The 72,089-nt window shown below is 44.2% G+C and overlaps 1 protein-coding gene across 2 annotated transcripts; it reads right to left on the bottom strand.

Moving 5' to 3' along the window:
- Positions 1-25,595: 25,595 nt before the first annotated feature.
- On the bottom strand, positions 25,596-58,574 carry USH1G (USH1 protein network component sans). 2 transcript variants are annotated; one of them, XM_088482704.1, is made up of 4 exons: positions 58,298-58,574; positions 33,481-33,864; positions 28,149-28,988; positions 25,596-25,867 (listed from the first exon to the last, which is right to left on the bottom strand). In XM_088482704.1, the coding sequence occupies exons 1-4, from the start codon at positions 58,459-58,461 to the stop codon at positions 25,864-25,866; spliced, it is 1,392 nt and encodes a 463-aa protein (XP_088338830.1). In that variant the 5' UTR covers positions 58,462-58,574; the 3' UTR covers positions 25,596-25,863. The 2 variants fall into 2 exon arrangements, with proteins under 2 accessions (XP_088338830.1, XP_088338831.1); XM_088482705.1 differs by lacking the exon at positions 25,596-25,867 and having other exon boundaries at positions 28,145-28,988.
- Between the last annotated feature and the right edge of the window lie 13,515 nt (positions 58,575-72,089).

The following is a 72,089-nucleotide window of genomic DNA, read 5'->3' as shown; positions in this document are numbered from 1 at the left end:
GCTGCCGCAAGCCCTGGAGTGCTTTTGGATCTATCAGAGCCAAAAGCACTCCCACTGACATCACTAGTGATCACTAGTGATGTCAGTGGGGCCGGCCCCAGACGGTAGGCGTTCTCATGGGAACACCTCCGTCTGGGCAGTCACGCCCCCGGCACGCCCACCAAAGGGGGCATGCTGTCAATCACCATCGACAGCACGCCCCCTTTGGTGCGAGACCTTGGCCGTCGTTATTCGGGTCTCGTACATGCGCACGACGGAGCAACATCGACCCGCTTGCGAGCGCTCAGTCAAAATAGCAACTCGCACCTCGCAATTCGCACCTAATAGGATTGACCCCATAAAGTGCTTTGTTGTCAACATATTGCCTGTTTTCATTGTATGTAACAATAATACTTTTATGTACTGTACAGGCTAAACATAAGTAACACTTAAAACTTCAGTCATAAACAACATTTTAAGTACAAAAAGAGAGCCTACTAGCATGTGCGCAGTTGTGCTTGTACCAAGGAGTTCCCTGTACACATTTTTTTAAAATGTACAAGAACAAGTGCCTACTATCATGTAGTGCTGATCAGTGAGGAGGACATATTATAATTTTGAAGGGCAAAATTATACAAAAAGGCATAAATAGTTACCTTCAAACATACAAAACAAGTGTAACTTGTATAAATATATAAAACACTTTTAATAAACAAAACATGTGTACTGGGGTTTTACAAACAAACGTTTACTGTTTCTAACATAAGCACGCTTAGGGCAATTGCCTATATACTTTATATTCTGGAGTTTGGGGGGATGGTTGTTATTATGGTCATAATAATTAGGCCCTCTACTGTGCTGGCTATAAGTGTGCTCTGAGTAGTTAGGGAGCAGTTGTTGGTGTGTTGGGTTCCCTTGAGCTCTAGAAAACATACGCACTGGGAAATTTAGCTTTCTTGGTTTTTCCTGGTGATACATTCATACATTGATATAAGCTGTGACATGAACGTTTGCTGCAGTTCCCTTTCTGACTCATGGAACCTTTGTAGAGTAGCTTTGCGTCCTCCTGGGCCTGCATAGCAGAATCCATTTCTTTCAGTTGGTCTACGAGTAAGGTCGGCTTGTGGCTTGTTCGGTTTTGGAAAGCTTTTTCTTCCTCTTTGGAACATTGTATACTGCAAAGGGGAAAAATAAAATATTAGGATCAACACTTTTACACCATACACTCATTATAGTTCTTCATGTTCATTATCTGTAGAGAGGATGACCAACATTGGCTGTTTTCAGGTGTAGAATTGTGAGTATTAGCACAGCTTAAAGAGGCTATGGTAAATGGGTGTGCCTAGGGCTGAGTTGCTGAAATACACGGCCACATAAGTCATTATAAGGCCAAGCAATACGTGACACACCATTTATTTGCCAATTATGGTCATGCATTTGACTGGATTGTTTATTACAAGAATTGAATTCTTTGTACGTTGTAGGGATATTTTCAGTTTTAATGAAAAGAACACCTGAGCGTATATTAAATACACATAGCAGTGGTGTTAGTGTACAGATGTGTCTGCATGCGAAACGCTACGTTATAGTGTCACAGCCGCTGATACACCCACATTTGCACACAGAATATAGGCATGCTGCATTTCATTTTTATCAACGGAAGCTGATTGGGTTTCCTATTCACATCATTGTGTTAATAAGACATATGTGAAGGGAAGTCACACAAAAAGACGCTCAGCGCTGAGTCACACAGCGCTAATGTGTTATGTAACGCAACTTGTAGCACACGGAGGATAGATGTATGTGGACACATCTGTATATTAGAAGTATGTGTTTGTGGCCTTCTCTCACCTGCACACTAGCTACTCTCTGCAACAGATACTGTTAGCTTTTTGGTGTTATTTTGCAGTCTCATTTAAAATGTGTAAGTGGTAATTTTTTTTTTTAATTTTTAAAAATGTAGTGAGTTGTGTGTAATAAAAAAAAAAATGAAAAACTTACTGTTTGAACGAAAAGCCGGGGTCTCCGTGTGTTGCATCGGCTGGATTGGGTGCTGGCCTGAGTGTATTGCCCATTTTCAGATGTAGAGATTTGGGTACTGGCACAGCTGGAGGAGGATATGGACATTGGTTTGGTGAGTGGCAAGTTGCCGAATACACTAGAACATAAGTAATAGTAGGGCCAGTCAATACATGCAGAGGCACTTTTCTTCCGATGTACAGTAAGTCATGCACATTGCTGAATTGTCTGCGCAGTACCTTCAGTTTATTCACCTCCTGCTGCTGTGATCTTTTAATGCCTCTGGATATCAGGATCTGTGCTAGGTTTCTGTAGACACTGGCATCTTTTACAGTATCTGTGATGATTTCTAATTTTTTCTCTTCCCTTACAGCCAGCAGCTCCGTCACCTCTGAGTGTGTGTAGGTAGCCATGCTGCGAGCTCTGCAGGGCGCTTGTAGATGACATCTCTGACCGGTCCAATTAGCGACTTTTTGCGTGTCCCAGGTCGAATAACCAGGGTTGTGCCATTTACACAGCACCGTTATCCTTCCTGGGTTGGATTATAGGGTAACTGGACCCGGATTATTTTTCTAAAGCTGGCCACACACTAGACCAACTTACATCCAACCAGCCAACTTGTTGATTGGTTGGAATGCAAATCTGGTAACGTATGGGATTAAATGATGATCAGCAATTTGCTCCTAAATGCCAGAAAACAGATGAAAATGGACGTTCAGACAAGTTTGTTAAATATTTGATCTAAACTATTTGTTCAAACAACAGTTTTTGTCCATTTTCCGGCATTTGGGATCAAATTGCTGATTGTCATTTGCTTTCATTCCTTACCAGGTTTTCATTCCAACCAATCAACTAATTGGCTGGTTGGACAGATAATCTTTAGATGTGTGGCCAGCTTTAGACTTTTACACCAAACGTCGACCGGGTTATTTGTTTGGTGGAAAAGGGGTATGAGAATAGGTTTTATTTTTCAGTGTTTGTCTTGTCTGTTTGTCAGTATGGAGAGGGAGAGGAGAGGTAGTGAGGATGCCACACAAAGCCATAAATCAACCACATTGTTAGGCAGATGAGGAAGAGACAACATATGCTTTCTAAAGGTGCCTATCCACTACATGTATCATTGATGTAACCACAAGATTAACCTCAATTAATCTTGCGGCTACGATGTAGCGGTTCTCACCATAGACGTCTATGGGGATTTCTAACCATAGACGTCTATGGGACACACAGGCTGGCCGCATTCAGCTAATCAGGGAGCTGCTCCGACGGAGATGTTCCCTGATTGGCTGGCGGCCCCTTCACTGACGGGGCACACGTGTGCCCCGGTCATTTACGCGGAGCAAAGGTATGTGTACACACATACCTTTGCTCAGTCCGGCATGGATCGGGTTTTTTGCGTTTTTTTATTTTAACCCCTGGATTGCCTACTCGGAGAAGTGGACGCGATCTTCGCATAGGAGAGGTGAGTATGTTTTTTTTTTTCAGGTACACCCCTATGGATTACTTCGGATACTAGGTGAGTATGTGTGAGTGTGCATGTATGTTTTATTAAAATTATACTTTCACGGTGTATGTTTGTTTATTTATGTATTTCTTTAGTTGTGGAACTACAAGTGCCAGCGGGCCCATAATGCTCCTCATGCTGGTATTTGTGGTTCTCCAAATACCAGCATGCAGGGAAGGCTTGCTGGTACTTGTGGTTCTACAACTAAAGACAATATGCAAACTTTATTTTTACACTTTACACTATCAACCCGGCACCCACCGCCCTAGGGTGCCGGGTATAGCCACGGGCTATCAGTCTAGGCCTGGGGTGCCCTGGAGAGGGGTACCCCTTTATTGGGGGGGTACCCAACTCCCCAGGGATCCCCGGCCTGGACTGACTAGTGGTCAGGGATATGTTTTGGCCGGGGAAACCGGTGAAAGGTTTTCCCTGGCTGTGGCATTATCCCCCCGCTAGACAGAGTTCTGTGCTGGTTCTGGAATTTTCAGGGGACCCCTACTCGTTTTGTCCCGATATTCCAGAACCAGCTCAACAAAGCCCTGTGCTGGTTCTTAATATACAGGAGCCCCCTACACATTTTGGCCCCTGTATTTTTAGAACCAGAACAGGCTTTATAAAGCCCGGGGCTGGTTATGTTTTTGGGGAGGGGGTGCACTTTTTTTTTTCTTACACACACACACAGAAGCCATCACGGATCTCACTGATCTGTGATGGCTTCTCTAAAACTCGCACCTTTTAATGCTACCCACATTAAAAGGTGTCAGTTTACATAGTCCTAAACTCGCAAATGCAGTAGCCTCGAGCTGAAAAGTTTGCAGGCTATTGAATTTGCGAGTGTCAGTACAAACTCGCACTTTTTAAAAGTGCGAGAGTGCGAGTTTGTACTGTTACTAAAACAGACTACCTATTACATTTGGCCCAATATGTCTGTATTTTCATTTATTATCTTTGAAATGTTGCTTTCACTTTGCAAATATTTCTCAACATAACAAAATTCTGGTCCTGTTGTTTTGGGCTAATAAAATATCTTTTATGGGTAAACTGGTATGCTTATTTGTCTTAGAAAAGTAAAGCGTATCTATACTGTATCAATAACACCTTTGTTAACAAGCTGCACTTATTAATTAAACACAAAGATAATTTTAGAAAGTCATAAAACAAGATCCAAACATCAAGAGCAACTATACATGTGAAGTAGTTGTTAATCAGAGACTGCCTTACCTGCTTCCAAATATCTGCTTTGAGAGTCACCTGATGGTTTACAAGACCCTTACCTGCTCACTGTTTATTGAATAATATATTGGCTCAGGTTGGATTAAGGCCAGAGTGTGTAATAGACAGCAGAGTAGTGTAGCTGAGACATTTGATGGACTAGGGATTAGGTATGAAATACTGACGCCGGAAGCCCGATGAGTGACATTCTGACAGGGGTAGGTACGTACCCTATTCTTCCCCCTCCCCCCCAACCCTCCTTTAGTGGTGCCTAACCCTAACCTCCCTGGAGGGTGCCTACCCCTAACCTCCCCCCTGGTGGTACCTAACCCTAACCCCCTATCCCCGGGCTAACGCTGACACTTACCCAGATCCTTCGTTCGGGATACCAACGCCGGTATCCTGATCCACTTCGGGATAGTGGGGTCGGCATTTTGCTGGGTGGCGGGATTCCGACGGCCAGCATCCCGGCGCCGGCATATTAACTACATCCCTATTATAACACACCACCAGACTATTGAGACACCTGAACATGGTCTTAAAAGTCCAAAACAGTGGATTTCATTATATTTATGCTCAGCAGGAGTCTGCTGTAGCAACAATTGAGTCACTAGCCAGAGGTAACAGCCATAGCCAGAACCACCTACGGGTTTCAACAAACACAAAGAGCACAGTCTTGTTAAGCACAAAAATAGTATTTTTGACTCTGCATTATCTGTAACCAGTGGCAAATCGATCGGGACCTAGTGTTTCCAATTCATATGCTTTAACTCTCTGTTCTTCAATTAATCTATATGAGTGTTACCCTGCATTATTAAGTGCTGGGTTCACAATACAATCAGGACATGATGTTCCTTACTAATGTGCTGAGATCTTCGTATAATACAATGGCTATTGGTGTTGTTTTGCATTACTAACCTTCAGGATTCTGATATAAATCTACATGCTGTTACAAGGACTTCACTGATGTTCCTATTGTAATTTGAAAGATTGTATTGATTTGATCTATGTTACCATAATTGTTACTTAGGAACTATTTTGTAATTGTAATACATTTGATTAACAAATTGCTCAATTGAAAATTGTTATATTTATATATTTAACAGAAAGAATGGTGTTTGCAGAGAATAAAATCTGTGCAAGCAGAAGGGAGGTGCTGGGTTGTTAAGGTGCTCCTAATAAACTATGCAGAAGGTGGATTAAAGCACCTAGGGGTATATTTAGTAAAGTGCGGGTTTTTAGAAGTGGAGATGTTGCCCATAGCAACCATCAGATTCTACTTATCATTTATCTAACACCTTTTGGAAGACAATTGCTACAATCTGATTGGTTGCTATGGGCAACATCTCCACTTCTAAAAATCTGCACTTTAGTAAATATGACCCCTAGTTTTGCAAAGCAGTGCAGAAACAAGATTTGCTTTTGCAAAGATAGATTAGTATAATAAAGTTAGTGTGTAGGGAAGGTGCAATATTAGGGTTTCCCTTACCTTGTTTATAGGTACCCAACGAATTCCACTCAGTAAAGGTTGAATTTTACAATTCACAGCAGGCGGCTTCGAATTTCACCCCATACTTTTAATACTATTTGTTTTGCATCTCCATGATGCATTTAAAACGCTTCTTGCACAAAAAATTGGCAAAATGTAATGAAGACTGACCTCTCCCTTACACCAAACTATGAAGCTTATAATAAGGCTAGTGTTAGGAGGCTGGACTTTAATATGTGACACTGTGGAAATATTTTTTTTCCTTCTCCACATACTTCTAGCATTGGGAAGCGTCTTCCGAGATCAGGATTGACAAACTCCTCTAATACCAGGAGATGTAAATACAGGTCTGTATATGTGCCATGTGGGCTGCATGCAGGCTGTGACCAGGACTATAAGTGATATGCAGTGTTTGGAGTCTGCAGTTCTATGTCTATAAAATATATGATCATTTCCAACATTTTGCATTATCTACACGGTTCATTTATTTGTGCAAGCACATTTCATGGTGCACACTTGCCTCCAAATCCTTGGAACCCCTCTCCACAAATATGAATCTACCTCCAGCTTTCTGATAATGGGTGGGATGCATCACAATTTACATGCAATGCATCCCGCCACTCTTCGCATGGATGCTGGCACTAATTACGTCAGTATGCAAGTAGCAAATCATAAAGGACAGCTCTCTCTGTAAGATCGGTCTTTTTTTCGAATGAGGGAGTTCTGGGTCTCTTCCATACGCAGAAGAACGCGCGCGCCATGGGGGGTGCTGGGAGGGATCCTCTCACATCACTCTGCGAATAGAGGCCCATAGGCTTCTATAGGGTAACGCTATCTGATGGCGTTACCTACCGCATCCAAACCCTGGAATGCATCGCATTCTGGGGCTCGGTGCACATGAGAAATGCCCCTCAGAACCCCTGAGAACTGCATTTTCGGGGTTTGATTGCACTTCTTGCTTTGCTGCATTCCGCCCCAGATCTGAGATTACATATGATGGAAACATCACTACATACACATTACTTTTTATGACAATCACCTTCATTAAGATGAACATTTGTGTTTTTGCTACAATACTTCTCAATGTAGCCTAATTTTATGCTTATAGTATTCATGAGGATGAAGGGAACGACTGTCTTTATTATATGTGTGACTAGTTTTTTTGAATGTCATTACATTGGCCAAATGATGACAAGAAATGAGAATTTCCACAAAAAGTGCAACTAGAAAGTGCAAACTGCGTCCTACTTGGCTCACCAGTCCAAATGCTTATGAATGATACTCATTGCACTGTGCCAGTTGGTGTGTAATATTACAAAATACAATTTGTACTCAGGTCTTAACTACTGCACGGACCAAAAAGAGATATAATAAGGGAACGTGCTGGAGGGCATGCTATGTAGCCCTGTGCTGCCCTACTCCTCATCATTCGGCATGCCATTTCTGTATTGATGAAGCTGTGTGCTGTAAATGGCTACAGAAAAGGGATGAAATATGTACCAAACCCCCAATTGGATCCCAGACTGACAATTAGTTTCTTAAGGGATACTTTCAGTACATGCCTCCACTTTTCTCACATAGCACTAGTACTACCCCACAACCTTATACACATCACACACTATTTATACCACCAATCAACCAACCAAGTTTAACCCATCATTTGCCACGCACTTTGCTTGGTCTTAACCCTCCATCCCATTATGGAAAAAAGTACAACACGTTAACAAGTGAGACAGTTGTATTTGAAATTGTATATTTAAATACCTATGTTTTGATTTAACTGTCATGCAAATAATTAATTATGAAACAGGGTAATTCAATTATACATGGCTATCTCCGAATTAACTAATTATATACAATAACCCTGCTTTATAACTTCCAAACAATGCTATTAAATGATATTACAATGGGGTCATGCTTTTCTCCAGTCAGTGATGTTCTTTGTGTTCTTGATCGCATAGTGTGTGTGTACACATATATATATATATATATATATATAATTTATACTGTATATGTGTATATATATTTATATGCAACAAGCAATATCAGGCCTGATTCAGAGATTACGCAATTACGATATTTATGCAGTTGAGCGATTATCGCCCGTCTGCGCATGCATCTGAATCGCACTGAGCATGTGTCAATGTACATTATCGTAGTGATTGACAGTTATGGGCCGTTTGGGGGAGGTGACGGGGAGTGGCGGAAAAAATGCAGGAGTGTCCCGGACGTTTTCAGGGCGTGTCGTAGCCGGCGTCCGGGATGCCATACACAGATAGTGGTTTCGATGTCTCAGTCCAGCGCCCATTATGAGTAACCATAGGGCCACTCAGATGGCTGATTATTGAATGACCTGCGTCAGCGGCTGTGTATTTGTTCGCAGTTGCTTGGATTTGCGATGGCACTGTGGGCATCTCACTACATATCCCAGCGTCTGCAACATTTGCATATTTTTGCACATCCGTTGTGTATAAGATTGCAGCTGCGATTGAATTATTGTACAGTACATCTCTAAATCAGGCCCCTAGCGTAATACTGTAAAAAAGTCAATGTTTGGCACCTTGGTTTCCACCTTACAGTTTCCACCTTAGAGATAGTCCACCAACACCTCTTGTCACTACTCAGAGCAGGGGGCTTGCCACATACGGGCCACTTCAGCCAACAATACGTCCCTGAGCAGGAAGTGCTGGCTACCGACACTGAGACATGCACAAGCAATTGGAAGAACTCCAAAAACCAAGGAACATGTATTAAAGGACAGCTCCAGGGGCGTATCTATAATGGGTACAGGGTGTGCGGGGAACATGGGCCCCTGGGTCCAGGGGGGCCCCGCACCGCACACCCTGCACCTATAGAATTACTTACCTCTCCGGAGTCCCACGTTGGTGCGGGGGCACGGTGCTGTAAAAATGACTGGCCGTTTTCCCGTCTTTTGCGCATGCACCGGTGACCAGTGCATACTCTATAGACTCTGGGCGCACTCTAGTGCCCAGAGTCTATAACTCCAGCGCCAGTGGCGTAAGTTCATCCCAAATGCCCAGGGGCAAGTTATAATTTGGTGCCCCCCCTGTTACAGCCGCTGACCCTGTAATGTAGCAGTTTGCATGCAAACAGGCTAAAGATAGATGAAGGCAGCAGCTGATGGTCTGACATGGAGCTCTCCACTAGTGTATGGTGGCTTCTCAAGTGCCGGGAAGGGGTGCCATGTATTAGGCGGCCATGACGGTACACTCCGGGTACATAGTTACAGCCCTAAGTGGGATGAATATGTTGTGGACAATGGAGGAGGTGCCCCCTCAGAGCTGGGGGCCCGGCGGCAGGCGCCTCCACTGTCTCCCATAGTTCTGCCCCTGTCCAGCGCTGGCCGTGCACAGCTCAGTGCGCTACCGGACGCCAGACAAAGAGGAGGGGGCCCGTGTCAGAGACTGCACACGGGCCCCCTCCTCTCTAGAAATGCCTCTGGACAGCTCAGTGGTAAAACATTAGCATTACATATAGATATAATGTATGCATGTTTCTGCATTTCTTCATAATTGGTCTTTGCATAAACACACCCTTTCTGGCTTTCCTGACATAGGTCCCTATGTACTACAATCCTCATTTCAAATGCGGATTGTAGTGAGATCAGCTAAATTCGCATCGTGAATTTAGGAATTATCACAAGAATGTATCAACATTCTCAAGCAGGGACAGAGCTTGCGAGAAAGCTCTGTCCCTGCGACCCTCACTGGGCCTGATTCAGCAAGGATCGCAGTAGCAAAGACGCATGCAATCGATCGGGTTGATTAATTCACATTGCACATGCATCGCAGTGCGCAAACTAGCAATTGCGATGGGAAATGCATTATTTTAGTAAAAAAATATTTTTTAATAGAGGCAAAAAAGAGGTGCAAGTGGCAGATACTGTAATTATGCATGTGTATGCATTATCTTAGTAGGCATACGTTGTGCAGCTTTGCGCAATTTATGGAACACAAACTGGCGAAGTTAAACTCTGCATCAGGCCCTTAATGTACATGTAACATGTTCTCTGGCAGCAGAGTAGGTTTGTAGTGTTTGTATTGTGCAAATGTACTGCTACAATAAACTTTAAGTATACAGTGTTGCTATAACACAAAACGTACGTTGCATTATTATAACTACTAACAGATGAAGAGTAGATAGATTTGGAATATAGACACAGGATTAGATCAAAATGTTAAATAAACTAAGACAGACAATGGGATGATTACATAGAGTTTAATCAATGGCTTCTGTAAGGTAGGAAACCTGGGCAGCAGCTTTTGGAAGGGAAGGGAGGCAATAAAATGTAGAGAATTAAGGAATTAATGCAAATGTACAAATCACTAGTTTATGCATTGATGATAGATCTGGTGACATAAAATAAATATCTTATAGTGTGCACTGCACATACCAGAGCTAAGAATGAGATCGTCCAAGTACGGGAGCGGTCTGATCCCTTGACGACAAAGAGAGGCCGCCATAACTGCCATGAACTTGGTAAAGATCAGAGGGGCCGTTGAGAGGCCAAACGGCAGAGCCTGGAATTGGTAATGTTGCTGTAGTGTAGCAAACCGAAGATATTGTTGATGAGAAGGCGCTATAGGTGCATGTAGGTAAGCGTCCTGAATGTCTAGGGATACCATAAAATCTCCAGGCTCAATAGTTAGGATAATAGAACGGAGGGTTTCCATATGAAACCTGGGCACCCTGATAAACTTGTTCAGAGAGGTTGAGGACAGGCCGATGAGACCCTTTGGGCTTCTGAACTGAAAAAGGTAGAATAATAGCCCTTGCCCCATTGTGAAGAGGGGACCCAAATTATTACTCCTGAATTCAGTAAGGACTGAATGGCTTTTTTGAGCAGCAGGGCCTTGGTTGAGTCTGATGGAGGTCCTGTGCAAACGAACTGTTGAGGGGTCATCTAGGAAAGGAGAGGGCGTATCCATGGGAGACCATTTCTCTTACCCAGGCATCTGACGAAGTTTGATGCCAGGGAGAGGCCCACCTCGTCAGGCTGCATGCTTGTCCTCAGACTTGGCAGATGGACATCTAGTAGCCCAGGCTTGTTTGGCCCTAGGCTTGGAGGCTTTGGCTGATGTCTGTTGCCGTGGAAAGGCCTGACCCTTGGCTTTTCCTCGATGGTGAAAGCACCGAAAGGATGATTTCTGCGGCTTTGTATTATATGCAGAGAGCAGGAACGCCGTCTTGTTAGTCACCAAAGTAGTGACAATTTTATCCAATTCTGGACCAAATAGGATGTCTCCTGCATAAGACAGAAACTCTAGAGCCAAAGAATGCGGCGGGCCACTACCGAAGTGGAAGATATCCTGGAGGCCAGGAGAGCCGTATCCATAGTTGCTTCAGCTAAGTAGGGGGCTGCATCTCTAATGTGAGCTATATAGGACAGCTGTTCCCTCAAAGCATCAGGGGGAAAAGTCTCTTCTAGGGCCTCTGCCCAACTCTCAATGGCTTTTGCCACCCAGGCCGTAGCCCTAGCAGGATGAGTAATAGCTCCTGTAAGAGAGAATATAGATTTATGACAAGCTTCTATACGCCTATCTGTAGTCTCCTTCAAGGAGGTTGAGGTATGAATGGGCAAGGTGACATTTTTAACCAGACGTGTTACATGAGAATCCACCGTCGGGGGAACTTCCCATTTCGTACAATCAGTAGCTGGAAGCGGGTAAAAGGAACTGAACCGTTTTGGAATTTTAAACCTTTTACCGGGAATATTCCAAGCTTCACTCATGTGATCAGATAGATGGCCAGAATGAGGAAACTCTGGTAAAACAACCTTTGTCGCTTAAAAAGTGCCTGTTTTTTCTTAGGAGCGGGTTCATCCTCTTCTATTTGTAGAATAGTTTTAACAACTCTCACAAGAGCAGGTATATTTAGTTTAGAGGGTGGCTCCTCTTCTCCTGAGATGGAGTGAGAGTGAGAGAGATATCTGCGTCCTCTGCCTCCCTAGATGATATCTCAGAATCAGATAACTGTGTGGATTGGGAAGATATCATAATACGTTTAGTAGGCTTAAGGTGGGTACACACCTGAAAGATATATCTGCAGATCGAGTGATCTGCAGATTTATCTGCAGATGATGGTCGTTCATACACACTGAACGACCATCATCTGTGCTGCAGCGGGTCCCGGCGGCTGGGGGCGGGCAGGGGGCGTGGCCCAATTGTAGACAGCGTGGCCACGCCCCATTCGAGGGAAAAAACATTTGCGGCGCTGGGGAGGGGGGCGCTGTGTGCCCCTCAGCCCGGCACACAGCCAATGGGGGACACGATCAGCGTAATCGCTCCCCCCTTTGGCATAGGAGACTGCTCGGGCTGCTGCCTTAGCAGCCTCGGACAGTCTCTCAGTGCAGCCCAGCACACAGCAGTGTGTGCTGGGCTGCTGTGTATGGGGAGCTGTGCCTGAGTCGGGTAAGTAGTACCCAGTGGCGGCTCCCCCCCCCTCTCTGCACAACTTTGTAAGGGCGATCGGCTGTACACACTGGCCGACGGGGGCATGATAAATTGTCGATCAATTGATCGACCAATATATCGGCCAGTGTGTACCCAGCTTTAGTAGGTAAAGGTTTATCTTTCTGCAGCATTTGCTGAAAAACTGTAGATGTATTAGGCAAACTGAGGCAGACAGTACAGAGGATTTGCAGTGGGTACCTGCTGTGGCCATCCCATAGGGGGAGCTACCACGGGGACTGCTACATGGTCCGCAAGTTTTGCCAGCATTTGTGAAAAGGCAGCCGAGGGAGAGACACCGGGGCTGATGGACCTGGGGCTGTGTAACAACTAATGCAGAGACCATCCTGAATGAGGTCCTTTGTGGCTAAGCCCGCAGAGCTGGACTTACAAGACACCAGAGTAGGAGGAGCAGCATCAGGCTGCTTGTTATTCTTTCCTCTGCCAGCCATATCCACAAGAATAATAGAATACACAGTATGATACAATGCAATGAACACCTTGCAGCATGTGTAATATGGCACAATGTAGTGTGCAACCGTGCTATATTTGGCACAGTGTAGTGTGCAACCGTGGTATATAGTATGTGATAGTCCTCACATGTATATAGCAGATGTGAGGTACAATGAACCACCAATACCTTAGTATGTCAGGGTATAGTACAAAAAAGGGACAGGTATAAACTGACAGTATAGAAAGTAGAGATTAGCGCTAGCACAAGTCACATACAAACATAGAGAAAACATTACATGTATGCAATGGGCATTAAAATTAACTACACAGACCACAGTGGCTGGTAGGATATAGCACTGTATAACCTGGCCTGTGCGAGACAAACACAGATAGACTGGACCCAGACCTGTTTGCCTAAAATGGCTGCCGCGCATCTCTGAGGGGGCGGAGGGTGGGGGAGGAGCAGCTCAGGGAACACCAAGACCGCAGTGGAAAGGCGCCCTGAGCTGGGAGATGGGCTGCAGGGAGAGCGCCTTATCCCCTGGCTGACGTTAACCACCGGGTCCCCTGGCCTTATTATTATGCCGCTGAGCCAGTATCGTTATGCCCAGGTGGTTCAGTGGAGTAGTGGGCAAGCCATTGTCCACATCAGCACCTCCGGTCTGTCTCCAGAGACTGCACTAAGACGCGGATCACTGCGAACGGGGTTCCGGCTTACTTGTCCCCTGGATTCCATGCTGCAGTCTGGGGTCCGGGGAGCCTGCTAGCTAGTCCTCCTCGGAGCCCCGCCGGGAGTACCTAGCACAGGCTTGGTATCACGCCGCCGTGGAGGGGTAATGAAGCAGCAGCACATACGTTCGGAGGACAGTCTGGTGCTGCTCGCCCGTTTGGTAAAAAATAAAAGAAATCATAAAATTAAAGCTTGGGCTGCCGAATCCAGCCCTCTGTTATAATGGTGGTCCTGCTCCTGCCGGACACCAACGAAACTGAAGTGCCCTCAGGCTGTGGCGGGGTATAGGGGGACGGACTGGAGCATCTTGGGATTGAAAAGCTTTGCTGTTAGTATCTGATCGTCCAGGTCCCACCTACACCCCAATGTCTCCCTGTGAAGCCCTATGGACCCTGAAGAAGTTACAATTAATTGATTATCTTATATAACCCATATTAATAAGTTGATTAACTGCTTCCTTATTGCAGTGACACAACTTATTTGATAAATTATATATTTTTTAATAAATACAAATTTTATTCACTTCAAAATATTACAAAAATTAACAAATATACCTCCAAAATGTGTTTTCCTTAAAAGTTATACTCGTGCAATAAAAATATAAAAACAAATGTGAATTGAGTTCTTCGGGAGAACCTCAAAATGGATATGGGGCTATGTACTGCGGTCTAGTACCTATCGTATCAGGGTCTGACTGTCAGCTGTAGTGGGGTGAAAGATTGATGTGCGGGTCCGAAATACCTGAAAGCCTTGGGACCCGGTCATGGGTTAATATGGGCCCTGTAGCTACTGCTTAACCATCAGGCTGTGCATGTGCAAGTGTTGGCTACCAGAGGGATATCGGAATACATTATTATAACCTTTATGTTACAATGGATAATGTCATCTAAAGCTGGTGTTAACTGCAATAGTATGGTAATACATTGCGATGGCAATACCCTTGCAGCACTGCACAATGATGCCCACTTTACTTAGCACACATACAGTACATACTGTTTAGCAAGACTGCGAAACCATCGATACAATCGCAGCCTCACGCAGTTGCACAAGCCCTGACCTTACTCAGAAATTGGCAACTTCCATGCACGCTATCAGGCCTCAGAATGCCATCGCAGGGGATAATTTATGCACGTCCCTGCAACAGCATTGAAATGTACTGGCACGCCTGCGTTCGCCCGACTCTCCCCCTGTCAACACCCACAAATGGCACTTCCTGTCAATCACTCTGCGATGGGTCTGCATAGACTCTGCGATCATAGTCCTGATTGCAGTGGCTAGTTCGTGCACTGCGAGGCATACGCAAAACGCAACGATCGGCCAATTAGCAACTGTGTTTTTTGCTGAATCAGGCCCATTGTCAGCCCTAGCATTAAGTGACTGAATCATAAGGCCCAGTTAGTGTGGCTGGCCAATGATGTCACAAGCTGCCAGATAGTCATCATCAGGTTTTCCTGCTAGTCCCAATTGTTAGGTGTTGTTTATGTTTTGGCACAGGCTAACGTGGCTGTATAAAGTGCTGCTTGCGTGAGCAGCATTACAATATTCTAAAGAATATATTTAATACTTTTCTTTATCTCTATAACCAATTTCATTGTAAGTATATTTTATCCTCCTTCATAAAAACAACAAATATAAAATGAGATAAGATGCTGTTTAATCTCTTTTGTCCTATCTAATCCTCTTTAATTGAACATTTGTGAAGTTATTTATCAACTGCCTATAAACAGAATGCAAATCCACTGCACTCCATATCTCTCCCAGAAAACCTGCACCATCTGAGCTCCAACATCTCCCTATCATTGGCTGATACAAGATAATGATCCCTAACTGTGTCTCTGTATCAGTCAGATGAGGGCTGCCTCCCACTGTCCTGGAATCAGTGACAAAAGAGAGAAGTGAGTCTAGTTCTTCATTATGATAAGTCTGCTGACCCATCTCAGTGCTTTCTTGGTGCTAAATTGTCTTTCAGAAATAATCATCCTATGATAAACCCAAAGCACCCCCAGATCTGCCCAAACCACTCCCTCTGTGCCACTGTCCCTATCACCAAAATAGGGACTATAAGGATGTATGACTATTTATACCCCTTTTGCACCAAAGTGCCGGGTCTGATCCGCGAGTTGGAACACTGGGTCTCATTCAAACCCGCTCGCGAGCGCAGGACGCTCGCAAGCGGGTCGATGGTACCCAAATGCGCATGCGCACGACGGAGGGAGCTCCGTCGTGCGCATGCGCGAGACCTGGATAGCGACAGCCAAGCTGTCGCTCCAGGTCTCGCACCAAAGGGGGCGTGCTGTCGATGGTGAGTGACAGCACGCCCCCTTTGGTGGGCGTGCCGGGGGCGTGGCTGTCAGACAGAGGCGTTCCCATGGGAACGCCTACCGTCTGGGGCCGGCCCCACTGACATCACTAGTGATGTCCGTGGGAGTGATTTTGGCTCTGATAGAGCCAAAATCACTCCAGGGCTTGTGGCAGCGAGACCCTACCGCAGGGTGTCGTCGCAAGCCCGATGGTCGCGATGGTCTTAACCATCGCGACCATCATCATGGACGCTTGCATAAGCTGTGGGTGGTAACCCACAGCTATGCGAGCGTCCAAAAGGGTGCTCCAAATTTAAATAGGACGGCCCTGATTCAGAGCGAGCGCTCTGGTCAGAGCATCCGGCTCTGAATCAGGGCCACTGTTCCAATCCAGATCAAACCCAGCACAGAACCCTTTCATATTTACCCAGGATATTCCAGAGTCGGCGCCAGTCACACCGGCATTACAGTGGACGCTTGGAGATGACATCTCCAAACGCCACTGAAGCCATGCAATCGGGTGGCATGCGGCATGATCCGGGTCATCGTGACCTGGATCATGCCGTTTGCACTGCAGGGTGGCACGGGAATAACCCGTGGCCAACCCTGCAAAATATCCGAGTTGGATCCCTGGACCTGCGTGTATCCATTTACACTGACAGAAATCCTAGGTTGATGCGCTAGGTTGATGCGCATCAGGATTTTTATGTTGGCGTAAAAGGGGTATTAGTGACTCAAAAATGTAGAGAGAATGTCTATTATTAATAAAATGTGAAATAGAAATTAGTGAAAATTATCTGAAGATAATACAGATCCCAAAATTACTTACATGTCAGAACTATCCCTTATAAATATCTTACCCCTTTTACACCAGAGCGTGTGCTATGAAAGAAAGGTGGGCATCTTTATACTCTGGCGTGGGCTCACTGCCGTCACTCTCTAAGGCATAGAAAGCGTCCATTCACCAGACAGTGCAATCGTGGCATTTGCACACCCGGCCCCTTTTAGCGGCGTGAGAGCGCAGCTTAGCGTCTAGGTCTGAATGAGGTCCCCTGTTCCAACCTCTGGGTCAGACCCGGAATTTAGGTATAAAAGCAGTATTACATTGAAGTATTGCAAAGGCACCAAATAAAGAAAAACTACAACCCCCCCCCCAAAAAAAACAAACAAACAATTGTCTAACCTATTAAACTTAATTATTAACAGGTGACATTCTCATTCCATGTTCAGGAAAAGCCCATATTCTGACGTGTTACCTAGAAAGCACAGTGACAGGCAGACAACATTCTACAGTACTTCACATAATTTAGTAAGTAGATATATTACAGCAGTGAGGAATACAACAATGTTCTCACCTCTGTGTGTCCATAGACTTTCACTTCTCCACAGGACCTAAAATTCTCAGCACTGCCCAAGTTTCTATCATCCCTCCCTGTCTCCTTCTCTCACCAGACAGACAAGTAGAGCAGGGAGGGGATAACAAAATGATGATTACACTGAGTCAGAGACAGAGATAATTAAAAATAGTTTATTTCAACATGACATTTGGAATGAGGACAAATAAACAAGTTTGATAAAGAATGTTAGGATATATATTTATATTACAGTATATAATATATAGTGTGATCTGAATACCTGTGAATATTGAAGCATATTATCTGTATGGATGCGCAAAATAAAACTACATATTCATGGATATAGTAGAGTCACTTATCAGACACTGGAGCCAAATGGTACATACTTGACAGATCATTCTTCTTTTGGGGTCACCTTCAGATGAAGCTGGACTATGCAATATGCACATGGCTGCTGACACATACAGTCAGGTGCATAAATATTGGGACATTGACAGAATTTTCATATTTTGGCCTCAATGGCTTTGAAATGAAACAAACAAGATGTGCTTTAACTGCAGACTTTCAGATTTCATTTGAGGGTAATTACATCCAAATCAGGTGAACGGTGTAGGAATTACAACGGTTTCTATAGTAGTGCAAATAACAGCAAAAATGAGAGCCCATGATGGTGCTAAGCACAGATGTAAACCAAGACATCTGTGCAAAACACATACTTGATGACAACTATTTTTTATTCCCTCTGCCACAATCTTCACAGCATGCTTAGCCATAGGGACCAACCGCAAATGTTGTACCCACTATCTGTAGAGACTTAGGACCTGATTCTGAGCCGCTCGCTAGGATGGGTTCACATTGTGCGCATGCGTATGCATTGCGCGTGCGTGAACCAGTGCGAGAGATCGGGAAGCGTTTGCAACCTTGCACGGGTTGTGACAGGTGCAGGGTGCTAGAACGAACACTAGGTGGGAATGCCTGTGCCTCACTATCTTCCTACTGACTTAAAGAACTCTCATGAACTAAACGCTGTGATGAATTGTATTTTGTTAGTAACAGATATATACAGAAGGGTTTAGTCTTTAATTGCAGATAATAATAACAGCAGTCATCTTCTGTCTTTCAGTATCTTAATCCCGCAATGCTCTCTTGCTAAAAGAGCCACAGCATTATTAGTATTACGACATCACACAGGTCATTTGGTATGTATCTTTCCTAATCCAAAACATGAGAGAAATGTTTCCTTATCTTAACCCTGTCACCCTCTGACTAGGCTAAAGTCCTACTCTGGGGATCACTTAAGAAATATTTTCTAAACTGTTGAATACTGTACATTGCAATTAACCACTGCAGACTAAAGTGCACATGTGATAGACTTAAATGCACATGAAGGGGGGATTCAATTTGGCACAATATGCCGCCATCGGGCATTTACGTTAGTGCTGACATTGCAGGTTTTCTCTTGCGCCGCTATAGAGTGCAAGGGAAAACTTGCAATGCTGACAGGACAAGATGTGCCGTTCTACAACATCACGTCCTGTCGATGTTTGAGAATTGAATCACCCCATAGAATAAAAGACCTTCTCATTACATTTGTACCGTATAGCAAAATATGTACATGTACTGTATATACAGGATATACACAAAATTAATCTCTACTGTAAGGACATGTCAACATCTACATATAGCACCATACATACATACTAATAATGGCCAGACGTATATTTTTTCCTTGATAAAAAAGATTATGATTTTGTGCTCACCTTGTCACATTATGATATCAGTACAGTTCAAAACACATCATTTATAAAAGCTCCAAAACATACACTCACCAACGTACTTCAATGTTACTGCAGCATATAACCCTCCATAATGCAACCTGTGGCTGTTGTTAAGGTACAACTCAAAAATGCACTAAACGAGAGTACATCAATGCTTATCATACGGGTTGGGTATGAAATACCGACGGCTTAAAAGCCGCCGGTTCAAATCCCGACACTGGAAGCCCGACAGATTAAAATTCTGACGCCGGCTGGTAAGTATATTTAACTCTCCCCTCTTCCCCCCCCTAACCCTCCCTTGGGGGTGCCTAACCCTAAGACTCCGGGGGTTGGTGCCTAACCCTAAATCCCCCCTTTAGTGCCTAACCCTAACCCCCCCTCCCCGCAACCTAAATCTAACCCTACTGGGGGGGTGCCTAACCCTAACCCCCCTCCCCCCGGTGGTGCCTAACTCTAACCTCCCCTTCCCCTAGCCTAACCATAAGTCCCCCCAGGGGTGCCTAAACATAACCCCTCCCCCCTGCGGCTATCTGCTCGCGACCCCCGGCTTACCTACCTTCGGCCTTCGGTATGCCGGGCGTTGGGATTTCGGCGTGGGGCTAATGATAGGCGTCGACATTTAGATGCCTATCTTTAGTCCCATGCCGAGTTTTCAGTGTCGGGATTTTGGCGGCCGGCATTTCGACCGCCGGCATCCTGACTACATCCCTTATCATACATGGTGCAATCTTTACACTGCAGGATGACATGACCACTAGTCATACATGTCACTAGTCATATCCTGCTGCATTATATCTACTTCCCTTATTAACATTAAAGAAGTTCAAATATCAAACAACTAATGAAACAAGTATCTCATCATCATTGTTTGTTAATAAAACCTTCAAAATGACCAATTACCAGTTATTGGCAGCAAAAGAACCCATTGCTTTTAGAAGCTCCCTTAGTAACAAGAGAAAGAGTGACTGGGGAAGATCACAGAGCTACAACGTGGTTCAAAGGAACCAGAACAGGCAAAAGAAGACATGTAACTCAAGAAGGTTATGGCATGTAGGAGTACTGTAACATAAAGCTGTGTCTAGTATATGCATTAATCTGCACTAGGAATAATAAAGCAGCATTATGCTTATTAATAGGCTCTTTTTTACTTGATTATTCAACAATGTATTCAGAATGACAGATACCAGAATTTGCATTCAGTACACAGCAACTGAAGCAGTACTGAGCTTTGGTCTAAATGAAACTTTAACTGGGACACTGTCATGGACAAAAGCCTCCAAGATCAAAGTGCCAAAACATGCCAGTTCCTACAAATTAAGGGAATCTGGCATAGATATGAAAGCTTTGTTTTAACTGCATACAAAAATATACTTCTAGGTTAATTGGCTCCCAACAATAAATTAACCCTAGTGCGTCTGTATGTGAGCGTTTGGTAGGGAACATAGATTGCAAGCTCCACTGAGGCAGGGACTGATGTGAATGGATAAATATTCTCTGTAAAGCGCTGCGGAATATGTGTGCGCTATATATATAACTGGTAATAATAATACATTCATGTAGTAGTAGGACACCAATGAGAGTTGCTGGAGTCACTGGGCCACATCCCAGTTCCTTGTTACCTTGGACTATCAGTGCCAAGTACCAAATATTGGATTGTAAACTCAATGGGACAGTGCATGGCAAACTATATGACTGTACATCAATATTGTGACAATTCTAATAGCTGCAATGTGTCAGACATCGTGTTCCCGGACAGCACTTCATAGGGACCACTACATATCACATATTGCATTGTACTCATAGAGGTGCAAAGGAAAATTGGTGATGTAGTGACCACCATAACTGGCAAATATGTGCGTAACCGAGCATTGCAGCGATGCTCCGCGGCATCTGCAGCCTAGTTGAATTGACCCTAAATGTTTTCAGAGACAGCTTATTAAACAAGGCGCATCATTTTCTTTTACGATAACTCAACTACCTTATATTTCATCATACTGTCCAAATGTTCTGCAGCAAAGAAAGGACATGGCTACTTATTAGTGATATAATCACACCTTATTGGTGAGTGGATAGTTCCCTAAAGTGGTGTAGTTACCTAAATCTGATGAAGTTTCCTGTTTGGGATGTTGGGTGGTATGTTAAGATGTACTGAAGGGAATGTTCCCAGCACAGTACAATTGTATTATGCCAAATGGTCATGTTGTGTGAAACGCAATAAAAGTAATAGAAACAATTATAGCACAACGATGCTCGTTACAGACCCTGATCCAACATTGCCAGTGACAATGTACTAGGGAGCAATGATGAGATAGAATAATAATAGATATAATAAGACGATGATGATGATTTGTGAAACACAATAAGTGTAAATAAGTAATATGGTGATGCGCTATAAGTAGCACAGTAAACAAGAAAAAAAACACCAAGCCAATGCTATCTCTCAACAGGAGGACCAGTCGCCTCTCTTTAGTGAGCTGGTGATTGAGAGACTTGTGGTTACAGTGTTATATGTTAGACTACTGCATAAACCAAATAGCTTTTTAAGAATCTAAGGAAGTATTGTTGGCAAGTACGAAACCTTCTCAATGCATTTCTCTCTCTCTCTGGAAATCATTGTTCCCAATATATATTATACTAATACCAAATACTAATTGGTAATTATAATTCCATGAAATAAAACCCTTTACCTTGATACAGTATGTATGTTTATTATACATTTATATATCATCCATCCAAAAGCTATAGCCAATTATAATACACGATAATTCCATTGCAATGGTGGTGCTAGTTCCATCTGAAATAAAACTGCTTTAAAGGAAGAGTGCACTTGGAACCTGAATTCTAATAAACTAAAAATGTCAATTCAACTTACCAGTGGCTGTGAATGTCCTCAGACAACTGGGGCACATAAGAGCTGTAGGCAAAGGTGGAGGGGCTAGTTAACAGCATTCGATTATCAAGAAGTATCATGAAATACATTCCTAAGTAAGTTCAGCCTATAATGCCAGAACTCTGTGTAGTGGCTGCCTGTTACCACCAGTACTCTTTGGAGCAGGTTTAAATAGCAGACAGTTGCTAGTGGCAAATTGCTCTGCTGCATATCAGCCCATTTTGGTCATTGATTTCTTCTGACACCTCCACAGGCTGAGAGCAGAGATCAGCTTCTATCGACTCATCTGGCCAGGCTGTCGGAAGCCTTTCCGCCGGCTCTCGTGGCTAATCAGCCCCAGCTTGAATCAGCCCCATCGTATATGCCTCCTTATTTCAAGTCAGTAACATCGAATTGTGATTTTTAATGCTAATCTGTCTTAAAGTCATCAAGATATACGCATGTCTCTAACTGCAAGGATCAGTGTGTCTATTTACATAATTGCTAGGCACTTCTTTTTAGCCATTTCAATTTTAGCAATTAGAAATGATCAATCTAATCACAAACAGTTACTTTATTATATGTATTACTCTGTAGATGTGAGAAACTCTGGAATGACAAACATGAAACTTGTTGTTTTAGTTGTTCCCAGTTCCAGTCCTAGGGGTATATTTACTAAAGTGCAGGTTTTTAGAAGTGATGTTGCCCATAGCAACCAATCAGATTCTAGCTATTATCTTCTAGAACAGGGGTGGGGAACCCTTTTCTGCCGATGGCCATTTTGATATACAGTATATAACATTATTTGCGGGCCTGTGCAGCCCACACCCCATCTGCGTGACGTCACATGGGGGCTGGGCCACAATCACGGGTGATTACAGCAATGCCAGGAGCATCCTGAGGATGGTCCGGGGAGCTGGAAGGGCAGCGGTGTGACAGTCTGAAGTGTCTTAAGGACACTCAGGTGGCACTGCTGCATAGACTCTGGCTGCAGGGTGCCATTCTAGGCACCCTGCTAGCCAGATCAGGCTAGTAGAAAAAGCTCAGAGGGCCAGACCAAATGATTCCGCGGGCATTGTACAGCCCCTGGGCCTGAGGTTCCCCATCCCTGTTCTAGAAGGTGCTATATAAATGTTTAGTAGAATCTGATTGGTTGCTATGGGCAACACCTCCACTTCTAAAACTTGCACTTTAGTAAATATACCCTCTAGAGCAGGAGTCTTAAACCCGTGGCCCGCGGAGCTCTGTTGGGTGGCCCGCCACCTGGGGGGAGCTGTTCCCCGCGGCCAGCCAACAGACTCCATTTGCCGGGCGCCCTCTGAGATTTTGTTACCAGTGGGCATCCGGCTCCCTACCTGCACCGCCAGCCGGAGGCTTCCGGCTCCCGCAGTGTGAGCAGTGCACTATGGGAGAGACGTCATGAGGTCTCTTCCATAGTTCAGACAGAAGAGCAGTTGGGCGGACCGGAGGCAGCAGACACAGGAGCGGGGTTTAAGGTAAGTAGTAGTATTTTTTTTTGTAAGCGACTGTACTACTGGGGGCACTACTACTAGGGGGCATTACTATTAGGGGCACTTCTTTTAGTGGCACTACTACTAGGGGGCATTAGTATTGGGAGCACTACTACTAGGGGGTATTACTATTAGGGCACTAATACTAGGGGCATTACTATTAGGGGCACAGCTACTATGGGGCATTTCTATTAGGGGCACTAGTACTGGGGGCACCACATAGGGGGCACAACTCCTTGGGGCACTACATAAGGGACATTACCACTACTGAGGACACTGCATAAGGGGCATTACCACTGTGGGCTCTACATAATGGGCAGCACTACTGGGGCACTGAATAAGGGGTACTACCACTACTGGGAGTGCTACATAAAAGGCATTACCACTGTGGGGACTGCATAAGGGGCACTGCACTACCACTACTGGGGGCACGGCATATGGGGCACTACCACTACTGGGGGCACTGCATAAGGGGCACCACAACAATGTGAATTGCATTAGGGGCACTACTGCTATGGGCATTATGTGAAAGGGGCACTACTGCTGTAGGCATTGTTTATAAGGGGCACAAATGTGGGCATTGAGTAAAAGGGGCAGTGCTATGAGTCATACATGAATAAGAGACACGACTATGTGGTGTAATGTGAAATGGGTGAATCAAGATTGTGCTACTGTGTGGCGTATAGCTTAGTGGCCCTTGTTGAATTTTTTAATGTGGCCCACACTGTATAAAAGGTTGAAGACCCCTGCTCTAGAGTCTGCTCAACAGTCCATGTTTTAAGGATATCCATGCTTGATCACAAGTGGTTGCATGAAAAGGACAGCAGCACTACTTATTTAGTTGTACACAAGCAAAGATATACTTAAAACCTGGACTGTTAGGAGGTTTTAAGGGTAGTTACCTTACAGATGTGTCCTCATACATTGTTGCTCAAGTTGAGGCAAACAGCCCCTCTCAGCACCCTAGAGCATCTTTCACGCTCAAAATGTGCATTTTATTTCAATAAATAAAACAACTGGAAGCAAAACTACTTTGCTGGTTTACAGTGATCAATCTGATATGCAGGATTTGTATATCTGTGTGCGACTGTGTCTTTTTTTAATGCCAAAATACATTGTGCTCCATCTTCGACTTTGTACATATTTAAAGCTAGATCCTGTGCGGGTAAAGTTATAGCCCAGCGTCTCTAGTACACTTTCAGAGGTGTTTCGCTGTGTCTGCAATGCGAATAAAATGCAAAATGTAAAGAGAAATACCGCGTGCTAGTCCTCTTGGAGTGTCTCAGTCTTGCTTGGCGTCTTGCGCCGTATAAGGTATCGAAGCTAGCTGTATGAGGGCATATCTGCATATTGGCTAAAATTACATGGTGAAGGCATAATTGCCTATCTTAATATTCCGAGGTTTCTAATTTGTATATTTTCTATATAATGTTGCAATTCCAAAGGTTTACAATTTATATGTATGAATGTTAATCACAGATCACAGGTGTAAAGACCGATACAAGCGTAAGCGGCGGCAAGTGCATACACACTTGCCGATGTCAGCAGTGAGGGCAAGCGCTGTGCTGCATTCGGAAGCATGGTCCTTGCTAACGATGTTGCCCATCGGACTTGCATGCAGGTCCGACAGGTGATGTCGCTGATGACGCGTGGGAGCGCGTATCATCAGTGACTTTGAGGGTACACACTAGACAAAGTGCCCAATATGTCGTCCGATCTGTCCGGATCGGATGACATATCGTCTAGTGTGTACCCTGCTTTAGAGACAGGGATGAGCTTGCATAATTAGCTTGCAAATGATAATATGCTGCTGGCTGCCCTATCTCCTTGTTCACACACAGCATTGCCCATAACTACTATGCTGAATGAGGTTTTCCAACATTAAAAGTAAAGTTTAACAGGAAGAACAAGAAGTGTACAATAACATACAGCAAAGGTAATTTATACAGGAAAATAATATAACATACAGAAAAGTGCAGTATTTTTTGCAGATTTAAAATACATCACACAGTGGATTCTGGATTTCCTGGTATAGAGGTAAAATGTCCTTGGCACCTGAATGAACCATGAGGTTGTGGAGAGTTCTGGGTCTCCTTGTGTGGCACACATTTGGCGAAGGGCAGTCACTAGCCTAGTAAGTGGCCGCTGAGATTTCTGGCACTGTAGTTGGGTCTTGCTCACTCAGTTAATGCTACTATCTGCAATAACAAAAGCCCAAACACATTAAACTAACTATGGGAACAACCATGTAAAAGTATATTGTTTACTATATTTCCTTGCTTCCCCATAGGTAATTTGCTACCAAAATAAAGACATATCTGTTCCATCATAAACAAGTAAAACTCATTTGGGTAAACTAACAAATACAAAAGTAATTTTCATTTAAACAAAACTAAAATAGCCCAAAATCTGTTCTGGTCAGGAAGGTGTGAAAATGTTTAGTAATACACTGGTTTAAGAAACAAAAAAGATACTGTTACAAGATATATATTCATTTATGCAGCAAAGTCATTGGGCCAAATGTAATAGGGTGAGAGTCTAGAAAATGTGAGAGATTAGCAGTAAACTCTGACACTTTTTAAACTCAGCCAATGTAATATAGAGTCCGAGAACAGACAAACTCACGTTTTTAGACTCAAAAACTCTCACGATTTAAACTCTCATCCAGATGTTTTCCCGTTTTGAAGATAAACTCGACCAATGTGAGAGTTTACTGCTAAACTCTAAAATTTTCTAAACTCTCACCCTATTACATTTGGCCCATTCACTTGGAAGGAGTGAAATATGTGCCAGCAGACTGTGATCAACTTATCATTTTTTTCTTAAATAGATATAATCTGCCAGAAAAAAAGAGATTTGTGATCACCTTAAACAGCAGGTTTAGTTTTTCTATAAAGATAGTACATAATGCAATTCTTTAATTTATTTGTGGTTACAATTACAGTACATTTTATAGTATTTTAGAAACTGGGACACCATATCGATTACAATAGTAATAAATAATAGACCATACTTTTGAGGGATGCAACAGTCTGTTATTTTTTTACCACTATAATCAATATGGTGCACTTAGCAGAGAGGTGCACAGTACAAAACTGTAAATGTCAGAGTACCCCATAGCTGCCTTTATTACATATAGCACTTTTGTGTGTTTGAAAATTTCTTTTACATTGGCTAAAGTACACTTAAATATGTGCATCTCTGCTGTACTGGAACTGGTAGGTGCAATATGTGTTCTATTACTAGCATCCAATAAGTCAGAATCTCTGCCAAGCTAAGAGCCATTGCAAAGAGTAAGCGCCTGATTCAGAAGTGCATGCTAACTAGCTGATGCCCGCTAGCGGGCGATGTCTTTAATCTGTGCATGTGTCCAAATCGTACTGCCCATGCCTCCCAATAGTTACAGCTGACAGCTGCAGATTGAGTTTAGATGCAGAGAGAGGTAATTTCTGTGGGTGTTTCTGGGTGGTAAAAGGGGGGAGGGGCTGGGTCTAACTAAACGTCACACGGTCAGCGACTTCATCTTTTGAAGTAGTTGCACTGATTTTGGTGGCCTTGTTAAGACGATAATCTGTGCCTCCATAGTGCTAGGGTAATATTCGCTGGTGCAACCGATAGTACATCATAATAAATACAGCGACGGATTAGCGCTATAGCCGGTGGGCATCCCTGTACAAATGTCAATGGCTGCAGTATTAGCATAAAGACACAGTCTCGCTGCTGCGTAAAACACAGTCGTGGTTGCATTAGCGTGCACCTCTGAGTCAGACCTATAGCCTTTTGCAGAGAGGAAATGGCTGTGCTGACCTCCGCACAAGGAACAGACCTAAATGCCCATTCTATACCCTCTACCTCATTTCAAATACATGCTTTGCAGAATTAAATCTAATCACTAATGCACAAACAACATACTTTGCTGGGGCAATTTTCTGCTCCCTTGCAAATCCTCCCACCTTGTCCTACAACCCATGGTCTGTGGCAGAAATCTAGGCAAATTGTGGCCAATGACACTACCATAGAGAGTGGTTCACTGCACCTCAGCCACTTTGTGCTTCGTAAATGTGGCCCTATGACAGTTGTATCTTCATTTTAGTAGTAACAATAAATAAATAAAAAAATTAGATATACATATCCCCCTTTATAATCCTGTGCTATGGAAGTTTAATAGAGGAAAACAAAAAACTAGTAGCGCATGTTTAGGACAATCGCAGAACAATGCAGCACAAAGGACTAATGATCGGTGGGAGCCATTAAAATCGATTTGATGCATTATATCTGAAATTAGACAAAGAGGGCTTCCTAATGTTTCAATGATCTGATTAATAAGGATGTTAAGCGATATCTTTAACTTTAGCCATATCGTTAGTATTCAGATTGGACATATTTTATATACTGATGATGACAACTGAGTCCACTGCTGCGGTTCAATACCTGAAGCTAGCACACCATCAGGTCACAGTGTTATTTTGTATCACTTACAGCTCAGTATCTCCCATGGCCATGGGCCTCTCCATTGCCTGCTTTCTCCTTTGGACACCATCTAGAATTTTTTTGCGAGGTCCAAGTGGGATGCGAATACTTTTAAAATCATGGTCGGAGCAGAGTGTAAGGGCAGCCAGGTCGATCTTCTCATCTTGAAGCAGAGTGACAAACTCAGACATATGCAGTGAGGCCAAGAATGTCTCCAGGGGGGTGGTGTCAGGCTCCTCTTCATCATCCAATCCTAACTCCTCTTCTTCCCATGGTAGAGTCTGCTCATTCCTTCCCTCTAGACTGCCAGCACTGCCAATGCTATCGTCTAAACTTGGAGAGCGCTTAAGTCGACTGCGCAGTTTCACCTGCTCACTTTCTATGTTGAGCCCATTGTCCTCTTGTCTACCCACACCAAACAGCCCACTACTTAGATAGTTTCTCCTAAACACCATTGTGCCGAGTCCTGGTCTGGTGAACAGAGAATCATGCCCAGAGTCTGTGCTGACCTCAGAGTGGGCAGAGTCTATGTGGAGTCCAGGGTCACTGATAGCCCTGGATAGTGAATCTTCCTCATGCAAAAACATGTCACGAAGGTGGTGGCGCCCTCGGTCCCGGGGACTGGCATAGGTGCCTTGCTTTACAAACATAACGTCGTTGCCTAGCTGAAGTCCAGAGAGTGAGCGCACACTTTTCCTACCATCCTCATATATTTTAAATGTCCCATCATTCTGCTTCCTTTTCTCCAGCTTCTTCTGCATCTTAGTTTTGCCCTTTGTGGTACCGGCAGCATGAGAATATGGCATGGTGGCAAGTAATGTGGCACTCGGGATGCGCTGGCTCACTGAGCTGATGGAAAGAGGGAGACAAAAACAATACTTTATGTACATGTACATTTTAGAGCCTTTATGAAATGTTTACATTGCTGGTGTACTTGTTCTTCAAACGTGTTGGGTACGAGATGCCAGCACTCAGGATCCAGGCGGTCAGAATCCCCATGCCAACACCCTGACAGGGTTAGGAGACCGACACTTGCAGGCGAGTATCCTAGCCCTAACCCTGCCCCTAAACCTCCCCCACACAGCCTAAACCTAACCCCCCCCCCCACTGACTAAACCCAACCTTCCCCCTCGCAGCCTAAACTTAACCCTCCCCCTGCAGTCTACACCTAACCCTCCCCCCTGCAGCCTAAACCTAACCCCCCCTCCACAGCCTAAACCTAACCAACCCCCCGCAGCCTAAACCCAAACCTTCCCCTTGCCGCCTAAACCTAACCATCCCCCCCGCAGCCTAAACCTAACCCTCCCCCCTGCAGCCTAAACCTAACCCTCCCCCCTGCAGCCTAAACCTAATCCCCTCCTGCAGCCTAAACCCAACCCTCCCCCTCGCAGCCTGAACCCATCCCTGCCCCTGCAGCCTAAACCTAACCCTCCCCCCTGCAGCCTAAACCTAACCCTCCCCCCGCAGCCTAAACCTAACATGCACCCCTGCAGCCTAAACCAAACCCCCTCTCTGCAGCCTAAACCTAACCCTCCCTCTGCAGCCTAAACCTAACCCTCCCCCCTGCAGCCTAGACCTAACCGTTCCCCCTGCAGCCTAAACCTAACACCCCCCCCCCCGCAGCCTAAACCCAACCCTCCCCCTCGGAGCCTGGACCTATCCCTCCCCCCGCAGCCTAAACCTAAACTTACCCTCCGCAGCCTAAACCTAACCCTCCCCTTCGCAGCCTAAACCAAACCCTCCCCCCGCAGCCTAAACCTAACATGCACCCCTGCAGCCTAAACCTAACCCTCCCCCCTGCAGCCTAAACCTAACCCTCCCCTCCGCAGCCTAAACCTAACCCTCCCCTCCGCAGCCTAAACCTAACCCTCCCCTCCGCAGCCTAAACCAAACCCTCCCCCCGCAGCCTAAACCTAACATGCACCCCTGCAGCCTAATCCTAACCCTCCCCTCTGCAGCCTAAACCTAACCCCCCCTTTACAACCACCCTAACTCTTCCTCGAGTGCCTAACCCTTAACCCAAACCCCAATACTTACCGTCAGGATGCTGGCACCAGGATTCTGACTGGTGTAAGGATTACGGCGCCGGTAACCTGGGCGCCGGCATCCCGACAGCCGCGATATGAACTACATCCCCTTCATACATTTCATGTTGGGAAAGAACTTCTAGCTGGGATGAGGAAAGGGAGATGACTATTTTACGTAGGACAACATAGATTTTAAGTAATATTGCTTTATTTTTAGAAAATATTAGTTTAAGAGGCACAACCTTCACATTATGTTTGGCAGTAAGCCCGGGGAGCACTGCAAGATCAGGACTCAGATGACATCTGAGGAAGAGGTGGTGGCAACAAAGAGGCAAGTACTCATTGGGTATTACTACTATTAGGTGACCTTAGAAAAAAGGAATTTTCATTCAGTGCTGACAGACAAACACTCACCGATGATTGGTTATACAGCAGCCTTAACAGGCAATTTTTTCAATTGAACAGAACATACAAAACATAAATGTATAAGGCACTAGTACAACCATAAATAGAGAAAGGACAACTTTTACTACAATATACAGTCAGGTCCATAAATATTGGGACATTGACAGAATTTTCATATTTTGGCCTCTATTCACCACCACAAATGCTTTGAAATGAAACAAACAAGATGTGCTTTAACTGCAGACTTTCAGATTTAATTTGAGGGTAATTACATCCATATCAGGTGAACGGTGTACGAATTACAACGGTTTCTATATGTGCCTCCCACTTTTTAAGGGGCCAAAAGTAATGGGACTATCAACGCAAAAGCTATTTCATGGACAGGTGTGGGCTGTTCCCTCGTTATTTCATTATCAATTAAGCAGGTAAAAGATCTGGACTTGATTCCAGGTGTGAAATTTGCATTTGGAATCAGTTGCTGTCGACTCTCAATATGAGATCCAATGAGCTGTCACTATCAGTGAAGCAAGCCATCATTAGGCTGAAAAATCAAAACAAACCCATCAGAGAGATAGCAAAAACATTAGGTGTGGCCAAATCAACTGTTTGGAACATTCTTAAAAAATAAAGAACACACCGGAGAGCTCAGCAACACCAAAAGACCCGGAAGACCACGGAAAACAACTGTGGTGGATGACAGAAGAATTATTTCCCTGGTGAAGAAAAACCCCTTCACAACAGTTGGCCAAATCAAGAACACTCTCCAGGAGGTAGGTGTATATGTGTCAAAGTCAACAATCAAGAGAAGACTTCACCACAAGATGTAAACCATTGGTGAGCCACAAAAACAGAAAGACCAGATTAGAGTTTGCCAAACAACATCTAAAAAAGCCATTACAATTCTGGAACAACATCCTTTGGACAGAAGAGACAAATATTAACTTGTACCACAGTGATGGGAAGAGAAGAGTACGGAGAAGGAAAGGAACTGCTCATGATCCAAAACATACCACCTCATCAGTGAAGCATGGTGGTGGTAGTGTCATGGCGCGGCCATGTATGGCTGCCAATGGAACTGGTTCCCTTGTATTTATTGATGATGTGACTGCTGACAAAAGCAGCAGAATGAATTCTGAAGTGTTTTGGGCAATATTATATGCTCATATTCAGTAAAATGCTTCAGAACTCATTGGACGGCGCTTCACAGTGCAGATGGACAATGACCCGAAGCATACTGCAAAAGCAACTAAAGAGTTTTTTAAGGCTAAAAAGTGGAATGTTATGCAATGGCCAAGTCAATGCCCTGACCTGAATCCGACTGAGCATGCATTTCACTTGATGAAGACAAAACTGAAGGGAAAATGCCCCAAGAACAAGCAGGAACTCAAGACATTTGCAGTAGAGGCCTGGCAGAGCATCACCAGGGATGAAACCCAGCGTCTGGTGATGTCTTATTATATTTAATACAGTTGCTGTGAATTTCTATGACTTTACACCTCATTTGTGAACTTTTTTAGCATGCCTACTTCCGGTTTCATATTTTTGTCTTGCGGAGGGAACGCAGTACATATTTTGGATGGTACGTTCTCTATTTTATATTGTAATTCTGTAGCTCTACTTTCTATTCCCTGTCCTGAAGGCTGTTCTTTGCTCACTGAAATAATCATTACATCATTTAATCAATTACTATACATTGCATATATGGGTGTACTTGTTCTTACCCACATAACTAAGCAGGTGAAATCACCCTGGGGGTAAATTTACTTAGCAGGGATTTTGAAACCGCAGCAAATCACAAGCAGATTGAAGCAAGAAACCACTGGATGTACTATTCCGCAAATATGATGGGGTTTTGTAAATCACTGTCGATGTCCAATCTTTTTTACAGTAGTTTTGTGGTGATTTTTGACCAAACCACCCCAAAACTTCCATAAAACCCTCACATACAGTATGTCCAAACAGAAGGATGGGAATCCCAATGCACTTAAAATGAGGGCAATCATTATGTACTGAAGAAGGAGGCAGATAACATTAATAATTATCTTATGCGGGGAATACTGTTTTATTAATATATATAAGGGGGAACATTATTGTTTAATTTTATTCAGAAAGCAATATTATAAATTAATTATTAATTATATTAAGGAGGCTATATTAATTGCTTGTGTTCAAAAATGTTTTTATGATGGGGTAATATTTATTATTTTATGGCTTTATAAATGTTACATACATTCTAAAATAATAAATGTTGCCCTGTCATAATCAAATTTTTAAACACCAGTTAGCAATTAATTAATATTGACCCTCTAATGCAATTAATAATATTGCTATCTTGATCAAATTAAACAATAATTTTCCCACTAATATATTAATAAAATAGTAATTCCCCCAAAGTATCACTGTTATCTACCTCCTTAATCAATACATAATGATTGCCCTCATTATAGGTATGTTGTGATGCCCCTCATTCTAAATGAAGAGACTGCTGAAAGCACGGTTACTCTGCAGTTTTGTGGTGATGCAGTCATTTGGTCGTCATTCACAATCTCAGCAATTATACTATCGACATTTATGATGTCAACATTGTTGGACAGGCAACATGTTGACATTCTCAGAATGTTGGCATGTTTACACTGTCGACAACTGTAATGTCAACATGTGAAATCCTGAAACTCTCAGAATGTCGACATTTGGTTTAGGCTGTGGGATGGGAGAGCCAGGGCTAGGTACTAGGGGGAGGTTAGGGTCAGGCACTGTAGCTTGGTCATTCTTTCTCTGGTGCTGAAACATTATAGTAAAATTTGCCAGCCAGCCTCTGACAACAGCCACGCTATAACTGTGTTCAGCAGAGTATACTGTATATACATTATACATAGTAACTGTGTAGTGTGGTGGAAAACATTAAGTACCTGGAGAAACTGGAGAAGCTCATGGTATCAGAATGGTCAGACATCTCCTTGCGGTAACGTCGCTCCATTCGCTCATGGTGTTTGCGCTGCAGCTTTGCACAGTCACGAATGCGTTTCTCTGCCTCACGGAAAGCTCGATCCTTCAGTTTAGACACCAGCTTTGGATTCAAACTGTTCTGCTTGGCTGCAATGGAATCTAGATACCGGACACACTCCATGTGGCCCTTGGTGGCTGCCATATCCAGTGGGGTGTGATAGTCATTATCCAGGCACCAGATATTGGCCCCGAAGGACACCAGAAAGGACAAGCAATTGAGGTGACCATTGGCAGCAGACAGATGCAGAGGTGTGTTTCCCCAGATGTCACATTTATCAGGATCCCCCCTAAAGGAGATATAAGAGGTACAAAGAGAGACAAGTTGCAGGTCACTTTTAACCTATTTTCTAATGTCATTTTTTTTTACAGAACATATCTTATCTTCAGGAAAGATTTTTGTGTAAGTATTTTGCATACAGGTGCTTTGTGTAAAATAGGGTGTAGTAGGTATTACCGCCGGCCGCTCAAATCCCAACAGTGGAAGCCCGGCAGGGTTGAAGATCCCGAACATCAAAAGGTAAGTATTAACTAACCCTATTCTACCCCCTAACCCTAACCCTCCCTTAGGGGTGCCTAACCCTAACCTCCCCCCTAAGTGCCTAAACCCAACCCCCCCTTCCCCGCAGTCTAAACCTAAGTCTCCCGGGGGCTGCCTAAACCTTACCTCCCCCCGGAGGTGCCTAACCCTAATCCCCCTTCCCCTAGCCTAACCCTAACCTCCCGGGGGGTGTCTAACCCTGTCCCCCCCGGGAGCCCCCAAACTTAACCCTCCCTTCCCCCACGGCTGTCCACGCCTGGCTTACCTTCAATTGGTAAGCCGGGTGTCGGGCTCCCGGTGTAGGTTTAATGACAGGCGTCGGGATTTCGATGCATGTCATTAGTACCACGCCGGGATTAGAAAGATGGGAAGCCGGCGGTCGGAATTTAGACCGTCGGTTTCCTGACTACATCCCGTAAAATAGATGGCCAACTAAAGGCAAGTGATCTGACATTTTTCTTTTTTACACCATTAGCACTGTGCTGCACTATCATAATGGTATATTGCAGTGGTCCTCAGGACCCCGCACAGCTCACATTTTCCAGGTCACCTAGAAGGTGCACATGTGTTTACATTACTCTCTGACACATTTTAATAGATCCACAGGTGGAGCTGATTATTTCACTTGAGATTCTGAGAGGAGACCTGGAAATCATGCACTGTTTGTGCTTGCACCTCCTATAATGAACTCCACTGAGATCACAATAGAATATTCTACCTTATGCTGGGCATACACAATACAATTATCTGTCAGACATTTGTCCAATCTGGCTGTTTGGAATAAAAACTTGGTAATGTATGGGAGCAAATGGCATTCGACCATATGAATGTAATTGAAAATAAATGCTAATAGATCTTAAGGCGCTCATCCACTAGCAGATATTAATGGACGACTGAACGATAATGACATCGTTATCGTTCAGTTGTCCATTAATCGTGCATGAATCGGGCACTAAAATGTTGTAAACAACCAGCGATGCACACTCCCACTGGTCCTTTCCGACATCTATCATCGCCCGAACTTGCTGGTCAATCTGCCGATTACGACAGAGAGACCATGTTCGGGGATGATGGAGGGTGCCTACATTGAACGACTAATCGTTCAGTGTAGGCACTGCATGGGATGGGGAACAACGGTACGATTACGATGTTGTGATCGTACTGTCTTCCCTGGGTCGCGTAGTGGATACGCACCTTTAGTTTAGAAAAAGATAATACAATTTATAAATGGATTAAGCTGAAAAAAACGATTCAACATCTGGTGTAAACAAAATAAATATTTCAATTGGGAACCATAAAAAATGTGGAGCAACAATGACTCTATATTTTGACAAATGTTCACACCTTGTCTGCCAAGCCCATCTTAAGTATAGTTGCAAACTTAAGAATAAGAAAAACTGCAGAATGAGTTACTTACGCAGAGTACTAGCAATACTGTCTCTGCTCACCTTGCAGTACTATAAAGTTAAGTTTACTGAATGTGATTCTGCATTTAATGTTTCTTTTCAGTTAAATATAATAAAGGTTAAAGACTTATAAAGCCTAGACAGAATAAGAATAGATGGTAAGAACTGTATCTAACACGCAGCAAAATAGTAATTTTATTCAGCACTTGGTCAATATTGATAAATAGGGACTTTTCCATGGAGAAACCTTTAAAGCCTACAGATGTGTCCTCATACATCTGGCCTCAATACGTCACACAGCGCGACTTGTCTGGCGTGAGTGAGCCACCAGGTCCCATGCTACTCTGCTAGCGCTAAGCGCCTTTTTTTCCCGGAAATGCATCTAAGTTGCAATGCGATGTGACTAGGACGCACCAGCAGACTGTGCTCATTAATGTGATGCAACACTTGTATATCTGTATGCACCTGCGTCAGTATATGAACCACAACAGAACTTGGAATGAAAAAAGCTGCGTCCGCTACATTGTAGCACTTCATATACAGATCAGAGACTCAGGTGCACATAGGTATACAAGTGTCACAGATCAAAATAAGCAGCACAGTCTGCTGGTGCATCCTAGTTGCAATGAATTGAGACTTAGGGGTGGATTCAATTAGCGGCGAAAGTTGAGAATGGCGAAAAATGCAATGTTTTTTCGCCTCATTCGCCTATTTTGAGGCGAAGTTATCGCGTACTCTCACTTCACTCACTCCCGCTTTTCGCCGTATTCAATTGCAAAACATGCAAAAACGCGGATGTGCGAATAGCGAATAGGATTTCTTTTTTTGGGGAAATCAGTCTGTACCCTCAAAAAAGCATAAGTGACCCTGGTAATCAATATAGAAGTGTATTAATAGTTGTTGGGTTCTTAAATTGAGTAAATTTTCTGTTATATGCACTTTTGCATTAGCGTGAAAAAATGACATAAAGCTATTTTTTTGGTGAAAAATAATTGCTGTAGTTAATTTGGGGGTACATTTAAATGGGTGCTAGTATATTTTGGAGTTAATAAAGTGCATTTTAAAAAACTTTAGGAAAAAAAACTGCAGCAGCCCCCTGCAATTCTAAAAACACCTGTCCCATCCATATAGCACCCAAAAGTACCCCACCCAATACTTAAACTAATTTCAAACACTTTTTAAATTTTCACCCCAAAAATTACGTCTTTTTTGGGGTGGAACCAAGTCTCCACATTTTTACCACAAAATATGGATTTTGCACTTCTTTCCTCCTGCTTTTGGGTGGAGAAACGTTTTCGCCTATGGAGTTTTCGCCCAGACGGAAACGTCCTGGAATTGAATAGGACAATACTTCGGAAACAGGGGAAAATCGCGCATAGGCGAAAACTTTTCACCGATCGTGGCTTTTCACCTCTAATTGATTAGATGCATTTTTGGCAAAAAAAAGATGCCCGGCGCTAGCAGAGTCTCACTGGACGTGGCGTGCCGAGAGGGGCTTTATAACACGACTGCAGCAAAGATGTATAAGGACACATGTCTAGTTTTTCCTTTTTTTTCTACACTACTGCTTGGTTTATCCACATATCATGTCTTAGTTTAAGCAATGAGAGTGAGGTCACTATTACTACATTTGGCACTTTTGTGTGTTTGAATGTTTTTTCCAAATACAGGGAGAAAATGGCTGTATGCTGTCCTGCAACGCATGTATTTTCCCCCCCTCAATATGCTCTCTTTATCCCATGGTTTATTATGCATGAGCAAACGTAGGCACACCTGTGCTACTAATCTGCACTCAGTAAGGCATCCAACCATTCCCTCCCATTGGACTCCATGTAGATGCAGCCATCTTTACCTGAAATTTTATGTGCTTAACCAGTGGTTCCCAAAATTTTTTGAATCACAGATCCCTAGAGTATCAGCAATTCTTTTTCACGGCTCACCTAGGCCAAAAGTTTCTTATTGAAAATTCTGAAAAAAATGATTAAATAAAGTAAATTGTGCTTATATGTCTCCCTTTAGTTCAGTTATGTGGTGGTGGACAGTGTTGCGCTTCTGCTTGTCCACATAGTTTATGAATGGCAGCCACTAGCACTGATTTTGCCTGTCATAAATAATTTGATTGGGTCCTGGATTACCAACCTGTAGCAGCCCTTGGGAAGCACTATGCTCACCCATAAAAATAGGTGCATTTACACTTCTGCATGGCTATAAAAGAATTTTCTATCAGGTTCTATTCCTATGTTCTAGGGCAGGGGTGGGCAATAAGAAGCCCTCCAGCTGCTCTGGGACTACACTTCCCAGCATGCTTGTACAGGAGTGGCTTCCTGCATTACTTTCCATATGGAACACACACCTGTAAAATAATACAGGCTTCATATTATTTGTTTTCCAAAAGCTTCAACGTCCAAACCTTTTGTTTCTCAGCTATTACTGGAGACATGAACATAAGCTTTTGTGTTCCCCGCTACTGTACAGTATCAACCAAGGAAACAAACACAAGGTAATTACAGAAAGATTCCTGCTAATCTCATTCTATGTACAAAACAGAAAAATCAACGTTTATGTGAAGTAGATTTCATCACAGTTCACACCAAACATTCTAGCAAAATATACAGTATGTACTCATGGGATTGTTTAACATGCGTTTGAGGACTTGTCAAAATAGTATAAGAAATGTTACAGTACCCATAAACGCCTCTTGCACTCATTGCTGTTCTGACATTTGACAAGTGCTCAACCGGTCTGGTGAACGGAGTGCAGTGTAACTTACTACAGGAATATGATAAACTGCTCACTGACGTGTATCTTCACGCTGGTCTCTTATCTACCTTATGCCTCTCATCTTCTTGAAAAATATGTGTACATTTATATGCTTCCCTTCTTTAAGCCAATATCATTTTCAGCATCAATATTCATTTTTTTTCCACATAGTTCGTTCATACCATATATAGTGACTCAAAAATCAGTGTACATGGGTCTTATGTTAATAGGACAGTACCACCAAAATCTAACTGCAATCTGATGGTCCAGTCATCTGCCATTAGGAAAGTCTTTGCCTTAGATATAAATTGGGCCGCCCCACTAAATGGATGCTGGATCTACAGTATGCAATTTGACCATCCTCATATTTGTCTGGACAGACACAAGTTCATTCATTTGGCAGTATGTGCAGCAAGCAATAGACACTTTACAATAAGGTTTCTGTATTGCTACTTGGTGAAACGGTTTCTACTAAAATTACTAATGATCTTTCCATAGTCAAGTTTCAAAGCCTCTACTCACTTCTCCTCACATGACTAAATACTGTATATGCCAAACAGCTTCCCTCCAAAACCTTTTTTAGACAGCAGTTACTTAGGGAAGCTGTGAAAATTGTACTAAAGTTTCTTAATACTAAAATATTTTATTTACGTTTACATTTTTTGTGACATTTTATCTAAATAGATTGTAAGCTCTTTGGTCAAAGTCATATGCCTCTTGTGTTTATCCCCTGCATTATAAACTGCATACTTCCGTCCATGAAAAATACTGTGTACTCTGTGGTGCTGTATTAACTTATATGCAAGTACACCCAATAAATCAATAAATGAATACAATCATTATAACATTAGTCAAATAATTGTACTGAACTGGTTTGTGAGGATGTGATTGAAAGGCATTAATGCTGAAAGAGGGAGTGTTGGCAGGTTTTGGACAATCCAGTGGCAATAGTACAAGTTTGGGTAAAGATAAGGGGATTTAAGGAAAGCTGACCTTGAATTTGAAAAGTGTCTTCAAGTTGGGCATAGTAAGTGTGGGTGTATGTAAAAACTCAGTGTGACATTGTGTAGTTGTTAATCCATGCGCCATAACCTAAAAACTGTTTTGGAATAATGACCAATTGTATATCAAGAAGAACCTTATTTGCAAATAAGATGCAGTTTTCCCTGTGTATTCTAGTTTTATGGGCCCTCTTAGATAATAATTATTAAGGAACAATATGGAAAGCTTCATTACCATGTACTGTTAAAATAAACTAATATTTTCCTTTCCCTCGACATGGGGGCTGCTCCAAAGTGACTAGCGAGGGGCAGGACCAAGCAGAAGACACAGGGCCTGATTCTGAGTAGCATGTAATGCCGATATTTGCTACTTTGTAAGTAGCTACAAAGTTGCACAGCGCAAGCGTCCCATGGTGTGTATGCACAGAGTCACAATAGTGATTGAGATGCATGGTCTCAGGAATGGGTGTTCCTAGGCAGTGACAGGGAGATAACAAATCAAGGAACCGTCTGATGGGCGTGTTGTGAGAGTGTCGCAGGTGTGTTGCATAGCTCACATGTTTAACTGCTCACAATGGAAGCCATTCTCTGACAAAGATTCCTCACCTAGATGACATCATCAGTCCCAGCATCAAAACTTGCAAAATCAGCCCTATGGCGAGTACAATTTACTGTCTGAGTATGGCATCCAAGTGTATGACTGAGCTTCTGAGTGCGCAAACACTTCAGTGACACGCCAAGGTCACTCCCATAAAACGGACCATCTTCCTGTATCTGTTTAGCCACCGCCCAGGAGCGCCCAACAAGACATCTCTGATATTGTGCGGCGTCTCTGTATGTGCACACTGTGTAATGCATGCGCCGTATGGGTTCTTAGGGATTTTTGCGCACAAGCAGTAGCAAACAAGTCACTCAACTCCGTCAACATCGGCATTATGTGCGACACAGATTCAGGCCCTTAATGCCCTGTAATTTAGGTGGTAATGCAGCTTTAAAGTACAAGAAAATGACATTGAATGGCATTATAAGCATTTTCTATGAACAGGTCATTGAGGTACACTTGGACTGTACCATGCATGACAAGCTTACACACACCAAATGCCCCTGGAAATTCATTTGAAAAGCTAGTAATTATGCATATATTGTCTTTTTCTGCCCTCCTAAAGCACAATATTATCATTGTCCTGGATGTTATGTGTTCTTCTTAATATAGTTAATACTATGTAGCATATTCCTCATGTGTATACAGTGTATGGCAAGCTGTGCCAGCCTCTCCCCCCTGTGTTTGTATCTCTACACCTGCATACGTTACCTGCAGTATAACAGTTTCATACACATGCATAATTAATGGTGCTGGGTTAGTGAGATGAAGCAATGTAACTGAGCTCATAAGAGACAACTACGTAAGTCATACACACACACGCCATTGCTGCCTATACTGTGACCTCTGCACGCATGCATCTGCACTCCACTAATCTGTTATTACTGCAATAATCTATATCGCTATGCACAATGACAGCTTTGTATTCACAATTATACATATCAGTTATCTTCCCTGTACCATCACAACTATACAACACAAAGAAAGGGGGATTTGGTCGGCACACCCTAGTATATTTATAAAAATGCACAATACTGCTGTGACTGACTGCACAACATACAAACCAAAGAGAAGGTGCTCACTTTAAGGGAAAAAAATCATACTACACGCAATTTGAAACGTAATATTGCTATGTGATATATCTTCCAGAATACAGATGATGTTATTTGTGCATATAAATCTAGGAGTGTGGATAAAACCCACTCTTTGTATTATTTTGAAGCTTGTGACTATATCTATTTTCTCTCATAGCCCCAACAATCTGTCTATAGGTGCTTTGCAATATAGCCTGGAACCAGTATTATTTGCAGATTTAGAGAATAGCCACATGCCACATTTCATGTTACAGAATAATAATGTAAGGCCCCTACACACAACACAATATTGCTAACAATTTGGCTAATTCCGACGCATCGGAATGACAAATCGCCAGTATCGTGCAGTGTGTATGCACTACATCGTGTAGTGTGCGCTCCCGTGGGGTCGTCAGCCGCATCGCCTGATCTTTTGTACATGCAGGAAGATCAGGTGATGCGGCTGACGATTCCACGCAGTGCTATGTGGCGGGGGCTGGCATATTGGACAGTTGTGCACGGGATCGCCCAGTGTGTACGGACGCCCGATATGTCTGCCCGTCGGTGCTGGGATCGTGGGTCGCATCGCTGGTTACACAATCATGTGTGTACTCAGCTAGTGTAGATACCCTTTGGATTGAAATTACCGTGTTTTAGTAGATAGGCACGAACAATTGAAAAAAACTATAAGAACATCAAATATAGGGCCCTATTCAGAGCCGCTCGCAAGCGCTGTGCGCTCGCAAGTGGCCCGATGTTAATGAACTGCGCGTGCGCCGCGTCCGGCATGCGCATGCATGAACCCCGCTGAGCGACTGAAGTTCAGTCGCTACGGGGCTCGCAACAAGATGGTGCGGCTGTCGATGGTGATTGACAGCTCGCCCCGTTTTGTGGGCGGGTAGGGGGGGTGGCTGCACAAACAAAGGCGTTCCCTTAGGTCTCCTGGCCGCTCGCACAAGCAGTGGGTGTTCTCCCACAGCTTTGCGAGCGGCAGGAGAAAAAAAAAAAACCATACGCCCACATTCCCTGCGAGCGGCCACCAGCAGTGAGTGGCTCTGAATCAGGGCCATAGTCCGCAGTTTATATTACAAAGCAATATTTGCAGAGTTAATATTTATATAGCACAAGCAAACTCTGCAGCACTTTATATTTGGGAGTACACTCACATGTTTTTTTTTTTTGGGGGGGGGGGGTTCTAGCAATTTTTCTTTTGAATAAAATATTACACTTATTTGGGGCGGTTCAATTATTACACAGGGCTGGCCATGGGAATTAATTGAATAGCTATTGGGCCCTGGAGCTAAATTCCCGTGTAACAACTGAATCACCCCCAATGTTTGTTAGTTAATACATCTCACTAAGGGGCACATTTTTCTTTTTACATGCACGGCTGAAGCAATAGGAAATGGGAGAAATATGTATAAACAGTATATATATAGAAATATCCTGTTAGGGACTCTTTAACAATATTTCTACCAGGCCTATCTGTATTTTGTCAAACACTGGTGTTCATCACTTGCCTTGTGGTAAATGTGAAGAATGGTGAAATAGACAGTGATGTGCAGACAGGTGAGGCGGAGCCTTTCCTGTCATACTTAGGTATACGCCAGAGTTTTGACTATAAAAGTTAGAAGAAAAATTTTAAGAAAATATCCCTGATCAAAACACACCAAATTTCCAGCACTATATAATGCTGCACGTTTGTATAAATTACCTCACCACATGTCACTGGAAATAGGGTAAGATGTGAAAAAGACCACACAGTGGGGACCAGGGAAAAGCCAAAATTATCCAGGAGAGTCTTTCAAACTGCAATCACTGCATTTATTCTACCTAACTGAATTTTTATATACAGAGCACTTTTGGAGATTGTGGCCATTTCAGTCACAGTGCATTTCATCCCAGACTGAATGCTTAACATCAGGACTGGTAACGGCAGTATCCTGCACTGTGAAAAGCCGTCTATACCTATCTACCCAGTCACAAAGTCCTATTGGCCTGACTTTGTACACAGCAAGTGTAGCATAACCCATGCTAAGCACTGTAAGCTGCCAGCTCTATCAGAACTCTTGCGACCCAGACCTCGGCAGCACTGTTGTATCTGTGCTGCTGAGCCGCACACTACTAAATATTTCTGTGGCCCTGATGCTGATGTCTAAGTCACAGTTACAGCAATAAAAGTTGCACATATACCCACTTGACTGCATACCGAGCGTCTCTGATATTCTTGCCTATTGTGAGATTGGTGCAATTTGACTATCTACAGATACCAACAGTCACTACTCGTTCTGTAACATATTATCAATTACAAATTGAAAAGCAGCACACTTATTGCCTGGATTATATATCAAGCACTTATTCATTATAGTAAAACCTCTGACAGCTAAGGGACACATCCACATTTCTGCCAACCATTTTTTCATTTTAACCTAAGACAGTTATATATTTTGTTGTACCAATCATAAATATAATATAGTATTTACATTCCATGCGTATTACATGCTTTTTTGCAGTTTGCAATTTTACAGATGGGATGTAGTCAATCCCAATGGTCACAATACCGACAGCGGCATCCCAACAGTCAAAATCCTGACAGATTCCAACGGTAAGTATTAGGGTTAGGATTAGGCACCAGGGGGAAGGTTAGCTGTGGGATGGGAGGGTTAGGCAGCAGGACAGGATGGCTAGGGCTAGGCTGCGGGAAGGGTGGGTTAGGCTTAGGCTGCGGGAGGGGTGGGTTAGGCTGCGGGAGGGGTGGGTTAGGGTTAGGCTGCGGGAGGGGTGAGTTAGGATTAAGATTTTGATTACAATACTGACCAAAATCTGTTGGGATTTTGACCGTCGGGATGTCGCTGTCGGTATTTGACCGTCTGCATCTTGTCGGGATCCCGTACCCAACCCTTACTGATACATACTGTTATATGAAACCAAAGAAACCTTAAAGGAAACCTTCAAAGAGAAATGGAAGCGCAATACAACCAGTAGGAAATAAGGGAACATTTATTATCACGTAATTATTTATAAAACCGTTTAGACCATGAATTAGCATAAAAAAATTGTCTGGCGTATGAGGGCGCGATGAGAAGTTACATGCTGCATGTAAAAGTGTCGTGTCATTCATTGCATTGTCCCATCTGCTGTGCTGAACAGACGGGTCAGGAGTAGGCACTGGGCCTGATTCAGCGGAGAACGGAATTGCAAAGCCGCACACAAGCAGCATCTGCAATCCCAGCTCTATGACTGAGGTTGCAACCTGGGATCACTATCACAACCATCAATCGAGATGTTGGAAGGCACCGGCCAGCTGAGTAAGCCTCACCTTACGCAGGCTGGCCAGCATGTGAGGCCAGGAATCAGCATCCTTGGACGCTGATCCTGGCCTTGCCACTCCTGGAAAACTGGGACGACACAGCCCTTATTTCGGGAATGCAGGCCGTCCCCTCCCCCCGCAAATGCCTCTGCGTGTCAGTCAGGCAGAGGAATACTGGGCACAAAACAGAAAAAGGAAGAAGAGTTATTGTATTAGGTGCACTAGAGACATAGGTATATAAACAATTGTAAAATATAAATTTTATTGATATACATTAAAATTGGGAACTCAGTATAATGGCGAAGTATTTTAAAAGAAAGATGTGAAGTAGTAGGAAATAAAGTGTAATAAAATTAAAATGTATACAATTCTGTGGCTACTGTTCAACAATGTTATACAATCATCAATCTGTGTATGTATAAACAGGTGCAATTCAATTAATATTCCAATAATGTTTTATTCCACTAATAAAACAATTTCAAGTTGAAATTCTTATCATATAGTGGGGCAGCTGCGTTCCATGCGATATTGTAGCTGCAATCGCATTAGCGTCCATGAATCAGGCCCAGTGTGTACCCAGCTTAAACCCTTCCCTTAGCGAAAGCAACCAGCTTTCTTAAGACTTGCAGCCGACTATACGCTTATATGCATTTTGTATAGTGCTATTAATAAGGGATGCTATTAATAAGGGATGCTATTAATAAGGGATACATTTTGTCAATTCCCTACGGTGTTTTGCAACAGCCATAATTAAATCTCCTAAGTAGTTTGGATGGCGACACCTCCTAAGTTTGGACGGTGAACAAGACCCCACCAGTCAGATACAAGAAGACATTTTCCTGTAGCAATTGTTTCAAGGCCAGCCACACTCGGATCTGAATGTATTTTTCTTTGAGTTAGATCATCACCATTCACATACTCACTGCAGACATACTTCCTAATCCATCACCCACAGGCACGGAGCACTGCGGCTGCCATCACCATTGTCTGTCTCAATGCTGTAGGATACATTATTTTCTGAGGCTCTAACTCCAAGAAAATGAACACAACAGATGGTAGATTCTCTGCCTAGCTCCCGGCGCTCGTAATAAAAATTTGTGAACAGCTTAGAAAAACCAGCGGCAAGTGTATGAAGTTTGGTGCTAACTTCAATAAAGATAAATCATCGGAGAGAAAAGGGATTGCACTGCGCTAGGTTCTAGCCTAAATCTATATTGGAATGTAACTATGAGGCTGCAACAAGTACAATAAATGGTTACATTTTATAAAATTAAACACAGTATGTTACATGGATTAATACATAAATGGTACCAGACATAGAAACAAAATAGCAAAATAAAATCACAGTGTAATAATGATATGATATTGCTATTTAAAAGTTAGTTGTTCATGAACCAGAAAACTGTCTTCCTACACAAGTTCAAATGTATGTGTGTTCTCCCTGACACACTTAATAGATGTCCAGACTATACAAGTATAGTTCATACACGTAGCAGCCAGCATATATTAGTACCTTATTGTAATGGACCCGGAGTAAAGACCCGGCACGCGCTTTAGGTCCCGTCCAATATACCCCAAGAATCAGCCCCAAAGTCATAGACATGGAGACAGATTCCTAAGTTGCGCATGTCTATAACTTTGGGGCTGAAATATCTAAGGGCTTAGATATCCCAGTGAGCACTATTGGATCAATTGTGTGGAAATGGAAGCTGCACCATACCACAAAGGCACTGCATAGACAAAGATGTCCCTCAAAACTCTGAGGGACAGATTCTGAGATGTACGCTATTCCAATGTACATGTGGTTGAGAGATAATTGGCAAGCTTCGCATGTGTCCGAGTTGCACGGCGCATACGTTACAGTCCATTACCGTAGTTGTTCGCAGCGACTATTTTCACGCAGGGTGATTGACAGTCGCCCACTAATTGGGGGTGGTAATTGGAGAGTGGCGGCACAAACATAGCCATGTCGTGTCCATTTTCAGGGTAGGCTCAGCCTTCTTCTGCGATACGGTATACAGATAACATGGTTCCAGCGTCTACCAATATTGATTACATCATATATATATACAATCAATTGCTTTGTAAATATTGGTGATACCCTGGTACACTATAACCTATCCCATTATAAACCTCTATTCAACACATTATCTTTTAAAGAGAGAATAAAAAAAGTGAATTTAACTAAATACATATAATAACAATAGTAGTTGGAAAATACTGACAAACAATACATTTATACCCCTTTCACACTGCCGTTTCGACCCGTGTCACTGCCGGATTAAACCGGTTGCGGCTCAGTGTGAAAGGGTCCCTGAAAAAAAAAACCCAGAGGGAGAGAAAAAAACATTACATAAATTATAGCACATTATTATTATTATTATTATTGGACACAATATTTTACTTTAGTCAGAGAGTATAGGAGTAATAATTCAATTAAAAAACACAGACGCACTGTATAATATACTTTGATGAGACAATACATTTGTTTTTTAAAGGGGATTATATGTGTACAGATGTGTCTTCTTACATACTTGCCGATCGCGCTACAAACGATTTGCCAAGTACGCAGCAAAAATGCAAGGGGACATATCTGTACATTACTTTAGCAGGGAAATATATGTATCATGGGCCTCATTCAGAGTTGTACACAACACTATTGCAAACTAGGGATGTGCAGGCTCGGATAGGTTCGAGTTTGCACGTGGAGTTCGGATTTTTCCCTCCAAAAAAACGGAACTCAGAACGAGGCAAAACGTCATCTTACATGGACGAACATCATCATTCCTGGACAAAAGACCAGGAATGATGATGTTCGTCCATGTAAGATGACGTTTTGCCTCGTTCTGAGTTCCGTTTTTTTGGAGGGAAAAATCCGAACTCCACGTGCAAACTCGAACCTATCCGAGCCTGCACATCCCTATTGCAAACGCATTATTGCCCACCGGAGCCCTCGTAGCTGCCCACAACTGTGTACACAAACGCAGCATTGGACGCAGAACCTCAAAATATCAACTCCTCTAGGGAGTCTATGGTCACTGAGAATGGATGTGGTAATTGAGATGCTGGAGCTTTGTTCTCTGCATAAGCGATCACAGATGCTGGCCAGTATATACCGAGGAAACAGCCTCGACACGCCCGTGTTTCGGCCGGAACGCCCCATAACCACTCACAAAACGGTCTCTTCCTGTCACTTAATTGTCGCTTAATTGCGAGTGAATCCTCAAAATGAGAGTGATCGCAATTAATTCGCAGCGCGTGCGCAACGCGGCTGTGACACATGTGCAAACCACCGATTATCGCGTGAACCTAGGAATAGCATTCATCTCTGAATCAGGGCCTATGTACTTTAAGTAGGACATTTTAAATGATGATTTAATAATAATGTATGGAAATTGTTATTAAATCATCATTCAAAAATGATGATTGCATAAGGAAGGAAGGGTTTTTCCAAAAGGTTTACAAGGCAAGACAGCTCAAACTAGCATTGGTTGTGCTATCCCTTCTGTCACAATCACTTCAGTTTTTTTTATTGGCGGTTTTCCAAACCACCGTTAATAAATCTGCTGGTTTGTATGCTTTACCAGGAAGAAAACTTGGACGGAAATGTGTTTAGTTGCATCTTCAAAACTGGTAGATTTCTGGCAATTTTGACCTTAGTAAATATGCAGTGTCAAACCACAGGGAAAAGATGTGGTTTTCACAAACTGCTGTTTAGGTCATTTTCCCCCTGGGCTTTAAGTGCTACACTCCAGGTCACACGGGACACGCGTATATTATAAATACTCTGAGGCCAACTGGAGTTTTACCTGTATATTTTACATAACAGTAATTAAAGTGCTGACAACCCCTGTATGTGCCTGGTGCACACATTTAATTACATGAGTCACCATTTTGTTACAAAAGGCCTGTTAGCGTAGAACCATTGGGTAATATGCAGAATGTTGGGACACATAGTGTACACGTGAAATGGTATTTAACCAATGTGCTGCTTTTATTACACACTCCCTGTTGACTATTGTTTTCATTTTACCTCTCCAGCTCTTTTGGGACTTAGAAAATGGCAGTAACCCTGAAAAGGAGAGAAACTTACTTAAAAATTAGACTACTTTACTAACGCGCTAGACCTCGGAACCATCTATAGGGCCACTATACTTTCTGTGATAGGCGCAGGCAGGCTGCCTGTCATGCAAGATGTGCAGGCTGGGCCACATGTATTAGTTATATGAAAATGCTGACCCACACCATAAGACATTCTCAATCTTCCAATCAAAACTTACTGCTGCATAATTACTACACTGAAGCTATGGTGAAGCAAATATCACTGGTTCAGGCCTACACAATTGGTCCCCTGCAACCCAGATCATCTGTGTAGATAGATACCTCCTGCCGGGTTCTTTGATCCACAGCTGCATCCGAAGATGCAGCATCGGACCATCTGCGAGAACATTGGCCATCTGAGTAATACTCAGGTTAACCGGTGCTTTCACACCGGTGTTTCCACACTGCCAGGGCCTGGAAATCTGCGTTGGAAGACAAACACCCTAGTCTCGGCACGCCTGCAAAAAAGGGCCGACATGCCCCCATTTGATAAAACATTCACCATTACCGCCCCTGCCCTAGCATGTTTGCTCGATGGTGCGACTATTTATACACCACAGCTGATTAGGGCTGCAGCCGATGGGAGTCTTAGTAGATAGTCCATTGGCTGCAGCATATGCATCATTTTGCAGTAACAGCTGCAACAATAGTCGAAGCTACTACTGCATTTGCAGCCACCTCTGAAACATGCTTAAAGGCTCAGACTTATACAGATCCCATAGCTTTATTCACACAGCCAGCTTCTACCACCTCCATGCATTTTCTATTAACTCCTCCAGAGTATCTGCTTAACTAGAGGTACACCCTGACACCATCCATTATCACACTATCACCTCCTTACTGCCACCTCTTTATATTGATCCAGAGGAAGGAGACCAAAAAAAGATGCTATCTGCCCATTTCCATCCCATGCATTAGCTGGCCTCTCATTTATGATGCAGATAAGCAGGTACTGACAGGCTGATGCATTGGCAGTTGGTTATTGCTAGAGATGTATTGATGGAAGCAAACACGTGTGTGCTTGCTGGAGCCACTTGACTGCACAGGAGAGATGCTCAGGGGATGTCTCAATCAATGTCACCCCAGACCTTGCCAAGTGTCTGCTGCGCTCACTCCCTAAGATCCTGCCGACAGCCAACTTGTATTCTACACTTTGGCTCTGATGGGTGCTGAGAACTTCAACAGCTCAATCTCATTTGCTCTCTCCATGACTCAGTGCAGGACACGCCACGTTGGAGCTGCTAAGTGAGCGGAGTCTCAATGTTAGAGAGCTATTCAATATGGGGCGAAAAGTCAGATGACGTAATTTTCGCCCATTTCCAATATCCCCGTATTCAATTTCATTGACTTTTCGCCGGTGCGAAAAGTCAGTGTAAAAAAACAGGGATCATTTTTCACTTGCCTTTACATTGCAGGGTAGTTCTGGGTGCAGCGCTGATGAGAGAGCGTTGAGAATAGTATAGGTAAGAAGATCAATACTAAGGGCCATATTCAATTTGAAGCGAAAAGGCCGTTATCAGCGATAATTTATCGCCGATGACGTCATTTTCGCCTATTTTCATTATCCTCGTATTCAATTTCAAAGACTTCGCCGGTGCGAAAAGTCTTTGAAAAAAAAACGGGGAATACTTTTCACCACTGAATAAGTGGCGAAAAAAGTGCAGAATTGGGGTTTAGGGGTGCAGGCTTAAAGAAAAATAGCCTGCACCCCTGGGAATGGTCCCTAAAAATAATCTGTGTTAAAAAAGTAAAAAAAAATAAAAATAGGGACACCCCAAAAGAATTAATTAAAATTTTGGGGTTTAAAAAAAAAAACAGGGAACACACTTCTAAATTAGCGGAATGGAGTCCAGAGGGGTTCCCTTATATGCGGCAGGTGTTTTCTTCATTGCAGGAGTAGCAGCAGGTGCATTTTTGCTGAATTTTTAAAAATCATTTGAGGGACTTAAAAATATGCCCATTTTCAAGTACCCCAAATTTGATGGGCATAGTTATTTTTCCTCCAAAAAAACTTCTAAATACTCTTCTGCATCACCTTCTTCAAAGCCGCATTTATGCACCTGCCGCAGCTATTTAAAAATCCGACTTTCTTCTGCAGGCAAAAACGGGGGTACCCATAGTGATCCCCAATGTTTGGACATCTTTAGGGGGGTCCTAGGATGATTTCCCGAAAATTCCAGTTTCTTTCGCCGATCCAAATTTCGGCGGTTCCCGATTTCGTCTACTTTGAAACTGAATACAGGGAACAGCGGGTACGCGTGCGTTACTTTTCCACCTGGAAAACAGGCGACAGAGGCGAAAAGTCCAGCAGGCAAAAAGTCTGGACTTTTCGCCTCAAATTGAATAAGGGCCTTAGATGGAATAGCTAAGCTGTTCGCAAGCAGCTTAGCTATTATGTCTGTGCTGATATGGTAATGTAACAGGAGGCATCACGCATCCTGCTGCATCACGTATCCGAGCTGCATTGTCCAACGCAGCATCGGATACTCTGCGGACCATCGGCCGGCTAATTGACCCATGGGGTCACGCAGCCGGCCGTCGCAGCTGCGAGGAAGAGGCCAGGAAATCTCTGTCAGCCGACGGTGATCCTGGCCTCTTTCCTCCCCTGCCAATGGTGGCGACACGCCTCCCCCCAAAAGGCGGCGACACGCCTCCGTTTCTCTGCCCCTAAACGGCAGCAGACTGTCAATCACTGACAGTCTGCTGCCAGTTACGTGCGGGCTCGCAGACCCATTCTGCACATGCACAGAACGGGCCTGGCGCCTGCGCAGATTCCCGATCATCTCATGGAATCTGCGTTCAGCAGCGCACGCTGAATTAGGCCCTGAGGCTTCTTGTTGTTGCAGCCAGGCACAGGTGGAAGTGATCTTTCCATGCCACACTAGCCACAACAGCTGCAGCACAAAGCGATAGAGAAGACGGTGGCTGCTGCTGTGGCTGCCGTATGTACAGTCAGCAGTGAGGACCTTCTCCCTCCCTACATACAAACAAAAAAAAAAGTCACCCAGCACGTTGGCACACCAGTAATCTTCCAGCTGAGGACAATGGTTTTGGTGCTACAGAATGTTGGGCATCAAAGAAACTAAGTAGTCTTATAGGAAAGAGATGTTGATAACAATCCCATGCATTTATATGTAGGCGCCCCACCATCGGTGGTGTACGCAAACCATCGGATTTGCGTACATCTCTGAATGAGAACCATTGTCCTTTAATTCACTTTTTTTTATTAATAATATGAATAATAATAAAAAAACATTTTCTTGCAGCACCAATCTGAGTTAGTGGTGTTTATATTGATGGTAGATGGAACAATATATAAAATAAACTCAATTATGCCACCCAGGTGGCATTAAGAAGCAGCCGTGAGGGTGTAGAGTAATTTGGCTGGACACAGATATAACTGTGGGCCTGACTCAGACCCGCTCGCAAGCGCTAAGCGCTCGCAAGCGGGTCGATGGTTGTGCATTGCAATGCGCGTGTGCAATGCGCGTGCGCAAGCCCCGGAGTGAGTGAGAAATTCACTCGCTCCAAGGCTCGCTACAAACAGGGCGGCTGTCGATGTTGATCGACAGCTTGCCCCGTTTTGTAGGCGGGTCGGGGGGGTGGCTGGACAAATGGAGACGTTCCCGAAGGAACGCGTGCCGTTTGTGGGCGGCCCTACTGACATCACCAATGATGTCAGTAGTGAGTTTCCGGCTCTATTAGAGCCGGAAGCTCACTGGGGCTTGCGGCAGACAAGACCCTACCACAAGGGTCTCGTCACAAGCCCGATGGTCGGGACCATCACCTGGCCGCCCGCAAAAGCTGTGGGTGGTCACCCACAGCTTAGCGAGCGGCCAGGAGGCCAGCTTAAAAAAAAATAAGCGGCCGCCCTGATTCAGAGGGAGCGCTCGCTTTTTCGAGCGCCTCTGAATCAGGTCCTGTTTCCAGCAAGGCATTCTGAAACACAGCACTGGATGCTAAGACACAGTGCACGTCTGCACTCTCTGCAATAATACCACCATCAAAACCGCGCCCTACTTCTTAAAGATGGGGAAGGGATCGCTGTTACTTTGCCTGTCACCATTGGGAATATGACCATCACAATCTTTAGATTTCATAAATCTATCTCCTTTCAGATATTTCAGAGCCACGTTGTTTAACAATGTGCCTGATTCAGAGATGCACGCTAATGCGGTCGCAGCTGCGATTTCGTACGCATCTCAGCTGCAAAATATGCTAATAGTTGCAAAGTTTACCGGAGCATAAGGAAACCCACTGCTGCTTTCTCATATGCGTACGTTACTTACCTGCATAAATATCGGTAACATCGACGCACATTGAGCAGCTATCTTGCCCTTGCGGCAGGTCTGACCTGACCCGGCCTCTGGAGCTCTTCTGACACGCAGAGCTGCATATGCAATCGCAGTGGCTAATTTATGCACGCCCATGACACGGCGTTCAAACGGACAAACATGTTTGTGTTTCTCAGACCACCCCCAAATGCTGACAACCTGTCACTCACTCTGCGATGGTTTCCTCTGTGTGTACAGTCGCAATGCAATCGCTGCATATGCGCAGTGCGGCTTATACGAATGCACGATAGCCAGAGCCGTAACTAGACTTTTTGGTGCCCTATGCCAGAAAGAGAATCGGCGCCCCCCTCATTTTTCAAAGGGACATAATGCACCCAAAAAAGTGCCATGGCCTCATGGGGAAGGGCCAGGGAAGAGATAGGGGAGGCCAGGAGATGCTGGGGATGAAATAAGAGGAAGCTACAAGCAAGAATGATAATAAACAGAAATTTGACAGGCCCAAACAGCACCCCCTGACCTGTGGTGCCCTGTGCGATGGCACCGGCCGCACTACCCTAGCTACGGCCCTGACAATAGCAAACAATCGCTCGATCTACATGCGTAATCGCCTTTCCGTCCAGCCCTGAATCAGGCCCAAAATGTGTGACTTTGGGCCTGATTCAGAGCCGCTCGCAAGCGGCCGCTCGTTCGTTCAGACCGATGTTCGCACAACTGCGCATGCGTACGGATTTTAATACGCATGCGCGAACCAGTCAGTGCGGACGAAAATCGTGTGCTCGCTAAATAGCGAATGCCTGCTATTTTGAGTGACAGGAGGAGGCGTTTGTGGGTGGTAACAGGGGAAGGTGCTTGAAAACGGGGAGTGGAGATCCGAACGCAGGCGTGCCAAACGGTCAAAACGGGCGTTTTAAGGGTGTGCATAATTAACAAAGCATCGTCATCGACCACGTCACTTGGTCGTTTTATAGTCAGAACTGCTCGCATGATTGTGGTAGGAAAAACCAACCACAAGAATAGCGAGCAGTTCATACGCCGTCCGATGTACTCGATTAATCTAATAATAGCGGACATGACGTATGATGCGAGCGGCCAGGGGGCGTTTTTTTTCAAAAATTACGTTCGCATGTTTTGTTCGCTCGTTCAGACATAGAGGTGTGAACAGACCGCAAAGAGTGAACGGTTAATTTAAATAGCCAGCCCCTTTTTCTGGACGAGAGAGCGCAAATAGCGTCCGGCTCTGAATCAGGCCCTTTATCTCTATGAGCCTGGATTTGTTAAATAATATAGTTATGTTAAATATTTTTTTTAATTACAAAAATGTAGTTTAAGGCCGAGTACACATCAGAACGACGTACAAAAGACGCGATGGTCGTTCCAATTTTCCTTCATCCCAGAACACATTATATAGAGAGTACACACTATGCAATTTTCCAAACGATGGCACAATATATCATGTTGGAGCACTGTATCCAATAAATCTTTTCTCTTGTACACACTATACATTCATCGTATACTGTAGATCACTGGTAGTTCAGGTGATGTCTTCAGAGGAAAGCTTGAACCAATATATCTTGTGGTCGTCCGGTTGAGCGTACACTATGCATGATGTGCACCACATCTTTCACGACATCTTCCCATCTGGCGTGCAGCACATCAGATAGGAAGATGCGATGAACGGTGCACCTGAAGGTGCGATTGAGCGTAAACACAGTTGCGATGTAAACAATAAGTCGTTTCGATTTGCCACAAAATTACATACAGTATTGTCCAAAACATCGCCAAATGTGTTACCGGCCTATGGCTCTGGCCTAAATTGGCTGAACATTGTTACCCCCCTCAAGTACTAATCATGGGAGTGACATTAAAGGGTGGTGAAAAGAAAGAAAGAAAAAGTGTAAACAAGAGAAAGGATAGACTGGAATGTGCATGTTACTGAAACATATAAACTGGTTGTGCAAAATATTAAAAGTTAGATTGTCTATATAACTCACTACTGCTTTTGAAACATTACACAGACATTTAAGTGAACAGATAGCTAGAATGTAAAAAAAAGTACAAGTATTTTTGGCTCTTAGTTTCTACATTCTACTGATAAAAAACAACAAAACAATTTTGACCAAGTTTCACCAAATGCCAAGGATCACATGACCCATCCTTTTACACTCGCACAAAGTGCCAAGTCCTATGAGAGGATTCACTGTGCAAGTGACACAATCAAAAACTCATTAATTAACATTAGTCTGGTGCCAGGAACATACACTATATTATACTGCAACTCTATAAGACAAAAAACAACACCACTTCATAATAGACATGGAAAGCACAGTTACAGTACCTGCATGTTACATGTGCACAGCATAGGGTTACTGGAATATGTATAGCATCACAGCAGCATAGTTTTCCTTCATATCAATTTCATTTCTGGATGCTGGCAGTTGGGGCTATTACCATCTCACACCTGGGAATCGGTATGTAATGCCAGCTGTCGGGATGTCAAAATACTGACAGTGGCATCCCGATGGTTGGTATCCCGACAGGGGTCGGGTAACTATACTTACCCTCCCCCCTTCTCTCCCTAATCTAACTCTATCTTCTTGTAGCTTAACCCTAACCCACCACACCCCACACCCTAAAGGTGCCTACACACTTACTGATTTTTTTACACGATCTGGCCAATTCCGACGCATCGGAACGATAGATCGTGTAAAAAATGCCCAAATCGTGAGTCCCCACTCATGATCACTATGGTCTATGCACCGCATTGTCAGATCTGCTGTGCTGTAGGGCAGATCTCCAAATCTGGGACACAATGCACTGGAAAAAGTCTGGATGCACGACAGATCATTTGTCCCCCCCGCAGCTCACACTGAGGGCGCCCCAGACTTACCTCGTTCGGGCTGCTGACCTTCTGTGTTCTGGCATCGGGATTAAGATAGCGGGTCCCTATAGCAACCTGGTCGATATCGACCAGGTTAGCCTGCATGCATGGGCGATGGATGATATCGATATCGTCCATATGTGCCCGCGCATCGCAGGTTGTTGGGCACTGAAAAATGCACGATATGAACGATAACGATATGATCGATATCGTTATCGTTCATATCGTCCATTTTAATCGTACCGTGTGTACGCACCTTTTCAGCTAATGCCATTTAAGCCGATGGGCTACATTTTCACTTTTTTAAACAAGAAAGAGATCTTCGGACCTCTACGTAGCAGCCTATACTAGCACATGCAAAGCCCCATGTGCGCAGTAAGGAAGCCAGGTTTGCAGTAAAGTAACATAGTGTAAGCTATATCTTTAGGCTACTACTGTGTTGCAAAGATGTGCTCTTATTAGAGCCACTGACTTGTCAAGACAATATTTTAGAATGCCAATAAAAAAAATATTTATTATTGCTGTTATATGTGGCGATATGAAATAATAGTTTAAGGATACATCTTTCTAAGGTGTCTATGTATAAAAGCAAATAAAATAAAAATACATTTCTCCAGCATTTAACCTGGAAAAAAAAATATTTATAATTCCTCCATATGTAGTAAACTGAAATGTGCTCAGAAATATGTGATTTCTTTATTTTGCTTGTCATATTCCTGCAGCCCCCATAGGTAACAATGGGGGCTGTGTAGGGTCATTATTCATAAAGATGAGAAAAGCTTGGCATTATAGCTTTTTTTGTGCATGTATGGCTTTACGGCTTGCGCATGGAGGAAACCGTTTGCTTTGCATCACCATTATGCTGATGGAGAGCTGCTAGAACTAATTGCTGGAGAGGTAGATTTACTCAGGACCTCTCCAGCGTGTTCCACTTTACTTTATACGGCAAACTTGGGTTGTGAAAATCGGTGAAAAGTGCGGATACATTACAGATAAAAAATGCGTCATTTTATAAATAGACCCCTAAAAATTATAAATAGGCCCCATAGGTACAATGAATATCCTATGAAACATATTTTATATTCTGCAATACTACTGTAGCTTCAGACATCCTCTATACACAATACTGTTGAGTCTAAAGCCGGGTACACATTTATGACCCGGCAATCTTGCAGATGGTTGGGCCAATTACCCTTCAGCCCGGACCATGTAAGATTGCTGGTATACACTAGAAGATTCATTAATATGCAATATCGTGTAATTGGGCGCGCAGTACGGCTAATCACATGATGTCGTTGACGACACGTGTGAGCGTGCAATAGTGCGTACACACTAGACGATGTGGACGATTTGTTGTTCCGATTTGTCTAAATCGTCTACTTTATCATCTAGTGTGTACCCAGCTTCACACTCTCCTAGCTACACATACATGTGAAATGTGATTCCATAGTTCCCTTGAACACAACAGTATGAAATAATGCTTGGTACACACTACACTACACGATCCTGGATCGTGGTTGACGGCACGACCAACGATATGTCGTTCGGCCGTACACACTAAACGATATATTGTGTGACCACATCCAGCTGCATGGTGTTGTTCAAGATATCTTCTGATCAGCCTGCACTGCAGGCAGATCAGAAGATGCGATGAACGACCCGCGAGAGCGCACAAAAGTCCGTACACACACTAGACAATGTGCCCGATATGTTGGTCTGATGCCATATTGGATTACATATCGTCTTGTGTGTACCTAGCTTAAAGCCATACTCGGCCGATGCATGATGCGATGATCGACATATTGTGCGCTCGTTTGACACCGCACGATATGTTGTTCACCAGCTATCTCCACACACATGGGGTCATTCATCAAATTGACAGACTGAGCAGCACATAGGCTCAATCTGTCGTTACGATGAACGTCCCTGTGGGAGAACGCATGGGTGGTCATAGTGCATACACCCTTGCCAACATGGACGATATGTCGGCCTGATCCGCTGGATCGGGCAACATTCGTCTAGTGTGTACCCAGCTTAAGGGGACCATTTATCAAAGTGTATTTGAGGTAAAATCCCTGAAAACACCAGTTTTCGGGGGTTTACCTCAAATACTAAGTATCCCCCGTATGTATGAAGGAGGGACTGCAGCAGCTGTGATCCCTCCATTACTGCTGGCAGCCGCCTCCCCCATAGGTTTCTATGGGGGATGCGATGCTGCCAAATTACCAATAACAGGAATGCGATGCATTCCAGATATTGACCCCCGCAGCTAACGCCATCTGAAGATGACGTTAGCCGCTGTAGCCAATGGACTACACCGCGCACTATTAGCCAGCGGCGGGATCCACCGGAACCCTCCCCAGCAATGGCGGATGTACATGTGCAGTCCACGGGACTGCGCATACGCACTACCCCCCTGCACTGGCCGGCCGCTCGCAGGGATGGGCTTCGAAAGGAGCCGGTGTCCCTGCATGTTCCGGATGATACATCCGGCCGATAGGATCGCTTTTTGCAATGCGATCAGAGGCGTAACTGGCATGCCCTGATCGCATTGCAAAACCGATCATTGATAAATGGGTCCAGTGTGGTCTGCGATAATTAATGACAAGATGGAAGCCGGTAATACATAAATATTGCACATATTAGGAAGCCGTGCACCCTCCTGAACACACCGGAGTATGGAGAAAGTCGAAAAGGAAGCACTACTACAAGCAGCACAAGTAGTTTGATTTGTCACTAGTGATTGTAGTATCTCACCCTCGGCTGACAATTACTCGGAGCGCCCCGAGATGTCCGTGATAAGCTGCCCATAGGGTTGGGGTCATTCCATCCTCATCCGGCGAGTTCAGATCTCTCCTGGTTGCTTCCTTCAAGACGTCCAGGAACCCGTCCCGGGCTGCACAGTGATAGCGCCCGTCCATCCTGCATGTCCCGGGGTCACCGACCTTCCCTCGCCTGTCCGCCAGCCAGGACCCTGGCCGGTGTCACCGCGCTCCCCCCTCTTCTGTGTCACCAAGCAGCAGGATCATCTGCCCCCTCCTCCGCCCGGTGTAACAGGAGCCGCTCCGCCTCCCCGCTTGTCACTCACACTACAGTCACCGCCTATAACAGGATTGTGTGACAGGAGCCCGCCCTGTCCCCACAGCCAGTAGTACTAGTAGTCAGTGATGGATATACTGTAATAGGGACGGTTTACGGTTGTTAGTATCACTACACAGGGACACATCAAGTGCAGGGATGTCAGGCCTGTAAGTGTGCACAAAATGTAAACTTGCAGCGCAATGAAATTTCCCCGATTGTCAGCCAGCTTTGTAACTAGAAAAAGTTGTCTTCTGGGCTTAGACTAGTTATATTCTGCCCCCAATACAGGCCAGTGACGTGCGGTGAGGTCAATGGCTGGAGTGGCATACATGAAGATGGGTATGAGTGCTCGGTGTCTGTCTCACCCCCTACTCACTGTAAAGGCCCCCATACACGGTGAGAATCAAAGTTGGTAAGATCAGTTGTACGATTTCCCTTGAAATTCTTCCCTTGAAATTCTTCATAAGATGTGGTCAAATGATGTACGATTGACAATTAAGATCATAGGATAAGATGTATAGGGTCTAGTTACTAAGCAGTGTTAGTAGACAAGAGTGAAAAGTGATAAGTCTGTGATAAGGTGCCAGCCAGTCAGCTCCCAACTGTCATTATTTAAACACAGCTTGTGAGATGACAGTTAGGAGCTGATTGGCTGGCATCTTATCACATACATCACTTTTCACTCTTGTCTACTAACACTGCTTAGTAACTAGACCCCACAGAAATGTATCACATCGTACACTATCAGTTGAGATCTCTTTGCAAAACCATCTGATCTGCGATCCAACTAGACGGCGGGGATGCGCATCGGGGTCGCAGAAGACTCAAAATACAACTATTTTCAAATGATTGGTCTGTCCTACCTGTAGAAACTGCCAAAATCGTGTTAAAAATTGTCCTGTGTATGGCCACCTTAACTCTCCCCTCACTACACATTATCCAACATGCATCTCTGACACTGTGTCTTCTCTTGCTGCTGCTGACTGAGCAGAGCTCTGATCTCTAAACACTGCAGCGCACTTCCTGGTCACATGACACATCCAGTGGCGTAAATTCATCCCAGACGCCCGGAGGCAAGTTATAATTTGCTGCCCCCCTCTAAAAAAAAGAGAAAATAAATATGGTGCATATCTGTCTATCTATCTATCTATCTATCTATCTATCTATCTATCTATCTATCTATCTATCTATCTATACATATGCAGTTCCTGATAATGTCAGTTCCTATAATAGTGGTGGGTTGTAATGTTATGACACCTGATGAACTCCTGCACTGTCAAAATCTAAACAAAGTGCCCTTCTCCAATAACAACCCCCTTTCCGGAACACACACTTGTTCGTAGGTACTCGGCTGCCGCCTGGACTTTGCACTTAAAGTAATAACAGTGCAGGAAGCACAGGTATCAAAATATAGACATAGGAATGTGACACTCTAAGACAGGGGTGGGGAACCTTTTTTCTACCGAGGGCCATTTTGATATATAACATTATTCCCGGGCCTGGTGCAGGCCCGGTGATGTGACATGGGGGCAGGGCTACAATCGCCGATGATTACAGCAATGCCCGGAGAACCCTGAGGATGCTCAAGGAGCTGTAAGGGCAGCGGTGTGACAGTCTGAATCATCCTAAGGACGTAACAGGCGACACTGCTGCATAGATTCTTGCTGCAGGGTGCCATTCTAGGCACCCTGCTAGCCAGATGAGGCTAGCTGACAAATAGCTCAGAGGGACAGACTGGGTTCCCCATACTGGCTCTAAGAACTAATATAGGAAACTACAGCTAGATTCTCAGGAGGTCTCCCATCCAGGAATAAACCCAAGCCCTTACTGCTTAGCTTCCCACACTAGACAGAAGTCTGTCTAAAGCTAATTGACGTAGTAATATAAATAGCACTCCTAAAGAGTTACAAACAAGGATTCAATTTAGCTATTTAAGCAACTAACAAAAGGGTATGCAGTTATATTTTCACTACATTAGTAATATATACATTCTTAAGCAATAGTAATAATTCCAGAATGATAATTCAATAAACATGAGAGTAATTGCAAAACTCAGTAATTTCTTTAGATATACAGTAAACTGCAGGATAAGACATTTCAAAACACATAGACTATCCAGAGCAGTATATTAGCCAGGTGTACATCTGCTAGCAATAATATGTAATAGAATGTATCCAGGATATTTAGCAGATGAAGAAACCAGCAATCCTTCTTAAGGCACATACACGTAACAATTTTTTTAACGATTTGTCGTTAACAACATCGTTATCGTTAAGTCGTTCAAAAAATCGTTCAGTTTTTGCCCCAAAATGATGAACAAGAACTACCAATGCGCGCTCCCGTTTGTAGTTGGTAGTTATCGTTCATCATCCATTCTGACTGCCCTACATGACGATTTCGTTAGTGAAATTGTTCATACTTTACAGAACCAACGATGAACGATAGCCATTCACTGGCATGCTTACAAAATCGTTCATCGTTCATGAAATCATTGACCAAATCTTTCACTACAATACACCAAATCGCTCATTATTTCAAGGGAAAAATCTGAAGGGAAATCATTAACGAAAATCGTTGGTAACACAAATCGTTACGTGTGTATGCACCTTTAGGCAGCTTGCAAACTGCTAGAACCAGGGACCAGGCAAGACATGGAATCCTGTGGGAGACACAGCCAGAACAACTCACACAGGCCCAAGAGCCAGCACCTGATTAATACTGCTGGTAAACCAATCACAGTCGACCAGGCCAATGCCCAGGCTGACATCATCATAACAAGTGAACAAGTCAGCAACTATTCCAATGATTCATTCTAGACTTTACCAGCCGAGTACAGATATAATAGTCTTCGTGTTCTATTACTTCCTTTGAAGAATGTCTTCTTCCTGTATCTCATACCTCTCAACTGTCCCCATTTTTCTGGGACTGTCCTGCCGTCCCACCCGCGGGCCGCAGTGTCCTGCGGTTGGGGGGAAGTTGGGTAGAGCACATACCGCTGCTCTGCAGCGGGTGTGCAGAAGGTGAACAGATGCCGAGCACATGCGCACGGCATCTGTTCACCAGTGTAGGGAGAGCCTGGGGGCTGCCAGCATCTCAGAGAGTGCTGGGCAAATCCCTATAGTGACATTAATGGGGAGTTGCCGCTAGACTCCGCCCCATTTTCAGTAAGCCCCGCCCCTTTTGGGCGCGCACGCCTTCGGCGTGCGATATGTCCCTCTTCAGCAAGCTCAAAAGTTGGGAGGTATGGTATCTTGTTAAAACCCTTGATATATTTGAAAGCTTCTGTGACCGGACGCCTTTCGCCTAGGCCGGCCCTGGTCACGGATTAGCGCTTTTGGACTCCCACTCACAGTCAGTGACCGCCTATCCCTGACTCCACCCACTGCGCTGTGGGCGTGTAACGATGCTGCCACGACCAAACTCTACCATCTGCATTTGGAACCGCTTTTTACGTTACCCTCAGGCTCCTGCCTCGGCACCTGGAACCGCTTCTGCTGCGTATGCATTTGATTAACTGCAGACCTCCTGTTTGGTGTCGACTGTTCCCACCTGATCCCTCGCAATGGACCAGGTCTGCACGGTAGCTTGCCAGAGGGCTTGAACTTGGAGACACGGAGCTCTTACCCAGAACAGACGGAGAACGGAATAGCGTTTGTCGAAATTCTTTTGGTCGCAGGATTGAGATACAATTGAAGTCAGGCAAGATGTTTATTGCTCAAAGTCTTGAAAAAGACCCTCCCTTCGGATTGAAGGGGAATAATCAGCATACATAAAATGTTACAGCAATTCTTCTCCACACAGGGTTTTCAAAGATGTACAATTTTACCAGGCACGAAGCCTCCTTTTATGCCACTCTAATACACATTTCCACAGGGGGTAAGCCCGCCCTGTGGTTTCCAACCAATCATCACAAGTGCATGACCTGTGCATGTGCTAGCCACATGCACGTTTAACATTGTCCCTTATGGCAAGGGGGGGTGGTGACTCCCTTGTGCCTGGGCTCAACCTCGGAGCTGAGCAACGCCCACGGCTCCGCTCCGTCTGGACACAGCCTGGGAAGATAAGGATCTCCCTCCAAAAACGGACTTCCAGGAATCTCCTAAGGGACTAAGCTTGCTACTCTTGCCCGAATCTGAGCTCCAGTGGTGGGTAAGCAGGGTCCCCGGGGCACGGTTTCCTGGCCATGGAAGGGAAGCTATTTGGAGCTCCCTGCCACACTTAGCTGGCTGCCTTAGCCAGCTCCCTATGCACCCCCTCATACCACTTCCAGGCATGACGCTGCATAGGGGGACATTTTATTCCCCTAGGGAGGAGGCTGGGGGACCCAGCAGCCCACAGAGAGCTCTGGATCCCCCTGAACCTCCACAGACCACAGGTAAGTGCACTCTTTACTTAAATTATACATTTAAAATTATACCTTTCAAATACAATTTATATACACATTTTATTTAACATTACGTACCTAGGGGTGTGCTTTTAACTGCTGAGCGCTGGGCTTTACTTAACTCAGCCCTTCCATGCTGGGACACTGGGAGCCAGGCTCCCAGTCCCCAGCATAGGGCTCTCAGCTCGGCAGCCTGGGACCATGCCCTGGCTGCAGCAGCTGTACCTTTGTTCAGCAGCGCTCAGCTGTTGCTCCCTTCTTGCCGCCCTGGGGCACCAGGAGCCAGCGCTCCTGACCCCCAGTGCACTGCCACCTCATTCTCCCCCTCGGTGCTGCGCATCTGTCTGGGAGGCTGGGTTGCTAGAGCACCAGGAGCCACCACTACTGGTCTCCAGCTTGGAGCCGCAGAGCATCTCCCTTGCCCCTGCCCTTCCCCGGTGTGGCACACCAGGGGTTAAGTCCCTGTGCCGCCACAGCGGCTTGTGCCTTTGCAGTCCGGGACAGCTTGTCTCGGCTGCATAGGCATCCTGCCGCTCTGGAGTGCTGGCGGGCTGGGAGCCCTGCTCCCATCCCCAGCGGCCAGTGTACAGTCGGAGTGCAGGGAGCTGACTGGAATGCCAACTCACAAGCGGGTATCCAGTCCACTGACTTGGGGAGTCCCTCCCTGGTAAACTCTGTAAGGGGTGTCACTACAGCACTAAAGTCAGGGACAACTCGTCCGTAGGGCGTTACAGTTTCTATCATCAGTACCTGTCTTGGGGTTGTGGGACGGGGACAGTTTCTGGTTGCCTCCACCCCCACTGGTCTGGGCCTACCACGGTCTCCCCCAACTCTATACCCTGTTCACTGCACCTCTTTCATCTCATCCTGGCATATGTCTGCACTACCTATCAGACCTGCCCTACAATCCTCCTCTAATGACCTATGACTAGGGGAACCTACCCTGTCACCTAGGCCTTTTCTCACCACCTCGTCCGCTACCTGTTCCACAGTGATGGTGGACAGACCACCAGCCTCTGAACCCCACGTGGCATTCACCACGGGTAGGCTGTGTGTCTCCCCCGATCTACTTGGCACAAGCAGGGGACCTTGCTCCCTAACTGGCCTATCCACTTCTACATTCCTGGCTACCCTGTATCTTAACCCTTCCCGCTAGGTCATACTCACTGCCGCTATCCCTGAAAGGCCGCTGCCAGCTTGGCACGATATGCCTTCCAGATGTGGATCAGCAAGCTGAGCTTCCCTGAACTCCTGTCTGGGACCCTCACTTCCTTCTAAGTAGGGACAGTCTACAGGGGGATATGGGTTTGGATCGCTAGAGTCAGTCAAAGGGAAGTCAGTGTGGTCACTCATACTCACCGCCGGAGTTTGTAAACCACTAGGGACAGGAGCATCACTGGGCACCCCCACAGGATCCAACAAGCCGGAACCGACATCCGATGTGCTGACACTGCCAGGGCCGAAATACAGCACAGTCAGCGGGTCCTCTGAGACCCGCCGGGCCCTAGGCGGCTGCTTATGTTGCCTAGCGGTAAATCCGCTACTGCCCAGCATAGAGCCCTGGCTGCAGCAGCTGTACCCTTGTTCAGCAGCGCTCAGCTGCTGCTCCCTTCTTGCTGCCCTGGGGCACCAGGAGCCAGTAATCCTGACCCCCAGTGCACGGCTACCTCATTCTCCCCTTCGGTGCAGCACACCGAGGGTTAAACTGCTGGCCACGCTGCCCATTGTGCTGGAGAGCCGGGAGCTAGGTTCCCTGCCTCCCAGGGTCAGTGCGCCGCATCTGTCTGGGAGGCTGGGTTGCTGGAGCACCAGGAGCCACCGGTCTCCAGCTTGGAGCCGCAGAGCGTCTCCCTTGCCCCTGCCCTTCCCCGGTGTGGCACACCAGGGGTTAAGTCCCTGTGCCGCCACAGCGGCTTGTGCCTTTGCAGTCCGGGACAAGCTTGTCTCGGCTGCAAAGGCGTCCTGCCGCTCTGGAGTGCTGGCGGGCTGGGAGCCTGGGCGCTGAGCGGCTCCCTTGTTCTCCCCCCGGTGTGGCACACCGGGGGTTAACGCTAAGCGCCACGGCCGCCGGAGCCAGTTTCTGGCAGCAGCGGCGCTAAGAGCCGACCCCCAGCGGGCACACACTAGGCTGCCGTGGTCCTTCCCTGGACCGCAGCAGCTACACAGACCTTCCCGGCGGTAGCGCCGGCAATACATTAAATACAGGGTGCCTAGCGCCTATTTGGGTATTTAAAACTGGCGCCGCCGCACTGGGGTTAACCCCTTCAGTGCCACGGCCACCATTGTACACGTGGGGCCGGCCTCCTGCCACAGCTTCTATCATTTCCAGGGGTGTATTAAGAGTGGAGGGAGCCCGTGTGCATTCCTCGTCTGAGGCCCCCTTCTCTCACCCCAGTGGCTGGCTGCAGACTAATGGCTGGTTGCAGCAGCAGTAAACTCTGGGCTCTAGTCTGTGCCCAGAGTCTACTGCGCCATTTTCCCGGCGATTTCCTCACTGCGCATGCACAAAACTCAGAGAAAATGGCTGCGACGGCCATTTTCCACCATTTTGTGAAGGGCTAAGACACCTGGCATGGAACCTAAGAGAGGTAAGTATTAGGAAATATGGGTGCTGGGTGTGCGGTGTGGGCTCCCCCTGGACCCATTATAAATACACCCCTGATCATGTCCCCCCCTTTCCATTTTCTGCTCCAAATTATACATATTAAGATATTTTAGTCTATCCTGGCAAGTTGTGTTGAAAGGCCTTCACCATTTTAGTTGCCCTTCTTTGTACAGTCTCTAATTGATTGATATCCTTCTGGAGATGTGGCCTCCAGAACTGAACACAGTATTCTAGTTGAGGCCGTACCAGTGACCTATATAGTGGTATTATTACTTCTTTCTTCCTGCTACTGATTCCTTTCCCTTTGCAACCAAGCGCCTGATTTGCCTTCCTCATTGCTTTGTTACATTCATTCTACCATCCATACCAAATCTCAGTGATTTGCATATTGTACTTCAATTAGTTAATTGTTAACCAGAATATTATAATGTTTCAAATTGTTTAAAATTACCCAACATAATGAATCACTTCCGTACACTTAGAATAGCCAGTGTTAATTATTTATTGTAATTCTCTATATATATATTGTGAAGTATTCTTGCAGTCTTTACCTCCAGATGCCAATGTCACAAGTCATGAGTTGCTTGGAAGGAAGTTTTTGTGAATATGTTGAGTACATAATACTAAAAATACTGTCTGAAACCGAACACAAAATCGAACTTCAAATCCCCAAATGAATAGATCTGCTTCATGCTTTCGATTTGAGCATTAGCAGGTCAGATTGACACAGATACATGCCGACATCAGTGAGATGTCTGCATGTATCTTACTGTAACAAGCAAAGAAAGAGTTAAATGTAGAAAAAAATGACGTGAGGTACCCCAACAAAATAGGACTGGCTTTGCAAAGTCCGGGGCTGGTTCTGTTTTGGGGGGGTACCTCACGTAATTTTTGTTCTACATTTAACTCTTTATTTGCTTGTTACAGGCAGATACATGCAGGCATCTCACTGATGTCTGCATGTATCTGTGTGAAAATGAACTGTTCATGCTGAAAGTGAAAGCATGAAGCAGTTCTATGATGTCGAGGATTTGCAGTTCATTTTGAAGTGGAATTTGCCGTTCGATTTGTACATGAACATGTCAAATCGAACAGCAAATCACTGTTCCAAACCGAGCCAAATCGAATTTGATTTGAGAAATGCTTCTCAAAACGAATGTTAGTAAATGAGGGATATGAAGAGGAATTTGAACTTTCAATTTGAGTCGGTTTGAGGTGAGCTAAATCGAACTATAAAACGAAAGTCAAATCGACCCTTAGTAAATTTACACCATAGCTTCCGGGTGTATCTGCCAATGCAGGATAACATTAAGGACTGGAAACTTTTACATCCCAGATGTAGATTTGCAAATTTCAATGGCTTCCCCAGGGAGCATGTCACAATTTAATCATTCCCCTCCCACACTAGATGCCACTTAACTGGCCTTGTAATTTTTAGTGACTATTATATTATTTACAAGAATCTTTACAATCTAGGTTCAGCTAATCCTCATGCTTCAATGTTTTATAATAACAATTGTACATTGTCAGTCCCTAGATCATGAACTTGCTGAGTAACTAATAATGTGAAAAGCAAACTGAAAAACATTTGATCAAAATAACAATTAAAAAATACGCTATAGACTGAAATACTTACAGAAGTGATGTCAGATGCATTCAGCATATTTTTAACCTAAAACGATGCAGCTGACTTCCAAATGGGAGTTTGCAGCGGCCGAAATAGTGGGTACACATTAGACAATTTGACGATATGTCAGCCCGATCCATCAGATCGGACCAAACAACGTGTAATGTGTACCCAGCTTAACAAATATCAATTTAACACACACAAATCTTAATTCAGGCATTAATAATGCTATCACACGTCATAGGTGGTCACAATATTATTAATTTTATTTTAAATTTATATACAAGAGTGTGAGAAATATATAAAGAAGGAATTACCACTGACTGGATTCTCCAGGGTTTATAGTTCCTGGTATTTAGGGGTTCATCCAATTAACCATGAGTCTGCTCACAGCACAAGCAAGCGAGGCTACAGTTACGGTACCTCCGTGCAGATTGATTTTTGTTTGCAGGCCCTCAGGGGTGAGATTGGGCCATGAGGCGGGCAAGTTGCAGTGCAGTTACTGGTGTTTCCACTCCATTGCAATGGCAATGACAACTCACCCCCTCGCACTTAATAGGATGGAAACACAATTAACTGCACTGCAACTTGCCTGCAAACAAAAATCAGTCTGTCTGGATGTACCTTAAGTGTGTATATAGCCTCGCTTGCTTGTGAAGTGAGCAGGTTTGCCTTGGTAAAGCATTAATGAAACAGAGTGAATCTTAATTGCATGGTCGGATGCCCCAGAATGATATAAATGTATGAATATCCGCCAGATATCATTTGTGACTGTCAACTACTATCTAGATCATAGGAGCACATGCACACAAACCAACAAGCAGACTCTAGTAATTTACTGTGCCCAAAAGAGTGATCAGAGGGCCTGATTCATTACGGATCGCAACTACAATCGCAGCTGTGATTTTGCATGCAAACCTGCTGCGTAAATATGCTAATGATTGCGATTTATAGGTTTCGATTGCAACGCCGTTGCAACCCATCACATCCATAATACGTTGCAAGTCTGCAAAACCATCAAGTACCATCGGAGCCTCATGCACAACTGCACATGGTCAGACCTTACTCAGAAATTGCTAACCTTCCAGTACGCAGTGAGAGTTCAAGCTGCGTATGCCATCACAGTGGCAAATTTATGCATGCCCCTGTAACGGCATTCAAACGCACTGACACGCCTGCATTTCGCCGACCACCCCCCTGTCAACACCCCCAAATGCTCTCTTCCTGTCAATCACTATGTGATGGGTCTGCGTGGTCTTTGCGATCGCAGTGATACCTTCGCGCATGCGCATTGCGATGCATACCCATGTGCAGTACGCAACAATTGACTGCGTGCGTAATTGCAATTGCAATCCTTGCTGAACCCCAGAGACAAGGGGCTATATTTACAAAGCTCCTCGCCGGGTTTCTGCTGAAAATTTAAAGAGGCACTAACATTAAATATAATAAAGCCAATCACAAACGATATCCCAAGTGATCAGCGTCTGTGTGTCAGTCTGCATCTATACACAATTACACAAACACCCCCGTTTTGTACTTGACCTATCTATCAGCTGAAAAATTAAAGTGGCACTAACAGTAAGTGTAAAGCACGCCAGGCTTTAAACTTAATGTTAGTGCCGCTTTAAATTTTCAACTGAAACCCGTTAAGACATGGCAGCTACTTCGTAATTATTGCCCAAGACCTGTGAAAATATTTAAGAGTTTCCCCTGATTAGGTGAGTGGCCCAAATAAGTTGTGTAAACAGAAACTACTGTCCTAGGCGTAGGTGTGACCTTCACGATGCCTACCTCCAGAATGTTGACATGGCCTGAATGTCGACATTCAGAAGGTCAATATGAACTTTATGACAGCATGTCAAATGGTGACATTCACAATGTCAACATTGCCAGAATGCAGACATTGTGAATGTCAGTGTTTTTAGTGGAATTTAGGCCTGACCGTAGCATAGCTCTAACCACAGCCTATCCCTAACCGCAGCCTATCCTTAACACTAAAATTAACTGTCGACATACTGCCTGTCAAAATTCACAATTTTAACATTATGACAATGTTGAAATTTTGTCCATGTCAAAATTCTGAGTGTCGACAATTGCTGCATACCTCAGAGATAATAGCTGCTTTAGCAAAGTTTGTAAAAGCAAGGCCACTTCCAGATACATTTCTTCAATGTGAAATCATACCACATCTACTGGGTAGATTTGTGGGGATCCAGTGAAGATACCGGCAGATGGGAAGCCGGACATCAGGATACCACCCTATACAACCATGTAGAATGTTTTCACTAATCAAGAACTAATATCCTGAAAGTAAAAGCCTAGTAGAAAATTTTATATATTACCAAAACACTTTTGCAAAAAGCAAATCACAGGCCTCAGGCCAGTACAGGTGATAGCTGCCGGAATAACATCTAGCAGAAAACCAGATCACCATCAAACTTATTCCAAACAGCAAATCACAGGCCCTAGGCCAGTACAGGTGATTGGAGGTGGAGTATTTAGTGGAAGATAAAGCATTTATTACTATATTAAAAAGTAATACTGAAACATGGAACAAAATATTAAAAACCAAGCTTCCAAATGTGAGTTTCCAAATGCAAACTGAATCCAAACCTGAAATCACAGGCCTCAGGCCATTGCAGGCAGCCAGAGTAACAGCATAGTAGAAAAGATAATAATAACATACTTTTCCAACCAGCAAATCACAGGCCTCAGGACAGTACAGATAAATGGAGATGGAGTAACAGGCTAGTAGTTTTTACTCCAATACAGCAAAGTGGGAAAAGCTCATAATAAAAGTGGTGCACAATGGAATTGTCCTCCCACCCATCCTTATATTGTATATTAAAAAGATCAAACAAACCAAGTACTTAAGTGACATGGACTGCTGCTGTTGTGGCTGAAGTGCTTGGTTTGTTTGGGCCCCCACAAAAGAAAATATTTTGGTGATTTGGTTAAATCAATCTATCAATGGGCTTAAGGCTAACAGTGATAATTATTCTCAAGGTTCAAGATGTCATCATCCTCATTACTGTTATTAATATCATCATAACACAATATTAGCTCATCCCCACTAGAATCCACCATTACAGTCTATTTGTAATTGACGGCAAAGGTATTCCTCATAGAATTTGTCATTTATTTTGATTACCATCAGTTTTTCTAATTTTTTGGAAGTAGCCATCTACGTTAATCACTCACAAGATTCCCGGCTGTCCTAAACACTCTTTCCGAGTACACACTTGAGGGTGGGCACCTTAATTAGACCATAGTTAGTTTGTATAAGGGGCTCCAATTGTATTTTTTTCTCCCAGTATTCAAAGGGACTCTCTGAGATGTTAATTTGTACATTATCATTATAGTAATCCTCCACCATTCTAACGATGCTTACTGTATCAGATTGAGTCACAGTAGAGGTGTCAATATATGTGGGCATTTCTTTTAAGCCTGACTAAATATCATAATGTTTCATACTGGTGCACTGAGTTGACTCTTGGGTCTCTTGGAAAAGATCAATTATTTCCTAGCAGCAAGAAAACCTGAAGCAGGAGACGTTGGGTCAGGTGCCACTCAAGCCGACAACTGCTCGTTAAGTGTAGGCACAGCACAGACTGTAAAATGACTGCAGGATTACAATGTTGTAATCGTGCAGTCGTTTTTTGGTCTGCTAGTGGATGTGCACCCTTAAGATGCATACACACAGGTCGTTGCTCCCTGAACAAACATCGTCCCATGTGTGCCTGGCAGTTTGTGCTCAGTGTCGTTAACGACACTGAGCATAAAACACTGAACGATTTCATGAACAAAATCCCTCCCTCATCCCCAACCTGACAATGTTGTCAGGTTGGACAGGAAGTTCGGACGATGAATGAAAACTACAAACAACAAACGGGAGCGCACTTTTGTGACTTTTCGTTCATCGTTATACCTCTGGAACTGAACGATTTTTTGAACGATTTGTCATTAATGACGTAGTTAACGACAAATCATTCAAAAAATCGTCCCGTGTGTATGCACCATTAGACTACACAACACCTATCTCTCCCTGTGTGAGGGAATTACATTCCATTAAACACTCTGGCTATAACATATGAAATGAAGACATAAAAGTGTGTGAATACCACTAAGAAAATAGCTGTGATAAGTGATATACGAAAATTGTTTGCATGGAGCTCTTTGTATCTCTTAAGATTTGTGTCAGTTGGAAAGAAAGACATTATATAGGACTTAAACCTAGCATCAAGCATGGTTGCCAAAATGTAGTGATCGATTGGCAAGATGTTGCAAACCCTTTGGTCCTGGCAAAGCAAGTAAAGAACTTGATATACAAGTCCAACAAACTTACAGTAGCAGATTTGCTTAATTTCATCTCCTCCAGCTTCTTTAGCTGCTTTTTCAGTCGTTTAATTACGGGTATGACCTGACTGGGTATGGCTGGCAGTGTCTGAACTCACATAATAGAATACAATAGCAAATGGTTTCATTCGCTTGCATAAAATCGAGAGTATTAACCAGAGTGCTGCATTAAGGTAACATGTCCCCCTGTTTCCTGTATCATGGCTTGATGTGTATATCTTGATGACTTGTTGCTGTTCCTCCAGTTGCTGAAGCATATAAAGGGTAGAATTCCACCTGGTTACTGCTTCTTGCTTTTGTTAGTGGCATGGCAAATTAAATTTTTTTTGCAGCTGCTACAATGTTCTTCATACAGTTGCTGAATGCCAAAAATGCCTGAAAATTTTACAGGCCACAGCCAGCATCTCCTGCACAGACTTATAATTTTTTAAGGAAATTCTGAACCACCAAGTTTATTGTGTGCCTAAAACATGGTATGTGTTGAAATGCACCCAGT

This window comes from Taudactylus pleione, unplaced genomic scaffold (assembly GCF_031769625.1).
Source record: "Taudactylus pleione unplaced genomic scaffold, aTauple2 ptg000290l, whole genome shotgun sequence".
NCBI classification, from domain to species: Eukaryota; Metazoa; Chordata; class Amphibia; order Anura; family Myobatrachidae; genus Taudactylus; species Taudactylus pleione.
This window is presented reverse-complemented; position numbering and strand designations above follow the sequence as displayed.

Coding starts and splice junctions, on each gene's coding strand:
- USH1G (XM_088482704.1), bottom strand. CDS start 58,461: ATGGACGGGCGCTATCACTGTGCAGCCCGGGACGGGTTCCTGGACGTC. Junction 33,865..58,297: donor CGAGTAATTGTCAGCCGAGG/GTGAGATACTAC, acceptor TATCTCCTTTAG/GGGGGATCCTGATAAATGTG. Junction 28,989..33,480: donor AGCTTCTCCAGTTTCTCCAG/GTACTTAATGTT, acceptor TCTTTCCATCAG/CTCAGTGAGCCAGCGCATCC.